This window comes from Mercurialis annua, linkage group LG8 (genome assembly GCF_937616625.2).
Source record: "Mercurialis annua linkage group LG8, ddMerAnnu1.2, whole genome shotgun sequence".
Classification (NCBI taxonomy): Eukaryota; Viridiplantae; Streptophyta; class Magnoliopsida; order Malpighiales; family Euphorbiaceae; genus Mercurialis; species Mercurialis annua.
Genome location: NC_065577.1, coordinates 27,687,482 through 27,759,570, shown reverse-complemented (window position 1 = coordinate 27,759,570; position 72,089 = coordinate 27,687,482). Strand labels below are relative to the sequence as shown.

Genomic DNA, 72,089 nt, shown 5'->3' with positions numbered 1-72,089 from the left:
TATCAAAGACCCACCGCACCAATTCCTTTTCCGTCCCTAGACGTAGAAGGAACCGTCACAGCGGCAACAGCCGGATACATTCCACCATATGTACCACCAGGAGCCCAGCTACCACCGCTCTACCATGAGGCGGTGATGAAGAGCTTTAACGACTTCCAAGATAGACTGATTGGGATCGCGAAGGAGAAGACTGTAGAGGCAGATAAAACACCAGCTCAGAGAAGGCAACAGTCTGAACCAATCCCAAGAGGGCGAGACAAAGACGCGCGGAAAGATAAAGAAACGGCTCCCCGACGTGTTCTCACTGCACCACTCCCAGGAGACGCAGGAAAGGAAAAAGGAGAGGACGCCGCACAGCAAGGCGAAAAAGCAAGGGATGAAGAAGTCGCGAAGAAGCAGAGAGAATACGTAGACCTGGAGAAGGAAGAAGGAGGAAGTAGACGGAAGGAGGAGACGATTTTTCACCACTGAAAAGGGAAGTATTAGATGTGAAATTCTCTTCTCGTTTCAAACTACCAACGTTTGAGCCCTTTGATGGGACCGGAGACCCGAAAAGCCATATCTCAAAATTCAAAACGATAATGATGCTTCAAGATGTTTCAGATCCGATGCTGTGCAGAGTATTCCCAGCCACCCTCAAGGGATCAGCGCAGAAATGGTACCTCGGACTGAAGTCCAACACCATCGGAACGTTTGCAGAACTGGCAACAGCATTCAAAGGGCGTTTCCGCACAAACATCCCGCTGCAGAAGAACTCAAGTGATTTACGGAAGTGCCGACAGGGTGAAGGCGAGACGTTGAAGAACTTCGTGGAGAGATTCAATAAAGAAGCAGTCCAGATAGAGCACCTAAACCATGATACAGCCATAGAGGCTATGAAGATGGGAACAAGGTTCGAACGACTGAGAGATAAGATCTTAATGAAAAAGCCTTCCACTTTCCAAGAATTGATGGCAATAGCACACAAGTACGTAGAACTGGATGAAGCAAGAAGAACGCTAACTGATAACTTGTGATCTCGAATTGTATTTAGCTCCGATGGACACTTCAAGGCCGTACCTACAAGGTACAAAACAACCGTGAGAAGGGTGCCAGAAGGGGATTCCGGCAAACCACTCCGACGGTCTAGTTAGTAACTGTTTTAGTGAGAGAAAGAATAAGAAGTGAAAGGTGGTTAAGAGTTTAGAGAGAGAAAAAGAAATTAACCTTTTTACCTATTTTCCTTTTGCCTTTTATACTAATGTCTTTGTTCCTCTTTGTCTGCGCCGACAGGTCTGACTTCATTCTCTTTGTCTGTGCAGCTGTTTTGTCTGGAATGTCAGAGTACGTTCTGACAGATTTGTCCCGTGTGTTCGGAGTGGTTGTGCTCGGTGACTACCGGGATATGCTCATTTTTAGGTTGTCGCTCTGATCGGTTTGTGATGTTGGTTTGTTCCGGTTTATCCTTATTAGTTGTGTTTGGTGTACTTCGGTCAGTCCGAGATGTGTTGTGAGTCGCCCCTGGTGTGCTCTGTTTGTTATGTTTGACCTATCTCGGTGGGTCCGAGATGTGCTGTGGATTGGCCTTTGCTGTTCTCGGTCCGTTTATCTGTTTATCACAAGTCCCCCACTGGCGTGTTGGATATTTATGTCCAAGGAATTTATGTCCGAGTGTGTTTTGCTTTTATTGCGTGTATTTATTGCCGGCGCTTTTGTTACACGTGTCGTCTTTTTGCTGTTTGTGTCACAGATGTTGTCCCCCACTAGCACATTTATTGATGTGTCCTTTGGTTTTGGTGCGTTTTTTGAGGTGACTCTTCAGTTGCCCTTGTTCGGTTTCTATAAAAACCTTTCTTTGTTTATTTGCTTATTTTCTTTCCTCTTGTTTTTCTTTTGCTCTCTCCTTTGTCTCACCTGTTCTTTTGCTTTTCTTGCTGTTCTTATTGTTCTTCCTTTTCTTCAAGATATAATCGTAAGTTTTCCCATTTTTGTTCCTTTTGATCTGTTTTTAATTTGTGTCTTTGTTTGTCCTTGTTTTTGCTTATTTGTTTGTTGATCTTGTATACTTAGGGTTTATTTCTTTTGATTAGTTGTTTTTCTTTTTGGCCTTTAGTGAATAAATGTCAGGCGAAGAAGATTCTCAGAACCAGTCCGAGCGAGACCTAGATATGAATATTGATGAGGACCTTAGTAGTAGTGATAGTGATCCTGTCGAAGATACCGAAGATGGTATTGTTGGTGAGAATAGGTTAGATGATTTGGTATGCTCGGAAGCGACTTCTTATGCTCGGCCTAGGCGTGTTAGACCTAGGAAGTCCAAAACTGCAGCTGTTAGGAGGGTGATGATGGAGACTACATTTGCCGAGCTTACCCAACACTATTTGGACTATTTAGGATCGAAACTTAGGATTCCGGACGGTTACACTTTAGAGTTGTCTCCCCCGGGTATAACCATAAATGCCCCTGCCGACCCGGGGTATGTAATTGTTTGTGTGGAGCATCTTCACTCCGGTGTTAGGATTCCATTTCAGACCGACTTAGTTGATCTGCTTCGGTGGTATCAGATGCCTTTGAGTCAATTTCATCCGAACGGTATTAGGCATTTCTTTACCGTTCGGGCTCTTTGTTTAAAAAATAAGATACCTTTCTCGGTAAAATTTTTTGCTAGTATGTATGGTCTAGTTTTTAATGGCGAGTATGACTTCGCTTATTTTAAAATTCTTAAGTCAGAGCCTAGGCGAATAGTTGAGAATGTTACCACGTCCCTTAAACGTTTTAGGGTGGACTGGTTTAGACTTAGGCATCCCTCGGCTTTTACCGAACTGCCTCGTTGCTGGTCATGTGTATCTCCGGAGCATACTTTCATTAGGAGGGATAAGATCCGAGAAACAGCACATGCTCGTCTTCAGGTTTTATTGGGGCAGATCGGCCCTGTGAATACCGAGGAGCTCATTCCTCGGTTGAGGATTGTAAAGTTTAACCCTAATCGCCAAGGTTGTTCTCGGTTTTTATTTTTGTATTTTTTGTTTGTCTGCTGTATTTGCTTTGGCATAAGTGTGTCGTTATATTATTCATCGGTGGTTTTAATTTATTTTGTTATTTGCTTTTGTAGCGATGGATATGGCTGCTTTTACTGCTGGGAGGCGAGCTAGACCGACTAAGGGACAGACGTCCCGAGCTGTGGATGCTTCTCAGCCGAAGATGGCTGATGTTCTTAAAGCTGGCGGTCCCGGTATAAATTTGGAGGCGGTGCCTCCTCTTACTGAGAAGAAACGGAAAAGGGGAAAAACTGTTGGCAAGAGGCCTTCTGATCAGGGTGTTGACCCTTTATCTGCCGAGATTGACGCTTTTCAGGATGCGTCGGGTGACGAGAGGCCGAATGAGCCTGTTGTGTTAGCTTTAAATGCTGGTATGGCGGCTGCTGGACCGGGGGTTGAGTCCGTGTCTGTCCCGGTTTTTAATGATGATTTACCGCTGACAGATAAAGGTCTGTCTCGGAAGGGTAAGGGTAAGGCTGTGGATGCCGTTGAAGTCCCTGCCGAGAATATAGCTGATCCGGCTTTGACTTCTTCTGTCATTGCTCGGTATTTGAAGAGGAAGACGTCGGCGGATACCGTTGAGAATTATCCTACCGCTCTTTCCTTGGCCCGTCTCTGTTCTCTTCCGAAGGATGTGGATGGTATGAAGATTGTTCATCCTCGGGACTTCATTGATGGGGGGTTGTTCGTTGGCCTTTCAGGTAGAAATTTTTGATTTTATATATATTTTTATGTGGTTTGTGCTGATCATGATTTTTATTTTTGACAGTTAATCAACCACCTGCTCGGTGCCCGTTCGGTTCAGGATGACTTAGTTAATCAGGCGTCCGCTGATCGGGAGAAAGCTGAGTCTGCTGCTGCTGCCTTGGAGTCTGAGCAGATTGCTCGAGCCAATGTTCAGTCTGTGCTTGATAATCATATCAACGAGTATAATGCGCAGATTGCCGATCTGAAGAAGGAAGTGGCTAGTTTGACCGAGGCTCGAGTTGATCTAAAACGGAAACATGAGTTGGAGCTTATCAAGCAAAGAGAGCAGCATGATACGGTTTTGGCTGAGCAGAAGCGGTTATCTTCGGAGGAGCTTGAGAAGGCTATGAAGGCTGTTCGAACCGAAGTTACTGCTGAGTTCGGTCAATTGACTGACCTTCTGGAGGATGACCTGAAAGAGAGAGTGGGGCCTCTGTTGCTTCCTGATGCTGATCTGGAATGTCTTTATCTGGACGTAGCTGCTATGTATGAGGTGTTCATGCGTAAGAAGGCCGAAGTGTCTGATGCGGCTACTGAAATGATAGCCGAGCTGAGCAAGGAGTTTGATCGGATAGATCAAGAGAACGCCCAAGTTGCTAGTGATCAGAGGACTGGTCAGACAACTGTTGCTCCTTCGGTGCTCGGCCAGCTTGATGTGAGTCATTATGAAGAAGCCGGACTGAGCGAGGGTGGTGGTTCCATGTCTGGAAATGGTGTGCAGTTGCCCGATGATATTTCTCGGGCTGTAATAGATTAGTCCTTGTAATAAATCAATTTTTTGTTCGGATTGTTCCTAGTGATCTATATATAAATTTTTCCTTTTTGTTTCATCTTTGTGCTCGGTTTTTTGCTTGGGTATATGTTTTTTCTATGTTTCTATGTTGTTTTAACTTATGAGTTTGTTCGGAGAAAGCGATTGCTATTAATCTTTTAAAGCTATTGCTTTGTTCGGATAAAGCGATTGCCTTGAGTCTTTTAAAGCTATTGCTTTGTTCGGATAAAGCGATTGCTTTAAGTCTTTTAAAGCTATTGCTTTGTTCGGATAAAGCGATTGCTTTAAGTCTTTTAAAGCTATTGCTTTGTTCGGATAAAGCGATTACTTTAAGTCTTTTAAAGCTATTGCTTTGTTCGGATAAAGCGATTGCCTTGAGTCTTTTAAAGCTATTGCTTTGTTCGGATAAAGCGATTGCCTTGAGTCTTTTAAAGCTATTGCTTTGTTCGGATAAAGCGATTGCTTTAAGTCTTTTAAAGCTATTGCTTTGTTCGGATAAAGCGATTGCCTTGAGTCTTTTAAAGCTATTGCTTTGTTCGGATAAAGCGATTGCCTTAAGTCTTTTAAAGCTATTGCTTTGTTCGGATAAAGTGATTGCCTTGAGTCTTTTAAAGCTATTGCTTTGTAGTTTGTGCGGCTTTTCGCCGTTGTTCTTCGTCTAAATTTATATAGTTCCAGGCTCGGTCCATCAGCTGGGAGTAAGTTTGTACTGGGTTTGTTATCAGGTTATCCCGGAAGGCCATCATTGTTGTGTTGTCTTTCATTGCATCTATCACAGTATCATCATTCAAATTTCCCACTTCGACCGCTTCTGCGTTGAATCGGCCGATATAACTCTGCAGACTTTCTCCTGGTTTTTGGTAGCAAAGTTTTAAGTCACTGGACTTTTTCTTTCGTTGTATGCTCGGTGCGAAATGTGTTCGGAAAGCTCTTGCCAGCTCGTCGAAGCTTCGGATAGAGCCTTCTTTTAGGCTTTGATACCAGATGGCAGCTGGTCCTTTTAGGGTAGTCGGGAAGAGTTTGCAGACGGCCGCTTCGGACAAACATTGTACCATCATGACCCCTTGTAAACAACTCAAGTGCGTGATCGGGTCCCCTGTTCCATTGTAATCGTCTAACTGCGGTGTTTTGTAGTTTAAAGGGAAGGGTTCTTCTCGTATTTCTGCCGACATTGGGTTTCCGATGTTCAGGAAACTTGTGTTTCTCGGCTCTTTCCTTCTACATTTTTCCATCTCGGTTCTGACTCTTTCGGTGATTTCTTGCTCCAAGTTCTTTTTCTTTGGTGAATTAGCGCCCGAGCTGTGTACGCTCTCTTCGATCTCAACCCGTTTTGGTGTCTTTTTATGTCCCTCTGGAGTTTTATGTCCGGTCTGTGCTGGCTCTGGGTTTTGTTCTCGTGGATTTTTCTCGCGGTTTGCTTCCTCAGGTGTTTTTTGGCCTTGGTAGAATTCCTGTGGGTAAGGTGGTGCGGTCGGTATGTATGGTGGAGTGGTAGTGTTATCCTGGGTTGCAGTTGGGGCTGTTGGCCGAGTATGGACCTGTTGTACCTGTTGAAGGAAAGCTAGCTGCCGAGTATGAAACTCGATGTATTCTTGGATTTGTGCTGGCGTAGGATTTTGGACTTCTGCGGTGGTTTGTCTAGGTGCGGGGGTGGTGTTTGGGGTGAATGCGAGGTTGATGGGGGTTACACCCGGTCTTAAAAAAGTTTGAGTGGTTTGGTGCATAGGGGTGGAGTATGATGTTGGGGGAATGTTACCCGACGATGGCATTCCCCACGGGTAATGAGTGGTAACCCCTGACATAGGGCTCGGGTGAATGCCTGCCATCGATGTAGTGACCGGGCAAAACGAGCTTTCGCCGGTAGCTCTTCTTGGTGGAGCGTTGAGCCCCTCTCCCGTTCTACTGCTTTGCGTATTATTGTCTCCGATTGCGGGATCATCTCCTTCTACTCTGCTCATCCTATTAGTTTCCAGAAGGATAGAAAGGGGGAAGCTTTCTTATTTTCTTTCCCACAGACGGCGCCAAATGATAACTTGTGATCTCGAATTGTATTTAGCTTCGATAGACACTTCAAGGCCGTACCTACAAGGTACAAAACAACCGTGAGAAGGGTGCCGGAAGGGGATTCCGGCAAACCACTCCGACGGTCTAGTTAGTAACTGTTTTAGTGAGAGAAAGAATAAGAAGTGAAAGGTGGTTAAGAGTTTAGAGAGAGAAAAAGAAATTAACCTTTTTACCTATTTTCCTTTTGCCTTTTATACTAATGTCTTTGTTCCTCTTTGTCTGGGCCGACAGGTCTGACTTCATTCTCTTTGTCTGTGCAGCTGTTTTGTCTGGAATGTCAGAGTACGTTCTGACAGATTTGTCCCGTGTGTTCGGAGTGGTTGTGCTCGGTGACTACCGGGATATGCTCATTTTTAGGTTGTCGCTCTGATCGGTTTGTGATGTTGGTTTGTTCCGGTTTATCCTTATTAGTTGTGTTTGGTGTACTTCGGTCAGTCCGAGATGTGTTGTGTGTCGCCCCTGGTGTGCTCTGTTTGTTATGTTTGACCTATCTCGGTGGGTCCGAGATGTGCTCCTTTGCTGTTCTCGGTCCGTTTATCTGTTTATCACTGACAAAACAATACGAGGAAGACAAACCAGAGAGATACCGCAGTAGAGGAGGAGATGACAGAACACAGAGATTTGGAAGAGGAAATAAGCCATTTGACTTCACACCTTTGAACAGAGCACTAGTGGAAATATTCAGCTGGATGAAGAACAATAGGGTCATGTACAATGCACCCAGAAAGCTACACCCAGACAAAGAGAGAGACAAGAGCAAGTATTGCAGATTCCATGAAGGATATGGCCATGACACAGATAGATGCTGGGAATTGAAACGGGAGATAGAACAGCTGATCCAGTCAGGAGTATAGAAGAAGTTCGTACGCACAGAAGGAAGTGCAGAAAAAAGAAAACCCGAACATGTGGAAAAAGAAGAGGCAAATAAAAGATTCAAAGAACCCATGGGCGTGATCAACATGATAGAAGGGGGGGAACCCTATTCAAAGGCACAGAAGAAGAAGATACGTAAGGGCGTGTACTCGATAAGTACTAGAGCGTCCGCAGAGGAGCTACCACTAGTCACCTTTGGACCAGAAGATGGGAGGCATGTGCAGGAACCGCACAACGACGCGCTAGTAATCAAAGCATTGATTAACAATTTTAGAGTAATGAGGATCCTGGTGGACGAAGGAAGCGCAGTTAACCTCCTTACCTTGCAAGTCTTTAGGGGGATAAGGGGATCGGTAACGGATCTCAGACAGGTTTCCGTGCCGTTGGTTGGCTTAGGAGGAAAGCCTATCAGACCAGAAGGAATGGTAGAGCTGGAGATAATTCTGGGAGAAGCAGAAGAAGGGCCACTGAAGACCATGACAACAGTTTTCAATGTAGTGGATATCCCTTTGGCATACAACGCCATTTTGGGAAGGCCTTTCCTGTACCAGTGTGGCGCGGTGACCAGCATCAGATGGCTGACACTTAAAATTCCGGACGAAGAAGGGATAGTAACCGTAAAAGGGAGCCAGTTAGCCGCACGAGAATGCAACTTGATCACTGAAGAAAAAGGCGAAAGTCTGAACATTGAGGCATTCCCTGAAGATCCAGAAGAAGAAGAAGGAGATAGGAATGCCCCAGTGGGCAACATGATGGAATTCCAGATCACCCAGAAAAAGGCAGTGATGACCGGGACAGAAATACCAGAGGCTGTGGCTGTAGAGATCAAAAGTGTATTGCAGAAGAATGGAGACACCTTTGCCGCAGATGCCTCAGAAGTGGTGGGAATAGACCCAGCGATAGCATCCCATAAATTGACTGTTTATAAAAACGCCAAACCAGTAGTACAGAAGAAGAGGCGGTTCGCAGAAGACCGTAGGAAGGTCATAGAGGAAGAGGTCAGGAAGTTGGAGGCAGCCAAGTTCATAAGGGAGGTAATGTACCCGGAATGGGTTGCTAACGTCGTCTTGGTGAAAAAAGCAAATGGAGGATATCGCATGTGCGTAGATTTCACGGATTTAAACAAAGCGTGCCCAAAGGACAGCTATCCGCTGCCGAATATCGATCAGCTGGTAGATTCAACAGCCTGCTACCAGCTGTATAGTCTCGCAGATGCCAAACAGGGTTATCATCAGATACCAATGAACGAAACAGATTAGGTGAAGATAGCTTTCACTACCGACTTGGGAACGTATTGTTACAACGTCATGCCATTTGGGCTGAAAAACGCTGGAGCAACGTACCAACGACTAGTGAACTTCATGTTTAAGGATCAACTGGGAAGGAACATAGAGGTCTATGTGGACGACTTGATCATAAAAAGCAGTACACCTGAAGAGCACGCCAAGGACTTGGAAGAAACTTTTGCGGTACTGAACAAATTTAACATGAAGCTGAATCCAGAGAAGTGCGCGTTTGGCATAAAAGCCAGGAAGTTCCTGGGGTACTTAGTGAGTCAGAGAGGCATAGAGGCGAACCCAGAAAAGATTCAAGCCATCCTAGACATGGTAGCACCGCGAAGCATCAGAGAAGTCCAGAAGCTAAACGGAAGGGTGACAGCGTTGGGGCGATTTGTTTCTTCGTCTGCGAAGAGATGTCTCCCCTTTTTCAAGCAACTGCGCAACATGAAACAGTTCGAATGGAATGAGGAATGTCAGAAAGCTTTCGAAGAATTGAAAGTCTTTTTGACCAGCCCACCGTTACTCAGTCGGCCAAAGGCAGGAGAAATTCTGTACTTGTACCTATCAGCAGGTAAAGAAACGATCGCGTCGGTACTAGTAAGAGAGGAAGAAAAAGAGCAGCTGCCCATTTACTACTCCAGCAGAACGTTGAAAGGCGCAGAGTTAAATTACCCGACAATTGACAAGTTGGCATTAATGGTGGTAGTAGCAGCGAAGAAGTTAAGGCCATATTTTCAAGGGCATACGGTCATCATACGCACTAACCAACCTCTGAGGAAGGCATTGCAGAGGCCGGAAACTTCGGGAAGGATGGTTAGCTGGTCCGTCCAGTTGGGGGAACATGATATATGATATGAGCCGAGGAAAACATTGAAGGCGCAAGCACTCGCAGACTTTGTAGTAGAGATGACGGAGAAACCAGACAATGAAGAACCCAGAGAAGCAGTTACTTGGAATCTCTACGTAGATGGAGCATCCAATGACCTCGGAGCGGGAGCAGGTGTTGTCTTGGAAGGACCAATGGGAATAACAATCGAGTATGCAGTGCACTTGACATTTAAAGCAACCAATAACATGGCAGGTATGATATCAATCCATCATTTAAATATACATACCATTTATCGCAATAAACTAATAGTACTGCAGAATACGAAGCTCTCATAACAGGACTGTCAATTGCGAAAGCAATGAAAACCGAAGTCCTACGAGTCCATAGCGATTCCCAGTTAGTCACAGGACAAATAGGAGGACAGTTCCAAGCAAAAGAGGCAAAGATGGCGAAATATATGGAGAAAGCAAAAGAACTCTTGAATGACATAGAGAGATTCGGAGGAGAATGGGAGATCTGCCCCATACCCAGAGAAGAGAACGCAGCCGCAGATGCAATCGCCAAAGCAGCAGCCGCAAAGAACCAGCGTTTCATGGAGATGAAAATGACAGAGGAGCGTTCGACTCCTTCCGTAGATACAGAGGAGGAAGTGCTACCTATAGAAGACGAACCACCCCGACAGCAGTAGCACAAAAGTCGGTTAAACAGCCAAAAATATAGGCATTCACATCCTTTCTATTCTCTTTTTGCTCAGACAGCAACCTATCGCGAACCCGTTGCACCTCCAAAAGAGAAGCGTCACGATCAGCAACTTTTCGCTCCAAGATCTTGCCTTTGTCAACAGCCGCTTGAAGAGAGTTTCTCAGCTTCTGCGTCTCCGCCTGCGTAGACTTTTGCAGAGATGCAAGCTCTTGTTCATACTTTTCCACCAAGTGATCCTTCTGCTGACGCAGAAGGGAGACACCTTGAACCACCTAAATAAATAATAGATAAGTCACGATAACAGAACAAGCAAAGTAAGAAGAAGAATAGGAAATTAACAAAATAAATACTTACATGAAGCAAGGAAGCATCAAACTTATCAAAAATGTCATCAACGGGTACCTGCCTCCACGCATCCATATCTCCATTCAACTGAAGAAACTGGGAATACAGACCAGACACATCCGCGTCATGAATGGACGCAGAACCAAGGTGCTCTTCAATCCAGGCGCGAGGATCAGGACACAAATCCAGGTCAAGCTTCCGGCATTTTGCAGACGCCTGTTTCAACCGAGTAGAGGGCTCAGGCACCTTTCTAGAGGAAGAATCCCCTTTCTTCATAGGAGGTTTGTTCAGCGCAGACTGCGACGCAGGCATTGTTTGAGAGCCCCCAGACGCAGTGGGTGTAGAAGAAGCAAGAGCAGACGCAGAAGGTGTTACACCAGGCAACTCCTCCACAACAATCTTGATGTCATCTAGATAGTTCATTTCTGGAGACACAGCAAGAGCAGATCAATACATATAACAAAAATTACAAAAAATGAGAGATTAGCATACCCTTTTCAGAAGAACTTAGATCCATAAGTGACGCAGATTCAGTAGGTTCGTGAGAAAGAGATTGGCTACCCGCACTAGGATCTGGGGATCCACCAGAATCATCCACAAGGGGAGCGTACTCAGGAAATAAGCGGGCCAAGTAATTGTTAACAAGGTCAGGAGCATTGAAACATTTGATGCGCGCAGCACCAATGAGCTGTTCCAGAAGAAGCAGATCCTTCTTCGGAGGTTTAGTAACAATAATTTTTAAAGGTTTGTCCAACCAAACAAGGGGAAAGGAAGCAAATGCATTTTCATGACCAACACAGAAAAACAAGTTTTGCCAACCCTTATTGAGTTTAGGAAGACCAGCAAGCAGACGCTTGCCACGAACAAAAGGAAGGTAAAGGTAAAACTCGTTGGCTCGCCGGGAAACATTGAACACTTCGGCCACTAAACCTAAGGTGGGAATAAGACCTTTATGATGAACCAGTTCAGCAAACGCACACAACAACCGGATAGCATTTGGATGAATTTGTCCTAGAGGTATTTTGTGGGTAAGAACGAAATCATGAAGGAAAGGAGTGAGAGGAAAGCGAAGACCACCTCGAAACTGTTCTTTATAAACGACAATACGATGGGCATCAGGGCGATAGTTAGCACTAAAGGATGGATCACAGGAATGCAGAGTGTAATCAAAGGGAGTGTCGTATGTCTCGCGTATACCAGAAAGCATACCGTCATCAATCTTAGAGGTAAACTCAACTAAATCCCTACGGTAATCTACAGTGGTCCCAGAAGAAGGAGTGGCAACACTAGAACAGTGCGAGTCATGATGCGAGGAAAATAAAAATAGAAAGGAGAAAGAAAATACCTGGTAAAAATAGAGGGGACGGTCGCCAAGAAAGAAAGAAGAAAATAGAAATTTGCAAGAAAGAAGGGAGAAAACAGAAACTTGAATGAAAGAAGTAATGGGAGAAAGAAGAAAGAGAAGCGGTTATAAGGAAAGGTAAGAAAGAACACGTGGAGAAGGGAGAGAGCATAAGAAACGGAAAGGACGGGTATTATTTGATTTTGATTTTCAAATTTTTGAAATTTCAAATAGTGGGCCACGCGGCATGAAAATAGGATAACTACTTCATAACTAAGGTTACCCTGCATTTAAGTTGTCCGGGTAATATTTCAAACAACCATAAATGATTGCGCTACGGAATAGAGAGGGGAGGGGCTAATGATGGATACGCAGTTGACCCCAGTACATATAGTCAAGCAAGCACAGTAGACAGCAGATACCGAGCAGTTGTCATTAGTCGGTAGACGCAGATCCTAACTGATCTGATCTTTGGAATCCGGGAAGATTGGGATTGACCCAATCCCTATTTTCCAGCATGAGTCCGAATTAAACACAATCACAAGAAGATGACCTTGAGTCGACTACTGAGAGAAGAGTCTATATAAATAGACCGAAGACCAAAGGTAAAACCCTAATTCATTCTCTTTAAACTACGTCATTTATCTTTGAACCTTACAAGGTATCTGACTTAGGCATCGGAGTGTGGTCGGACACAAACGTCCGACTCATTCTAACCTGTGTTCGTGATCTCAGGTTGATAAGAGAAGACCCTATCATTCGCAGAACCATCAGTATCCATTTCTGTAGCACGGATAATTAGGAGGGGTTTTCGCTCGGAAATATCAAAGTCAATATAATTGACTGCTTTGAAGGTATGGACCTATCCCATTCGCAAAACTGGTGCCCCTTAACTCGGCCACGATATATGTCTAGCAACGGAGAAAATATTCGGCAGCCTTCCGGCGTCGTTCTCCTTCAGTGCGATATTTAGTATATGTGGTGTAACGCTAATTATATATTCCGCGAGGAATAAGCGTTACAGAACATATACTATACATCCACCCGGAGAACAAACGCTGGAAACAACCGAATATTTTTCTACCGCTACTAGACATATATAATTTCGTGACCGAGCTACGGGAGGACCAGTTTTGCGAACTGTACAAACTGTACAATCCCGTGTCGTTCAATCGCTTGAACACACGGGACGGGAAATCTACGGCTAGGTTTACGATTTTATTCGGTGGGAATAAAATCGAGGTCATTTTAAACAGTTTATAAATTAACTAATAATAAATGAAAATAAAAAAAAATAACGGTACTTACTTGTTGTAGAGCAGAACCGCAACAGATACAAAGGAACAATAAGGAATCTCGGGCCGCTGCAACAAACTAACGTATATCACACTTATCCGCTGCAACAAACTAACAGATATATAATTAATAAGTATCTTTAATTTCTAGAAAAAATTGGGCAGCACTTCCCCTAAAAAATGAGCATCACCCATTTTTCAGGGAAGTCCTGCAAGCAAATTACAATTCACAAACCAAAATACAATCTACTTATAACGAACTTAATTAACTAATTAACTAATTAAATGAATTAACAAAATAAAAAGTTAACCTAAACTAAGCAAATTATCATAATTAAACAATTAATTAATCTAAAGTAATAATTTAACCTAATTCAACAATTAATTAACCTAAGAAAATAAAAAAGCAAATTAAATAATTTAAAAACTAATTAACCTAAAATAAAAAATAACATAATTAACTAATTAAATGAATTAACAAAATAAAAAGTTAACCTAAACTAAGCAAATTATCCTAACTAAACAATTATTAATATGTAATTTTACTAATTAAAAAATAATATATCCAATTAAAATTATTGAACCTAATTCAAATATATTTTTTAAAAACAGAAAATTAAACCTAGCTAATTCAATAACCTAATCCTATTTTAATTTAGTTAACATTTTAATTAGAATATTATTTATATTCATTATTAAAAGTTAATAAAAATTAACAAAAAATAATTAAAATAACTAACCTATTGTGACTGGCCGGTGGCAGGCAACGGCAGGCGGCGGCAGGCGGCGGCAGGCGGCGGCAAGCGGTGGCAAGCGACGGCAGGTGGTGGCAGCGGCTGTTGAGCAGAGGAGAAGATGAAAAACGCCACAAAAAGGGAGGAACCGCCGGTGAGGAAGATGGGGATGCCGGAAAATGAGAGGATTCGCCGAAAATGGAGGAAAATGAGAGGATTCGCCGGAAATGAGATGAAAAACGGAGGCCAGAAATGAGTTCGTTTTTCTTTCTTTCAAACTGCTGATGAGAGCAGAAGAAGAAACCTGTTCGTTTCATTTAGGTTAATAATTAGCGACGGATTGTAACTATCCATCGCTAAGTATTAACCTAAATGATACGCAGCGTTCTGGTAATAAATTAGCGACGGATAGTTACAATCCGTCGCTAATTTCTTTGCCAGAACGCTGCATTTTGACCACTGCAAAGGTTAGCGACGGAATTGACTCTCCGTCGCTAAAATTGGCAGGGAAAAATAGGTGCCAGGGCTTCCCGCCAAGATCCCGCCAATTTGGTGACGGACTAGCGACGGATAATCCGTCGCTACGCACTATCAGCGACGGATGGTATATCTGTCGCTAAGTCCGTCGCTAAAAGAGTCATATAGCGACGGAAATACCTTCCGTCGCTAATGTCCGTTGCGAATTGCCTGTTTTTTAGTAGTGCCTAATGTTTACCTCAAGATCCGAATTTACCCTTAGATTAAACACTGATTTAAATTGTTTTTTAATAAAAATTGAAGAATTTTTTTTAAAATTTTTACACTCCGTAACTACGGGAAATTCACCGGATCAAAAATTGAGGGACTTTTTTGAAATTTTTACATATTATACTACATATTATAGCGCATACACATATACTAAACTAGCTCGTATAATTGTTTTAAATTAATTAATCCTTTATTTAGTAAATAAGTAAATTGTGTCATTAATATATTTCCATACCTAACTAGGTTTAACTTTTATTATTATATAAAAAAAATTCACGACTGATATTTAATATTATGTTGAAATAGACTCAATTATTTTTATTAATTGAATGAAGTTAAATTTAATTTTTTTTTTATTTTTTATGATAGTTTTTGAATGAAAATTATAATTTTTTTTATCCCTCCAAGAAAAAATCCTAGCTTCGTCCCTGTATATAGTTAGTATCTTGATGTGCACCATATATTGGGCAGCATGTGTGCCTAATAAATTTTGAGACCACATAAAAATCTATGACACACGAGAATGTCTCCCGTGTTGCGCGCGTCTGACACACAGTTTGAAGCACGCTCAGTTAATAGAAAGTGGAGACCAAGAAAAGAGAATCTTAACTGGTTACACGAGTTGGTCTATATGAATCACCTTTTGTGTAATCCTAAAAGTTACTTCTTCTTTTCACAATTTTATTACTATGAGTGGAGCGGAGTTTGGGACCGCTCTTTTAGGCTATTGGCTGACTTCAGATCTAATTAGATTTTAAAAAATAGTTGTCACACCCAAAATATTGAGCCGAGACCGGCGCTAGGGAACGGGAGTGGTAGCTCCGGAACCCGTAGCAAGCCTAAAACCACTATAAATTTTTCGCAGATATAATACAATATATACACAAACGGAAGCTAATATATATATATATATATACACAAATATTTACACTAGTTATTATGATATCCACGTGGGCTCTAGGTACTATACCTCGTACAAACTGGCCTCACGGGTTTATATACATACTAGTGTATTAAAACATATCACCGGCATCTGGTGCCATGAACAAAACATCTCGTACTTAGCTTACAAAACATATACACAAAGACAACAAGTAAAACATATAACCCAAAATGTACTGCTGTCCAAACTACGACTATGTCGACACAAGACCACTACTGCAGCACTACGAAAGTCGAGAACTATACATGACAGGCTGACTTCCAAATCCCCAAAAGTTGGCTTCTAGCTAAGTCCAAACACTAAGCACCTGAAAGACATCAAAAGTGAGGGGTCAATATTTGGAAAAATATTGAGTGTGCTTGCATTTTACTAACGGTATTATTATAACAAAACATAACATCGCATTTCAAATAAACATTAATATAAAAATACATATAAACAAGTATTTGATCCGCTCGAGACTAAAATCCCAAAACATGACACGGCTTACAAATACTCAGATCAGAATTAATCCAAAAGGTCCGACCCGGGAGTGTTCACACTCAACCACGTCAGCCGTGACCAATCTCTTAATCCCAAAGTGTGGGTCCAACCCACTAGATACGGGGCTCAGGTTACTTTAATCGAGTTCTCGCTTGTATCGCATTCATATATCCAACTTCGAAATTCATATTCATAATCATATATATATATATATATATATATATATATATATATATATATATATATATATATATATATATATATATATATATATATATATATATATCAAATCTTTACTCATATTCAAACACTCTAGACTGACTCGATTACTGGTGATCACACAGCCTATTGACACCCAATATGTAGCTAGTTTCTTCGGATCTCATACTAGTCTCTCGTATATAAACTTGATAGAAACAAATAATATTTCAACAAATCATATATAATACGATGCGTATAATTAATATGTGTAAATTATAATATCAAATAACTTTATTAAATAATACTCGAAAGTAAAGTGCAACTCACAGTGACCGCTATCCAATCAACAATATACTCGATATGCTGGTGTAGACACCTATTTTTCGGACAGGTAAAAAGTGATAAGGAACTGAAGCGTCCAATGATGATTTCCAGAGAAATCTGTCCGGGTGACGAGCTTTTGATTTTCTTGCTGGAATCTAAGCAGGCGTAATCTATGCACAATTGTAAACTTGGAGGATTAAAACGTAATTAGGCGTGAATAGCCCATAAAAATCCAAAGAGATTGTAATCTAAGTCTAGAAATTGGACTAATTGCCATATCTTAGAAGTTTATGGGCCAATTTGCAAGTTTGACAGACTGGAATTGACCCTAACCAAACCCATAGGACCCTAGTAACCTTTTTTTATATTTTTAGGCACCAAAATAGACTTTTAGAACCTTTTTACTTAGCCACCAAGTGTAAATACGAATTAAATATGTAAAATCCTAATTAAATAATTAAAACCTAATCCTAAATGCATATAGACTTATCACTTAACTCTTCTTCCACCCTTAACCAAACTCTAGCTAGGACGAACCCATAAATGCACATAAGCTAACCCTAAACCTAATTAAACACTATAAATACAGCCTTAAGCAAGCCTTGCAAAAGGTGGCACACAAACCCTAAAAATAAACAGTAGAGTTCGGCCGCCACCACACACACACACTAAAGTCTAGTCCTGAAAACACTAAGAACGCTTTGATTCTCCAAGAACGCAGCGCAAGCACCAGATTCGAAGCCGGATTCCACATCCACTTTGTTGGCAAACGAGCCAAGGACTCAGAACTGTACTTCTGAGGACCCTCAATACCGTTCTTTTGATTTTTCCATAAATATTGCATATATGATTGCCATAATTGTTGTAGTTATATTTAGGTTGCATGTTTAGATTATTTGCTTATTTGTCATTAAAATAGCTTTAATTAACTAATTCGATGCTTTCAACAATTGCCATAAAATTCGATGATAGACATGTTAAATTGCTGTAATTAATCATGTTTAAGCTCAAATACATAAATCCAGTTAATTTAGAGCTCTTAGAATGCATGTTTTTAGGAGATCTTAGCTAGTTTTGTCATGAAAACTTTACAAAACGAGTTGCTGCCAAGAAAAATAATTTTTCATAGATGAGCTTTAAACACTCCAATTATGTGTTTTTTGGATTCCTTGTTCGATTTTATGCTGTTTTGACTACTTTTTCATGAAAAAAAGAGCTAAAACGAGTGAGAACGAAGCAAAACAAAACAACCCCTGAAACTGCCGACGAACCGTCGCCCGCCGCCACTTAAGCCGACGGCGCCGACGGGATAAAGTGGCTGCGCCGCCATAATAAACTGCCGGCGCCGCCAGGTTAAACTGGCGCCGTGCTCATAGTTCTTCAGCTCCCCAGATTTGCTCACAGATCCTTCCAAACGCGATCCGAACTTTAAAACGTGTTTTCGGGCTCATCCGGACTCCAAATCAGGCCTAGTTTGAACCCAGACGTAGATAATTTAGTGCAGATTCATATTATGTATTGTAACGGGCCAGACCCGATGTAAAATGGACTCATAAGTCCAAATATGTAACATAGTGTATAAACCGGCCCACGAACTCGAGGCCCAACAAACTAGCAACTTCCAGAGCCGATTCCGGGCTAACCCGAACTTAGAATCGACTCCGGATCAAACCAGTAGAGCCGGATCAACGAGACGCACAACTCCCGCTATCTGACCAGAATGATGGTCAAAACCCGCACTAGTCCCAGGCACTCAAAGTCAACGAGGTTTAAAAGTATCGCTAACCTTGTATGTATATCCAACTGCCCTTGAGCATGCTAGCATGTTTACTGCTTTCCAAAAGCATCCAAATCCAATAATGAACTGGTTAAAAGACACTCAAAATTGGCCATTAATGCAAATCCACCCCATCACTTAGACATTGTAGGACTAATACAAAAAAGTGGTAACGGTTGTATAGGCTTTTCAAGACTCACCTAATAAAATCAATCAATCACATTTATACATCCAGTTTTAGGCTTTGTGCATGTAATCAATCCAGACCAGGCAGACTTATGATTATTTGCTAGAAACCTTTAAGGTTAGATGTATGTTTAGGAGTACCTGCTACTTGCCTCAAATGCCAGTCCAGATCGAGTCATATGCGCGTCAAACGTGTTTACTACTTTCATCACTGTTTATTTACAACTTTCATATCCTGCGAACTGCATATATTGTTGAGATGAGATATAAAACGAATATGTCCAAAAAATAAAGCCGGTAACTGATAAGCCAAGCACGTGAGACTCGAGGAGGTCCACAAACCCTTGTCTTTGGTCCGATGCACGATAGTCTACCCAAGGCGAGTAAGGCTATCCAGTCGGTTAAAAGGCATTTCCTAGTTGAACTAGGTGGCGACTCCATTTTTCAAACCAATTCCAGATCGAGAAGTCAGCCATAAGCCTTGGGCGAGCGGCCCCCGAACCCCGCTCCGGTCACAGTGGGGATTAAAATCAACTGCTTTTAAAACATAGACATAAAAATGTTTTCAGAATTGTTTTCAAAAACGGTTGCCATGGACCTAAACCGCACGATTTGCGCCTTATCTATCACCGGCTTTATTTTCCAGACATATTCGCACCTGTTGCATTGCATTTGAAACTTCTCTTCTCATCTCTCTAGGAGTCCCTATCCAGCCCCGATACTCATAGCCGCTCTCACGCTCTGGCTTTGCACTCCACTGCCCAAAACGTCTTATGCAGAGTAGTATCACTCACAGCCCAGTACCTTGGTCGTTTGTACTCATGATTGAGGAGACCTGTCAAAGGTATATTTGTCTGTGGGAGCCTTAAACCTGTTACTACCAAAACCCAATAACTCAGCCCACATGCATTCTAGCTTAGATACTACCCTCTAGGATCAACCTAATATAATGATTGTACTTGAGGCATGACTGTCAATGTAATGATTCTAAATCCCATGTTTCAAAAACTACTATTCAATCTCAGTCTTAGGTCCGGCCTAACAAATTTTCCAGTTTCAAAACCAGATTTTCAAAACTTCCAGTTAGGACAGACCTAAAAGAAACGAATTCATTAAGTGATATACCTTCGGTTAATCAAACCTCCAATAACCAGTCTAGTGAAAACTCCTTTCGCTAGATACAGCCGCAAGGCTAAATCAAATTTCAGATTTCAAAACGGACTTCCACGTCCACCCTTCATGTTTTCAAACTCCATCCATAAACGGATTTAAAATCATTACATCGACAAATGCTGTCTATCTGCTTTAGAAATGCTAGAAGAGAGCATTTTGCAGGAACGTCGACTCTTGCATTGCGATGCGAGGGTCCAGACCAAAATACCTAGGAATAAACCTCGCCCGGAACACGTGTGTGGGAGAAATAAGGTTGAAAGGAACGATGTGTCTCTGTGATATCAAACTTTTCTATGTGCCAAACTTGCTGTGTGCCATGTGTTCAAAACTAACCCTGCATTTCATGCATCTCATGCATCTAGAATATAAAATGTCATATACTAACCCCTTGTGGACGCAGCCATATAGGAAATATATCTCTGACTCCTACTCACTGACATCTCCAAAATGACGCACTACGATATCAAGAACCAGGCCGCCGCGCAAGCCGAGACAAGACAATCTGCTCCAGAGTTTGAGCCGATCACAGAGGAAAGGAATCAGAATGTCATCCCTCTGAGCGCTCGATTGGGTACCCAGACAGCATCCGTGATACCAAGCATCAGTCAAGTGCTAGCTGAAGCCAGGACATGGTAGCAACCAGAATATGAGTTTGCACTTCAAATGGGGCGAGAGATGAGGAATCAACCCTGCATTTCAAAATTACTTGAGAAGAGGGCTAAAAGGAAAAAGTGTCAAGAAGAGTCTGTAGGATCAAGTGGAGGGGCAGATGAAAGAGATCAATCATTCCCCAAGACCCACAAGAAAGATTCCAAAGAGGAGGAGTACGTACCCTCTTTCAAATTGAGAAAACCACCCGCCTCTGTTTTCAGAAGACTGATAGAATCACTGCCATCAGAAGAGTTTTGCAAAGAGACTGGATACTCAATAGAGCAGTATAGAGGCTTGGAGCATTATGCACGGGCCACCGAAGGGAATGCCGTCAAACGAGAGGAGTTAGAGAGTCTAAGAGCTAACATGGTTGCTGAATTGAGGACCGAGATGGAAGTCTTCAAGCGTGAGATAAGAAATGAAGTCGCAGCCATGTTCGAAAATGTGAACAAACAACTTGTTGTGTCAAGAATGCCCATGGAAGAATGGTACAACGCCCAAAAGAGGATAAAAAAGGGCTAAACACGCAAGGGGCTCTTAACAGGAGGTTCTCCAAGTTTGAGGAACCCCTATCTGTCATATTCAAAGAATTGAGAGCTCTCAACCTGATAGAGCCAATAACAACAAGGACGGTACCTGATCCAAGTAGGCCAAGCTATATCGCCGATGCATACTGCCAGCTGCACCAAATTAGAGGACATCATACAGATCATTGCATCACTCTCCAGTATAAGATTCAAGACCTGATTGACAGTGGGATCATCTCAGAGCATTGAAGAGACAAGAAGCAATGGCACCGCCCGTGCTTGGGCCATTCTTGGAGATCTGTTCTCCTCGACTATCTTTACCGTTTTCAGGTTTTATTTCAATTTTCCATTACTTGAACAATTATGAACAATCTGCTTTATTCATTTTTCATTAAAAATCCAGAGTCAATGATGAATTATATTTTGCTCATTTATGTGATGTCTTGCCTGATGAACATGTTATTTTCAATAGCCATATATGCGTCCATTGATGAGACTGAGCTATGTGGTTAGCTCATTCAATAACCGGTATAAAGAAGTGTATAACTTCTAGAGATAATTCTGTCGCAAGAGACTTTACTCCTGAATCATGAGAAAAACCGGATAGCTGTCTTAAAAGGATAACGGCTTGCGGGGTAGTACCCATTAGAGAACTCTCACAGGTCTCTTGGCATAAAATGATTTGGTCACAAACCGGAAGACTTACGCGACTCAAAGACGTCCAGCAGTAGAGGCACACGTTAGAACGGACGTCTAGCCCGGATAGGAATCACCACCAACAACGAAGTCCACCACCAAGCAGCAGCCCACCTATCTACGAGAGCGGGACGATATAAAGAGTGGAAGAAGGAGTGCACTACAAGACCTCCTCTGTACGCCTGAGAGCCGCATAAGACGCTCATAAAAAATAATCAAATCTAGAAAATCTGCAAGAACTAATTGACGACAGGAGTACGGCCCCTTGAAATAGAAAGTATCACAATTGTACCGGTTGTTCAATGAGTTAGCAATATAGATCTCTTATCAAGCATGCATGCCATGATTATTGACCAGCGCATGTACTTAGAAAGGACAGACAAACGACCGTAAATTGTAAAGCACAATCTTTGAGACAATGGAAAATAATGATAATAATCAGATACACTTCCCAGTAGCGCCATGTAATCGTTGAAATGCTCAAATATTTTCGAAACGGAAACCAAACAAATCTTACAGGGCTAAGCCTCATATTCAAAAAAGATGAATAGAGTATCCGTTCTCTTTGCTGGAACATCCAATCTCCCATTAAAAAAAACGAAATGCTCCAATGAGGGGACAAATCAGAGTCCGGAATGGAAGGTTAACAAAAAGCATAACCAATCTTCGCAAAATGCAAAGCTCAGAGATTTACAGTGCAGAATCTGGGGGCATCAAGACCACCATGGGATCTCACGAGACGACGAGCTCCCAACAATCAAAACATGACAATATGGTTTCTAGTCATCCATAACAACTAAATTGAGCATCATAGAGTTCAAAAGTAGAAATGGCCTCAGCTCACCTCACGAACAACAGTCCCTCAAAAAAAATTATTATTTATGGAATTAATCAACAACATTACGAAAGCTCATGGGGGCGTATCCGTATTTGGCGGAGTAGGCGTATAGAAAACCTCCGCCAAGGAAAGAAGGGCATGAATAGGAATCGAGAGCATGGAACAGTAGAGCGGAATATCGGAAATTGTAAACCACTCGAACAATATCGTTTTCCAATATGTTTTTCCAGAAGCACTATTAATAGTTGAATGCGCATAAACTATCATGGAAATTACAGACTGATTTGTCCAAAGCCAGACTGCAGGGCCAGATTGAGCAAAGCGAGAGGAAGACTCTTCATTGAACCATCCAGTTCCCCACTAGAAAACTGAATGCTTTAATGAGGGGGCAATACTGAGTCTACAATAGATAAGCTCGGAAAATGAAAAATTGGGCCAATTTTTGCAAATTTGAACTCCCGTCAAGGCCTAGAATACCGAGTCCAAAATGGACAAGAACAGAAAATGAAAAATAGGGCCAGTTTTCGCAAATTTGGACACCCCGAAAAGGCTCATAAATCTCCATAATTATAGTGTATCAGAAACTTGATGGGAAACAAACTCCTTCATTAATAGACAACAAGGTGCAGAAGACTTCCTCATCAGGACAATCATAAGGCAGAAGATTTTCTTAGCCAGACAGCGGGGTGCAGAAGATTTCTTCAGCCAGACAACAGGGGGCGGAAGACTTCCTCATCCGGACAGCAGGGGGCATAAGAATTCCTTAGCCAAACAATCAAGGGGCCGAAGACTTCCTCAGCCAGACAGTATGAGCCGAAAACTTCCTCAGCTAGACAATAAGGGGCAGAAGATTTTCTCAGCCAGACAGCAGGGGGCGGAAGACTTCCTCAGCCGGACATCAGGGGGCAGAAGACTTTCTCATCAGGACAGTCATGAGACAGAAGACTTTCTCAGCCAGACAGCGGGGGGCATAAGATTTCTTCAGCCAGACAGTAGGGGGCGGAAGACTTCCTCAGCCGAACAGCAGGGGGCAGAAGACTTCCTTGGCCAGACAATAGGGGGCAGAAAACTTCCTCAGCTAGACAGTAGGGGGCAGACTCTCTTAGACAAATAACATCAGAGGGCGGAAGAACTCTTTTCTATCCGAATTTTGGAGAATTAAGGTCCCCACCACTCTACTAAAACTGCCGCCAAAATCCAAAGACGAAAATCTGGATAGTAAAGGGACTATCGGAATCCCCACAACTGGCTTTCAGCCTCTTACAGAATTAAGCACAAGCCTCAAACCTCCTACAAAATCAGCATAGGCCTAGAAACTCCAGAAGCAAGATACGCCTCGAAAACCACATGCAACATGCCTCTACTACCCGGAGAAGGAAATCCGGATGATAGCAAACGTCAGAGTCCTCTTAATAGGCCTATTGTAGAGTCAAAATAGCCATGCCATCGCTATCCTGAGATGAAATCCCAGATGACAGGGGGCATCAAATCCCTCACCCCAGATAGTAGGAGGATTAACCCCATTATTCCAAAAAGATCCTCAAGAAACACGAGTTGCAAGCCTTTACAACTTGGAATATGCGCCATGCCATTACTATCCTGAGTTGGAAATCCGGATAGCTAGGGGCATCGAAACCCTCGTCATAGGTGTCAGGCCTTCTACTCATCTAAAAGCATTATGCCTCTACCATCCTACAAAAAACATCCGGGTAGCACGGGGCATCAAAGACCTTGAGAAAGGCGTTGACCCTCCTACCACAGGAGAAATCAAGACAGGCTTCCAGCCCCCTTCCCCCATAAGCATGCAGAAAAGGCACCGGGCCTTCCTCCAAGAGATAAAACAGGTTGCCGACCTCCTACCTCCAAAAGTACCCGAGACAAGCGTTGGGCCTCTTCCCTAGAATCAAGACGAGAGTATCTAAACATAGGCGTGATGCCTCTACTATCCTGAGATAGAAATATGGATAATAGAGGGCATCAGACCCCTCTCTATGAAAGTTAACAAACCTCTACTACTACACAACAAGGGGCATCGGTCATGGGACTAAGGCCTCCTACGACTCAAGTACTTATAGGACTACGAGCTCCCAATTATAGCAACATCCCAGTACTACGGCTTTCCATTAGTTTAAAATCTCGGGACTCTGGATTCCCATTATTCAAGTACTCAGAGACTACGGCTTCCCACAAACCAAAGGATCATGGGACTACGACTTCCCACCAGCAAGACAGTAGGAAGGGCAAAAGATTTCCTCAATCAAACAGTATGGGACTACGGCTTCCCACCATCCAAACATCGTGGGACTACGGGTTCCCACTGTTCATATACTCAGGGACAACGGGCTCCCAATTTTGAAAACATCTTGGGACTAAGGCTTCTCACAATCGTCACGGGACTACCGGTTCCCAATTATGGAAACATCTCGGGATCAAGGCTTCTCACAATTCAATCATCGCGGGACTACGGGTTCCCAATTATGGCAACATCGCAGGACCGAGGCTTCCCACAATTTGGTCATCACGGGACTACGAGCTCCTAAACACAACAGAAGACGAAGAATCAGATCACTTTTTGGAACCAGAAATTTAAACAAGACATCCAGAACGCAAAGTGACGATGAAGTTCAGTAAGCAAAGTGTCCATGCGTAGGAAATGATGTACTGACATACAAGAAGGCATTACAAAGGATAAAATCCTACTTGTCAGAATCCCAGCCTACACCAGGGTCTCAAAATCTCCATCATCGCCACCGGAGAACTCATCGTCATCATCGTCGTCGCGCCCAGCCTGCACACCGTTAGAAGAAGAAGCAGGGTCTCTATGACTACCATGGGCTCCAAGTCCACAATCGCAGACGCAGAACTCACATCAACTACAACTAGGAAATCCAAGGGGAATATCAGCTCCACTTTCAGTAGGATCCAGCTCCGCCCGCTGAAACCTACGGCCCAGATCATCCATGTAGTACTGCAAAAAAAACCAGAGAGCAGTCAGAGAAACAAAATTGCATACATGCATACATATAGAATATACCATATTGCATTTTGGCATTTTTACCCTCATATGTGCATATACGGTACATAGCTGATCTCTCCAAGAACAACGGGTCACATCCTTCATCCCATTCTAGAACCAGGATAAGGCGCCAACCCTACTCCAACACCGGAACAAGTATAAAATACCTGCATTAAAAGCAGAAGACAGGGAGGCATCAGGTCTTCACCAGCCAAAAGACAGGGACATCGGGGCTCCAATAATCAGAAGACAGGGCACATCAGGTCTCCACCAACCAGAGAACCAGGGGGCATCAGGTCTCCACCAACCAGAGAACCAGGGGGCATCAGGTCTCCACCAACCAGAGAACCAGGGGGCATCAGGTCTCCACCAACCAGAGAACCAGGGACATCAGGTCTCCACCAACTAGAGAACCGGGGGCATTAGGTCTCCACCAGCTACAGAACCGAGGGCATCAGGTCTCCACCAGCCAGAAGTCAAGAAACAGAGGTTTCCCACCAGACAAAAACAGAAACAAAATAGCACTGTCAAGGTAGTAAAACATCCAGAATGTTAAACAAATACAAGAAGGGAGCACATCAGCACTGTACGGAATCTGAAGCCCTAGCACACACATTGGAGGCAACTTACCTAGAAGACAGGGTAACACCAGATCGTCCAAGTAGCTTTGTCGGAGAGTAAATACAAACTTAGCCACCGCATAACCTTTACAATCCGAATAAAGAACAGAGGGCACGACGTCCCTCATGCGCATCATAGACAATGGCGGTCCTACAAGAATAGTAGGAGAACTAGGCTGGATCCACCAACGAAAGACCCGCTGCAACCTATGGCCCAGATCATCCATGTAGTACTGCAAAAAAACCAGAGAGCAGTCAGAGAAACAAAATTGCATACATGCATACATATAGAATATACCATTTTGCATTTTGGCATTTTTACCCTCATCTGTGCAGATAGGGTACATAGTTGATCTCTCCAGGAACAACGGGTCACATCCTTCATCCCATTCTAGAACCAAGACAAGGCGCCAACCCTACTCCAACACCAGAACAAGTATAAAATACCAGCTTCAAAAGCAGAAGACAGGGAGGCATCAGGTCTCCACCATCCAAAAGACAGGGACATCGGGGCTTCAATAATCAGAAGACAGGGCGCATCAGGTCTCCACCAACCAGAGAACCAGGGGGCATCAGGTCTCCACCAACCAGAGAACCAGGGACATCAGGTCTCCACCAACCAGAGAACCGCGGGCATTAGGTCTCCACCAGCTACAGAACCGGGGGCATGAGGTCTCCACCAGCCAGAAGTCAAGAAACAAAGGTTTCCCACTAGACAGAAACAGAAACAAAAGAGCATTGTCAAGGTCGTAAAAAATCCAGAATGTTAAACGAATACAAGAAGGGAGCGCATCAGCACTGTACGGAATCTGAAGCCCTGGCACACACATTGGAGGCAACTTACCTAGAAGACAGGGTAACACCAGATCGTCCAAGTAGCTTTGCCGGAGAGTAAATACAAACTTAGCCACCGCATAACCTCTACAATCCGAATAAAGAACAGAGGGCACGACGTCCCTCATGCGCAGTATAGACAATGGCGGTCCTACAGGAATAATAGGAGAACTAGGCCGGATCCACCAACGAAAGACCCGCTGCAACCTATGGCCCAGATCATCCATGTAGTACTGCAAAAAAACCAGAGAGCAGTCAGAGAAACAAAATTGCATACATGCATACATATAGAATATACCATTTTGCATTTTGGCATTTTTACCCCCATCTGTGCAGATACGGTACATAGCTGATCTCTCCAGGAACAACAGGTCACATCCTTCATCCCATTCTAGAACCAAGACAAGGCGCCAACCCTACTCCAACACCAGAACAAGTATAAATTACCAGCTTCAAAAGCAGAAGACAGGGAGGCATCAGGTCTCCACCAGCCAAAAGACAGGGACATCGGGGCTCCTATAATCAGAAGACAGGGCGCATCAGGTCTCCACCAACCAGAGAACCAGGGGGCAGCAGGTCTCCACCAACCAGAGAACCAAGGACATCAGGTCTCCACCAACCAGAGAACCGGGGGCATTAGGTCTCCACCAGCTACAGAACCGGGGGCATGAGGTCTCCACCAGCCAGAAGTCAAGAAAGAGAGGTTTCCCACTAGACAGAAACAGAAACAAAAGAGCATTGTCAAGGTAGTAAAAAATCCAGAATGTTAAACGAATACAAGAAGGGAGCGCATCCGCACTGTACGGAATTTGAAGCCCTGGCACACACATTGGAGGCAACTTACCTAGAAGACAGGGTAACACCAGATCGTCCAAGTAGCTTTATCGGAGAGTAAATACAAACTTAGCCACCGCATAACCTCTACAATCCGAATAAAGAACAGAGGGCACGGCGTCCCTCCTGCGCAGTATAGACAATGGCGGTCCTACAGGAATAGTAGGAGAATTAGGCCGGATCCACCAATGAAAGACGCGCTCACCCATAAGCCAGAACCAATAATTAGGGCCATGCATCAGATATCGCATGTCATAGCGCCCTGTAGCTAGCGAGGTCAAATCTCCCTGGAGGGATGTTCCGCGACGAAGTGATCCGCAAATTACTCCAAGTAAGTATACAAGTCAAATACAGTTTAAATACTAACCAGTTTGTTGTATGTTGTGTACCCTAATACAGGCCAGCTCACTCAACTACTCTTTACAAGAAGCTCTCAGGCTCCGAGTCAGAATATAAAACATATCCCAATATCTCAACAGCTGAAAACCTATCTCAGATAAAAGGCCGAAATCCTGAAAGAGTGCAAGACCGAATCACCCAAATCCGAGAAAGGACGGATTAAAGTGAATAAGGATGTATCCACTTTCTCCTGAGGCATTTATAAGCGCAAGACTTCCATGGACAGGCTACTTAGGGCCATTTTTCTTCTAATAAACCCAGAACCAAAAGGCTCCACAGAAAATTCAAAACAAGCCTCAGAGCCTTCAAAATAAGCATCAGAGCTTTCAAACGAGTAATAGAGGATCAAATAAGTTCCATAGAACGGTAGTCGGAGACCAGAAGAATAGAAGCCCCCCGGAGGATGAACAGACTGAAGATAGAGGATGAATAGGCAAAATTCAGCAGTATAGAAACCCCAGACAGAGGACCGGAATTACCCCAGATAAAAGTAAAAAATACAGCCAACCTAGAGGATTCGTGCGTCGTTTGATCACATGAATGCGAGTTTCGTACATCGTTTGATCACGTAGCTATTCCAGCTTTTCGGCCTGGTAGCTCGTCGATACTTCAGTTACTTAGTCGAGTTACCTGTACGTTTAATCCATAAACGTAGGCTTAGAATTAAAACCCTAAGTTATAAACTTAGGTTAACAAGATCTTATTCTAAATACGTCTTTTAACTTTGATCGCGTTTTAGTACTTAGTCGAGATACTTATTATATCTCTTGTTAATCGATTTCTAATCATAGGTTCCTTATACATCAAAATCCTAATCGAATACGTCATGTTCGATATCCAAATTTATCGTTTTCGGGGTCCGCGTTTCCTTTTCAATGTCCGACACTCTTAAAGTCGGAAAACGGGGTCATAGCGGGGTAAAAATACCTTATAGGTGCTTCAAATAAGCTATGCGCCCGCATAGTCTTGCTGTGCGCCCGCGCATTATAGTTGCGCGCCCGCGCAATATGATTGCGCGCCCGCGTAATGTACTTGCGCGCCCGCGTATTGGACTTGCGCGCCCGCGTAACGTACTTACGCGCCCGCGTAACGTACTTACGCGCCCGCGTAACGTACTTACGCGCCCGCATAACGTACTTACGTGCCCGCGTAACACTCGCCCTTGTCCATTCCGACGTGCTTTCTGCGTGAAAACGCTCCAAACGTGTTAATAACACTTAATCTAAGTTCAAAACACTATAATTCAATCTCAAAACCATTAAAACGATTAAATTGTTTCGTGGCCTAAAACTTTAACTCGATATATAATCCAATTCATCCATTAAAAAGGCAAAACGTCAAGATTACCGTGATTCGCCATTGAAATACGATCAATTCGAGCTATGGTATGTCGGAAACGGACGAGAAACGTCGAAGTGGCGACGAATCGAAACGATCGCTCCTTTCCTTTCTTTTCTCCTTCTGCAGATTTCTTTTCTTCTTTGATTCCTTATGATTAAGGAAATGTGTATATATACTTTGGCAAATTTGCCAATTCAATCCTTCATTTCTTTGACTTAAACCATTTCTCTTTTAAACTTTTATAATTAATCAAATGGTTAATTATTTTCTTTAACTCAATTACATACGTATTATTTATATTCAAATAAATAATACTAACACAAGATTATTACTTTTCGTCAATAATCTTCCAATTGCTATTCTCGAGGCTTAATTGGCTAATTTACAATTTGAACCTTAAACTTTATTTAGCCCACAACGCATCCGCGTCCAAATTTTAAAAGGTCTCGATTGACCTGAAACTTTTACCACATATACTTTAAAACATTTCGCGGACCTTGGCGAAATAATTTCCCTTTTTCGGGACTTAACTGATTAAATTACCACTTTAGTCCCTGAACTCTAGTTTGGGACTTTTCTTGACATTTTTCTTTTTAAATCAAATTCCAACTTTAAAATTGGAATATGATATTAAATTCCGCATAATTACTTTCCCAAGACCGACCTACTAAAGGCTTATTTACTTTAATTTCTTGGGAATTATTTCCGATATCGCCACCCTGGCGAATCAGAACTGGACACATGGTCCAATTAAGTACTTAAATATTTTGGGGTATTACACGCGACCGACGCTAGGGAATGGGAGTGGTAGCTCCAAGACCCGTAGGAAGCCTAAAGTTACAATAATTTTTCGCAAATAAAATATATTATTATAATATAAAACATTTTCAGAGAACTCTTTTAGATAATGCAATTATAGATAGTTAAATATTATATTAGAGTTTACATTCAAAATAAACTGTTTGAAATCAAATCACAAATCTTATGTTGACACCTACTGAGTACTGCTGCTCTAGGAACTCATACTCTGTGCAAGTTAATCGACTTCTGGCACAACGAAGATGGTTTGTCTGATCCGACTCTGTCTACCTGAAAAACATCAGAGTGAGGGGGTCAGTATTTTGGAAAATACTGAGGTATGCAAATTACTAATGGTATTATAAAAATATAACATCGCATACTCAAACATATATAACTCAATACATGATATAAGAAAACAGCACAACATTCTCAATTGATAGATCCAATCGAAACCTTAATCTTAAACTCCTAACTCGTCTTATTTGTATCACATCGTAATCATTTTGAATCATCTTAGTCTGAGTGGTCTAGTCCCGAGATAGTTCAACCGAGTTCAACCGCGACCACGTGGCATAGTCCCAGGATAGTTCAACCAAGTTCAACTCATGCCACTGCTTAATCCCAAGTTGTGGGTCCCGAGATAGTTCCACCGAGTTCAACCCACTAGATATGGGTCCCGAGATAGTTCCACCGAGTTAAACCTCGTATCTATCTTTCACATACTCAACTTTCATATTCATATCATATGTATTCGTAATTTCACAAACGATCTTGACAAGCTAGACTGACTCAAGTACTGGTGATCACACAGCTTATTGACACCCAATAGGTAGTTAGTTTCTTCATATCACATACTAGATTCATATATTCAAAGCAATGAATAAAACATCATTCATATAATCAAATCAATCAAACATAGCAGTATCTTATATGAGCAAGTCACATAAATGTGATGTATTTGATAATATAAGGAATTAGCTTTTATAATAATACGCAAAAGTAAATTGCAACTCACAAAAACCGCTATCCAAGACTGCATTATCGCAATTCCACGAACGTAAGTTCCATGCGTCGTTTGATTCATTAGCTACTCCAGCTCGTCGGTCTAGTAGCTCGTCGATACATCCATTTCCTATTCAAATCATATGTACGTTTAATTCATAAACGTAAACTTAGTACTAAAATCCTAAGTTATAAACTTAGGTTAACACAATCGTATTCCAAATACGACTCTTAACTTTGATAATCTCTTAATCACATTTCTTTTTTTAAACGTCCTAGTTTACATTTTGAAATTCAATCGAATAACGACAGATTACGCGATTTGAAATTGTCTGAAATCAAGTTTCCGTATCGAAGATTCCCTTCGGTGAAGGACTGCACGTTCGTGCAGTTGCTGTGATGCACGATCGCGCAGCACTTGCTGCATGTTCGTGCAGCCTGTTGGCTGCCGATGTGCAGCCTGTTGGTTGCCGATGTGCAGCCCCGGGGTTCACTCCCCAGGCCAATTCCGACGTGCTAAAACTTTCCAAATCGATCTGTTAATGCTTAATAACATCAAAGGTGCAAGATTTAAGCTTAAAACGTCGAATTCGAGTCCAAAATTGCTAAAACGATAAAACCGCTCAAAACCCTCAATCTTTAACTCAAATATTCCTTCCAATAGATTCAATTAAGCAGTAAAATGACGTTCTTACCGTGATTACCTGTCGAAAAACGATCAAATCGAGCTAAAGAACGTCGAAAACGAACTACAAACGGAGATCGAGCGAAGAAACGATGTTACAGATAATGAAAAGGAAGAAGAATGGGTTTGATGGTTCTGGATTCTTCATTTCATAATTTGATCTTATATATATAATGGCTAAAATTCACTTTGGTCCTTAAACTTTTCAAAAGTTGAAATTTAGTCCAAAAATTTATCCGCGTCCAAATTTTAAACAATCTCCAATTGACTCGAAATTTTTACCATTAATACTATAAAATATTTTGCGGATTTTGGCGAAATAATTATTATCTCGGGATTTATAATTTATTTTATATTAATTTCTTAAGTTATTTCCTTAAATCCCGCTAAATTGCTTAATATAAATTATTCTAAATTCCTGATTTTATTAAATTAAATCCATCTTAATTTAATTTGTCAGAACTTACGACACGTGGCACGATATTTTTTATTTTAAATATTTAGGGTATTACAGTCATGTCCTTACTTTACCCAGCCAACTTTGCAAAACAACCTCTTCTTTTTATGAGGAAGATTTACCACACTTCACTCTTCCCCGTCATTCGTTCATCTGGGTTAACACCACTTTTTTTAAAAAAACTGGCCGATTGAACACACTAGATTCCAAGACTGGGCAAATAGACTTCAACCTCACTTCAGCAAACTTTGGAATGACATCGGCATATACGAGTTGATCCATCTCTGCAAAGCTAGCAGACCTATCGCGAAGCACTACATTATGGGCACATCGATATACTGGTTAAGTATCATAAACTGCTTTAGCTTTAAGTTCGGCCCAATGACGATCACCCTACTTGACTTGGCTTTGCTACTCAATATACATATAAGCAGTGAGAGGATTACTCCTAACATTGATGCCGATATTCCTGAATTTTCCCTGACCAAGGCGCAACGGAGCTATGGTCCTTTCATCAAACTTTTTATGGGCGAAGACAATAGTATTCCGAGCTACCAAGAACATGTCCTCGCCTTCTTCATGGAGAATTATATCTTGTGCACTGCTTGTTTCGGGGTAACCCAAAATTGTTTCTTGTTCGCCTCAGTCTTTGCCGAAGGAAGATGCTGCAACTTGGGCAGATTCATGTTGGCTCACCTTTACCATGCATTGAATGAAATTTCCCCCTTCGGCCCTCAAAGGTCTTTCAAATGCCTAAGTGGTCCTCTCTAGATTGTTCAACTATGGCTAGCCTGTACTTCCTATAGCTATTTGAGGTTGGCCCTCCCACCAAGGCCGAATATTATGGGTTTTCTCTAATCTCGGCTGGAACTCCTCTTCCTCACATCCTAGACGTCGTGGAGGTGTTCAACAACAATTCTTACAGATTACCTGCGTTGTTCTACTCGGCTTTAAGATTGGGGTATCCAACCTCTTGGCTTTTGTTCTGATAGGAAGGCGAAGATACTGAAGAAACGAGGGCCGATAATAGACTTTAACTTGGGGGCCTTTACTGAGGTAGTGCTTTGAAATCCCACAACCTGGTCGTCGGGCTAGAGTATGACCGAAGTGGTATCGAGGCCTCTGCCCTAACTACATATCCCGGACTTTGTTAAGGTCTCCCTAGTCCTTTATTGACCCCATTCAATAATTGCAGGACTCATAAACCTTCTTTGAAAACTTTAGGAAACTTTAATACCTGACTCGCCTAAATAAATCTTACCCCCCAGTTTCTGACCTGTCTCGCTCTAGCCTTTCTCCTGGTTGTACCCTAGAATTCACGAGCTGGTGGACTTCAATAGTAAAATCCTTCTTCGACCTTTCTTCAAGAGAATTTCTCGCCCTTCATGATTTTTTTACCTCCTTTAAAGAGAAATCCTACTCATGCCAATTTGTTTCTTTTGCAAGCCCCAAAACGCTCCAAATTGAGAAAACGTGTAAAGTTGGTGAATTTCTATGACATTATCCCTTTAATTTATAATTAATTATTGCTTAAACATTATATTGAGTGTTTAACTTTTTTTTTTGTTTTCTGTAGACACTCTTTTTCTGGACAGGTAAAAGTGATAAGGGACTGAAGCGTCCAATGATGATTTCCAGAGAAACTCGTCCGGGTGACAAGCTTGCAATCTATATGTCTGAATTCAAGCGGGCTAGATCAGTGCAAAATTGAAAACATGGAGGATTAAAATATAATTACCCGTGAATAGCCTATAAAAATCCAAAGTGATTGCGATCTAAGTCTAAGAAATTAGACTAATTACAATATCTTAGAAGTTTATGGACCTATTTGCAAGTTTGGCGGACTAAATTGACCGTACCCAAACCGTTAGGGTCCTAAAAGCCTTTTTTGACACTTTTAGGCACCAAATAGGCTATTTAGCCATAATTATAACTCCGTTTAATGATTAATACGAATTTAAGTTGTAATTATCCTAATTAGACTTCTACATTCACACATTTACTCACGTGCACGCTTCCCATTCAACTCTAACACTCTCTTATAGACTCCTAATACAACTTAGACTTTATCTAGCCCTAGGTCTAACTTAACCTCTATAAATAGACACCTTAATTCACCTGGCCAGAGGCGGTACCAATACGTATAGAAAATCATACATACACCCTAAAATATATCAAGCTTGGGCCGAACCACACCTCCACATACACACACCAGTCAATCAAACAAGCTAAATACGCTTCAATGGTCAAGAACGCACTGTGGCGCAACGATCCTAAGCTGGATTCTATATTTGAATTGCTAGAAAACGAGCCAAGGACTCATAACGGTACTTTTGAGGACCCAATATCATCTCTTATTATCTCCTATCATCTTTTATTTCATATATGTCATGTTTGTTAAATTATATGAGCTAAGATGCATGTTTAGTCTATTTTAATGTTTTTTTGCCATAATTGATATGTCCTTGATCGTTTGTCATGACTACCATGAAATTGACTTAGAAACATGTTTATAGGTTGTTTACACCATTTTTAATCGTTGTATGTTAATTCTATTCAATTCTTATGCTTAGAACGCATGATTAGGACTCAAACTGTCATTGTTTGCCATAGTTGTGTTTTTGCCATGATTGACATGACTTTGAGTTTAGAAACATGTTTAGGATGTGTTTTTGCTGTTATTGGATGCATACTTTAAATATATTCATCTTCGGACGTTTCCCTACATGTTTTCTGCTCGTTTTTATGTTTTTTTTTTTGCATAAAATCGAACCAAACGATGAACTTCCGCGAGCCAGTCGTGATGGCGCCGCCGCCACTCATAGTGGCTCCATCACCACTCCCGCGAGCCAGTCGTTTCCAGTTGTATTTTTGTGTTTTTGGGCTTGTTTGACCTCGAACTTGGGCCCCGTTTGAGCTCGCAGTTTTATAATTAGTTGTAAGATCTTATTCTGTATTACAATACAAGACCTAATGTATTTCGGGCTTAAAAGCCATTTTTTGTAACCTGCCATGCCAACCGGGTCCAGACCAAGCCCGCCGAAGACCAGAAATTTCCATAAGCTATTTCGGGTTTGTTTGTACTTAGAATCGACCCTGGATTGAACTAGTGGATCGTATCGACGATATGAAGAACTTCCGTGTTTTGACTAAGTTCAAATTCCGATCACACAAACTGCAAGACGACAGACGAGTGCTAGACATTCCGTTTTTACAAGGTTAAAAAGTATTCCTAACCTTATATGTATATCAACTGCCCTTGTGTGTGCTTGCAATGTTTATGCGCTTTGCAATCATGTCCATATCCAATATTAACATGCTAATAAATTTAACCACGTCAATTTAGCATTAAATCCAGCAAGTCCAACAAATCACTTAAAAATCATAAGACTGTCATGAAAATGTAATGAAAAGGTTGTATGTGCATTTAAGATGACCAAAATAAAATCAATCTCACATAAACATTCGTTTTAGGCTTTGTGCATGCAAGATGACTTAATACCCACTGATCAGTTAATTCTGCAAGTGTATAAAATCAATTGTAGCAAGTAATACTCGAAGTGTTCCGAGGTCGAATCCACAAAGGACGAACTCTTTAAATTGTTATTTAATTTAACTTTTGTAAGTTAACCGTTCTGTTAATTTGATTTGATGTTGAAAACAAATAATTAAATAATGTAAAGTGAAAGAATATTAGTAATACCCCAAAAGATTTAATTATCTAGTTGGACCACGTGTCCAGTTTTGAGTTGTCAGAGTGGCAATATTGGAAGGATTTCCGAGAAATTAAAGTGAATACAAATCTAAGTAGGTCAGTTTCAAGAAGTTAACGATGAAATATTTAATATTGTATCCTAGCTGGAAAGTTGGAATTGGAATTAAAAGGAAAAATGTCAAAAAAAGTCACAAAATGATGTTCAGGGATTAAAGTGGTAATTTAGCCACTACGTCTCGAAGGAAAATATTAATATTTGGATTTATATTGTTTATCGGATATAAATAATACGTATAAGTTATGATTAAAGAGTTAATTGATTTAGTTATGGACTAAATTGAACGAAAGAAAAGTTTGAAGGATAAGTTGTAACAAAAGAATAGAACAAGGATCAAAGATGCCTTTAGCCATGATATATATATAAAGGATTCATTTAAAAGAGAGAAATAAGATCAGAGAAAGGAGAAGAAATCCAGAAGCTTTGCACTTTCATCGATCGATACTGTCGTTCGCTCGCCGTTTCTCCCTTTGACGTCCGTTTCAGACGATTTTTGCTTCGATCTCTTCGGAATTCAAGCCTCTACCTCCCCCAAACATCAAAACAAGGCGAGTTACACTTTTTTACCACGAATTCGACGTTTTGGAGCGTTTAGGGTTGATTTCGAAGTGAAAAAGTGTGTACAATATGTTTATTTGAATTGGGTATGAATTGGTATGAGTTTTGGGAGTTTTGGAGCTTCGGAAATGGTCCGGAAACCCCGGAAAACATCGCACCCGATTGGTGCACGACGTGCTGCACTTCAGCACGTCGTGTTGGTGCGCGACGTGCGCCACAGGGGTGCACGAAGTGCACCAGTGAAGGGCACGTCGTGTCCTTCATGAAAAATGAAGGGCACGATGTGCCAAGCTGGCACGACGTGCCCTACTTCGACGCCGATCTCCGGGGGACTTCCGTGAGCAAAAAATGGCATCCGATAGCTTGATTTGGGTATGAAACTCAGTCAAATGTTTTGAAATGGATATAAAACATATAGAAATGAATTTTAATATGATAAGTAAGAATTCAGTTAAGAAAGTTATATAATTCTCGAATACGAGGAATAGTCCTCGATAAGTCGTAAGTACGAGTAAGGATCATCGAGTTTACGAGGGAACTAAAAAAGGAATCCAATCAACTTAAACTTAGAACTTAAAAGTATTATACCTACAAACACATGATTCACGTCTAATTGTAAACGTTAATTATTATGTATCAGACGTGTCAATGAGCAGAGAGGTCAGTAGACGTGGGATGGCGAGAGCATATCATTACATCGACCACGTCATTGATTGGATAGCAGTCACAATGAGTTGCACCTTACTTTCGCGTATTATATATTAAAGCTATTTTATATTTACATGTATTGTTATATGCATCGCATTACATATGATTTGATTAAATGCTATATGTTTCTATCAAGTTTATATATGAAAAACTAGTATGCGATCCGAAGAAATTAGCTACCTATTGGGTGTCAATAGGCTGTATGATCACCAGCATCGAGTCAGTCTAGTGTGTTTGCATATGATACATGATTGATACATACATGCATGATATGATATGACATGATATGAATATGAATATGAATTTCGAAGTTGGACAATGAATTTGATACGAGTGAGCACTCGGCTACGGTGTAGCCTGGAGTCCCCGTATCTAGTGAGTTGGAGTCGCACTTTGGGATAAGAGATAGGTCGCGATCGACGAGGTAGAGTGTGAACACTCCCGGATCGGACCATTTGGATCAGTATGATTTGAATATTCGAAAGTTGTGTCGCATGTTAGGATATTAGTTGCGAACGGATCAAATACCTGTTTATATGTATTATTTTATACTATTGTTTTCTTGAAATGCGATGCTATGTTTTTATAATAATACCGTTAGTAAATTGCTAACTCACTCAGTATTTTCCCAAATACTGACCCCTCACTTTGATGCTTTCAGGTGCTTAGCGTCTGGGTCTAGTTAGAAGCCAGTTTTGAATCCGGAAGTCAGCTATGTATGTATAGTCCTCTGACTTCTGTGAGTGCTGCAGTAATGGTCCAGTGTTGACAGAGTTGTGGCCTAGACAGCAGTACATTTTGATTGTACATGTTACTTGTTGTCTTGTTTATATGTTTTTGTAGGCTATATGTATTATGTTTTATTCACGGCCCAGATGCCAGTGATATGTTGTGTTACACTAACTGATGTATATAGTACCGCGAGGCCAGTTCGTACAAGGTACGGTAACTAGAGCCCGCGAGGTTTCCGAACAGTTATTGTAAATTTTGGTATATATGTATATATATATATATATATATATATATATATATATATATATATATATATGTTTGTTAGCTTCCGTTTATGAATGTATTGTATTGTATTATATTTGCGAAAAATTGACAGTGGTTTTAGGCTTGTTACGGGTTCCGGAGCTACCACTCCCGTTCCCTAGCGCCGGTCTCGGCTCAATATTTTGGGCCGTGACAATATTTTGGATAAAATATTAAGATTTAAAACAACTAGAATTTCGGGTTTCACCATAGTCGAGGGGAAATTATATCATGTGCAATAATACATCTCAAAAGCTTTTTCATGACAATTATTTCTAAAATATGTTTATTCTCTCTCGAGATATAAATTCGTGCTTAATTAATTCTAGATATTTCTCAGTTACCATGTTAATTAATTAAACCCATTAAGCAAAACAATTAGCGCCATCACAATTCCTTAGACATATCTCTATTTTTAAATCTCTAGATCCAAATTCATGCTTCACCGATAGGTCCTTCATATGAATTCTAGGATAAAAATATTAAGGTGGCTAATCTTAATATTCATGATCATTATAAGACATTTAAAGAGAACTCTTATTTAACAACATTAATGAGATGCACTAATACATAATCAAGACTTCCCCTTCAACTAGGCTACATCCCTAATCCTAGTTTAAAGGTCTAGCAATCAATTTTCATATTGTAAATAACAATAAAATTGTTGTACCTTGAGAACATATGAGAAGAGAAGTGAAAAGAGAAATAATGATTGATAAAGATTATCTTAGAGTAAATGTTTACACAAATGTAAGTGTAAGTGAACGTGAGAGTTCATTTTTCTCTACACAAATGTGTCCTATTTATAGGCATAAGAGGAGTGGTAGTCAAGCCATATGAGATCTTCTTTCCATAGCTAATCTTGAGTGATGATCAAGTGTAGTATCTCTACTTTCCATAGAGAGTTTAAGTGGTGATCAAGTCTCTCTTTTCTTCCCATAGTGAGCTTGAAGTCAAGGAAAATCACATCTTGAGTGTGATCCAAAGGTGGATCAATATGGAAGATCCATGAGTTCTCACCAAGACTTCCAAAACCTTCCAAAACGGCTGAATTCTTTGTATTCCGTACCTACGCCGGCTTGGCACCGGTCGAGGATCGACCTAGCTTTATTTTTCGGAAAAGAGTGACATTTCCAGAGGTCTGAACCGGCCTTCGGCCGGCCTGAAGTCGTGGGTCGGTTCCGGGCCGGTTCAGGGGCTGTTTCACCCAAATCCATAAACTTTGGCCGATTCGATTCTTGGTTCATAAGTGTTCCGTCTTGGAGGCCAAGTTTGAGCCGGTTCAATCCCGAATTTGGACTTGGTTTCTTCATGAAAGTAGTAGACCCGTCTCTTATATTTCCATGAAGTATTTAATCACATGATTGGGATATTTGTAGCTACAGATATGATCAGAACACGGAACTATGTCCGAATTTTCAGCTTTTCGATATAAACATTCAGAGACTGATCTAGAGCTATATTGCTTGTACTTAGACTTTATTCTCCATTATTCTTTTTCTTGAACTTGATAGAATCAATCCGGCTTGGATTTCACTTCATTTAAACTCTGTTTATTCAATTATATTCCAAAAATGCTAAGTATTCACAGTTTATATTAAAAATTACAAAAGGGTAAAAATGATTATAAAACTCTCTATTTTACGCAATAAGACACTAAAATACATTATACAAATAACATGAAATTGACGTAAAATAGAGGCTTATCACCCACCTCTGCCTGCTACATGATAGAAACCACAAGGATTAGATGCTTGTTTAGGAGTACATGCTACATGCCTTACACGCCAGTCCCAAATCGAGTCATATATGCGCGTTTCACATACTTTATCGCTTTCAAACTTGTTTATATTTCCAGTACATTATTTTATGGACTGCATGTATGATTAAGATAAAATAACTGAATATGTCATGTAAATACGATATGGTCGATAAGCTATGTACAAGAGTTTTGATATTATCCATTGAACCCAGTCTTTTGGTATGATGTAATGGTCTCACCCATAATGGTCCCCCAACCCCGCTCCGCTCACATTATCCAAACAAAAGATTTGAAAGTTATGAATTTGAAATATAAAATTTGAAATGTAAAATTTAATATTCAAATACTAAATTCAAACCCATATATACAAACATTTGAATTTTATTTCCTATGAATTTTTGTGTTTATATTACAAAGTTTAAATATGGAATTCATTTTAAATGAAATAAAAATCAATTAAATATTGTATTTGGTGTAATTTCAAAGTTAATTCATTTTTTATATAATTAAAATTAATAAAAAAAAATTCATTTTAGTTATTCTTAAAATACTTTTTAATCTATAAAAATTTTATATAAATATTTTTAAAAAAACTATCACAATATATTTTTTATCTAAAATTTTCTTTAGAATTTTTCATCTCTAAAATTTCTAATTATTTTTTTTAAAAATTTAAAAATTTTCACTCTTCAAAATTATTTCTCTCTAAAATATTATAAATTTTCACTCTTTAAAATTTTTGTACTGTCTTTTTTATAAAATTTTATCTTTGTAAAATTTATAAATTTTCACTTTTAAAACGTGTCTCTAAAAATAAATAATTTTTCTCTCTTTAAATATTGGCCTAATGGTGAAAAAATCCAAACCTATACAATTTGTGGCAATTTAAATTAATTTTTTTAATTTTTATAATAATAGCGAAATTAAAATTTTTTTGTTGCAATGATAGTTAAATTGGTGGTTAAACTTACAACAAAACAATGCAAATTTTAAAATTAAAATTTAATGTGTTTTTCAAAAATTATATAAATATTATATATATGATAAAATTTGTTGCACCTTCTAGAATTTAGAGCAAATTAGTAACATGTCATAGTTAACACTTTCGTACTTCTTATTTGAAAATCAAACAATATAACTTTTCATTTGTGTTTCCGTTAACGAGAGTCCTTACATCCATTTTTAAAGTTAGTCAACCGAATAAAAAAATTAAATTTTAAAAAATATTATTTAAACAAGTAATATGGTCCCTTATTTTTTTCTCGGATTGGACTTCCCTTAAATTTAAATTTGAGTCATATTCACGATATACACCGTTCATTACAAAAGGAACGGTGTTGATTAAAAAAATATAATTATAATCAAATTAATCTACACAATATGATCCCTTAATCCCTTTTTCCTCCTCCATAACTTCACTCTTTAGATAGTAAGATTAAAAATGAGGGTTGGTTTTCAAAGAGGAAAAACTAAAATGTGTAAAATTTATTTGCAGATTCCATTAGGATATAAAAGTTGAGGCGGTGGGAGGGTTGGTAATGAAGTGAAAAGGAGAGTTGAAATAGTTTGGCATGTGAGTGGGTTATTAAGTTGATTTCTGGTCGAAACCCATCCCATGTGTACCCTAAACTAAACATAAGCAGTTGAGGAATAAGCCTAATGCTGCATTCTCCTACAAACTGGACTCTGTATTGATGGACATTAATGTAGTTAAGCAACCTGGAATATATTGTTCTGTACATTCCCATCCGCTTCTTAAGGCGTCTCGTGCTTTGGTTAAGCTCTATGCTATTGCTGGAATGTTTTTTCCGAGCCCCGGATATATTCTCCTGTAATTTTCTATTCAGACTCGATATGGCCATCGCCAGTTGGACTGGAGTCTAATGATTATACGTTTGCCATTGCAGTTAAGGCCTTGTGTAGAAAAGGTCATTGGAAGTAAGCCTAATGTTTTTGCATATACAACTTGCATCGAAGGATTGTGTTTGCGTGCATTTGGGTTTCCAAGTGCTTCGACGCGTTTGCTTATACAGTTGTGATTCGTGGCTTCTGTAACGAGATGAAACTGAAAGAGGCTGAGAGTGTCGTTCATCAAATGGAAAATCAAGGCTTTACTCCAGATGTGCATGTGTATTTTTGTTTGATATCTACATACTGCATGGCTCTGGCTCTTCATCATCCAATGGTGTCAAAACAAACTCTATTATTCTTCACGGCATGTCTCAGCTGGGCTAATCAATTTAAAGAATCCAAGCAGATCATGGGGGTTTTGTTTGATAAGGCCTGCTACAATGTCGCATTGTGCAAGTTGGGGAAAGTGGAAGAAGCTGCGGAATTGCTTGTTCAAATGAAGCACGAGCAGATGCTTCCAAATTTCATCAACTACACTGCTTTAATCAGTGGATACTTCCTTAAAGGTGCCTTGAATATATTCAAAGAAATGAATCTAGAAATGGAGGTCCTTCACATCTTAAATCACATGGAGAATCACAGCGTTAGACCTGACACTGTCACGCATAAAATGATTATTGAAGGCTTATGTGCAGGAGGCAAGGTAGAGGATGCAGAAGCCACAACATACAAGGAGAGAAGCTGTATATGGCCATGTTTGATGGTTATTTTCATTAGGCTGTCTTCTGAGCAGCAGCAGGGAAACATGGTGAAGGAATCTTCTTGCTCAAAATTACTTGGAAACCTGTGTTTGGAAGGTGAGATTGAGAAAGCTGTGTGGGTGCTTAAGACAATGTCGGCTCTGAAAATGAATCCTTCCATAATCATGTAAAGTAAAGCCATTGGTGCGTGTTTCCGGGCAGGAGAAGTGAAGAAAGTGGAGTATGTTTTCAGCCTTGTTGTAACTCCTGATCTCATAACATACACAACAATGACATATGGATTTTGCAGAATGAATCGCATGAGGGAAGCATATCGTGTTTTGGGTGAAATGAGGGATTAAACCTGATGCTGTAATTGACGCACACTGCAAAACAAATAACGACGTTCAGGATGCTTTACATGTTTTGAATGAAATGATCGGTACAGGACTGGATCCTGATATTGTCACATATACAGCTCTTTTATGTGGATACTCTGATGTGGGAGATGTACAAATGGCTCAAATCCTTAGTCATGAGATTATGTCATACTCGACCATTGTATTTTAAAGGCTAGCACTGGGAAGGTGCAATTTCTAAGGCAAGTCTTGTGGTGAAATATCAGCTGACTGAATGATTCAGTTTCAAAATGTCCCTATAGAACAGAGAAATGTGTTTATGCATAACCTCATATCTTTCTCTTTTGCCAAACTATTCTATCTGCTCTGGAATTGGTTGCTTGCTACATATTTTCACTACATTCGCCTGAAAAAGAAAATGGGTTACAAATGTTTCCTGCAGCTTTTAAAATCAGTGGTCAGATATAATGCTTCAATCGAGGTCATAGCCGCAATCGCTGCTGCAGCGGCACATTTTTTTTAAAGATCTAAATGAAATTTAATTGAACAAACATCTAACAAGGAAAAGTATGAGAAACGCTTAATTCATTATTTTATCGGATAATCAAATATGCGGTACCGTGTTCGTAATAAAAAATGCTTGATTCATTACATTGTCAGTTTTCAACATCATTCAAATTCCCTATTCTAGATACTCACCAAATTTCCACATTTAACAAGTGCTACCTGAGTTGGTGTTTTGAATCTTGAAATGCAAGAAGGTGATGCAGTTATTGTTGTAATTTCACCGGTTGCTAATATCAACTCTGTATATCCATGTCCATTACCTCAAGCTGTCTCTGTTTTATTTATGGCCTAATAATATTGTGCATTGTTTGTTCATATCAAAATAAATATTCAAGAATAAACATTCAAACAAATATTAAAATCACTCAAAATTCTCAAATTGAAATAAAAATTTAATTCACTCGCGCAACCGACCTCAACCTAGTTGAAATCCTGACAGGGTGTGATTTCACTCGAGCTTGCCTTGGACCTTAATTCATCAGTATTTATGTCATGATCGAACTGGTTTCGTAAGGCCCCGAGCCCATCGCCATATACGCTCGGTCCCATTACATATTCAGGAATAGGAGCTCCGCCTTCAAGCATTTTTACTACCTCCGACATTGTAGGCCTAAGCGAGGGCGAAGGATTCGTGCACAGCAAAGCTATTTTCATCATTCTAACCGCTCCTTTCTTGTTGAAGTTGGAACCCAGTGTTTGGTCAACTAGCTCCACTAGGTCTCCTCTCTGTTGCACAACCAAAGCCTGCATAGAAAATAACCAACAAATATGTAAAAAAATGTTCAACTCTTTTCACATTTCATGTTTGTTGCATTCGGAAATGTTACCCAATCTAGGAGACAAACAAAATCTTCGTCGGGTCGATACTTCATGTTGCTTTTCCCAACTACAATTTCTAATGCAACAACGCCAAAGCTGTAAACATCTGCCTTGTACGTTAAGTGACCCCACAATGCATATTCGGGTGCCATATATCCTCTGCACAACAAAAATATAACCGAGTTACATTTTGCTTTACCATGTTATGATTAGTCGAAGGAACTATAGATTTACAAAATATATGTGTTCGCCTGGAAATATTCCGGACTTGAATCTTTGAATTTATAATCGGGATCGGTTTGAGGTTTGATACTTTAACGAACCTATGCAGATATTCACAGGGCTTGTTTGGTTAAAGACACTTAACCACGTGATCTAAAGATAATAATCTGGGAGTCACGGACTCAGGCGAGATTAATACCGAAAACTACTCCTAAATTAAAACAATCCGGAGATTGCGGGATAAAAAGCACTGGGCTTGGTTTTTGATTGATTGATTTGTTGATACAAAAATAATGAAGCTCTGAGCTATTTATAGCTCCTTATAACTAAGACTCCTAATTCAACTAGGACTAAAATTCTAAAAGATAAAATACTCCTAATGAGTTACAAATTCCTATAAAACAGAAAAAGCAATAAGTAAAAGACTTTTCGTTGGGCCCGAATCCCTTGTAAGCCCACATGAAGCTCCTATCTAATAATTATTTGGGCCGGTGTAAACAATGCCCCCAACAAGCTTGAAACATTTATTTTTGGGCTTGTTCCTCACTTACTCCTTCCTTCGACACTTCCAGGCCCATCCCTGAGGCCCAATTCGTTCGAAAAAATTTAAAGGGGTGCGCATCTATAAACCTTTCGGTACCCCCTTTAAGCCACGTCATCTCCAGCTGTTCTCCACGATGCCACGTTTTGGTCCCACGACCCTTCGGCTTCCTCTGATTTGGCCTTTTAACAAAAATACCATTTCATTTCATCACTTACCTACTCTCTCTGCATTTATCAAGCTTTCTCTCTCCTCAGCAACCTCGAGTAATTCACCAAGTCTCTTCTGGTAAGTTTTCGTCCTAACCTTTCTTATCTTTGATTCGCCCCTTTTGATCATTCGCCTAACCGAGATATTCTATTCTGCAGTTATAATGGCTGCTCCTAATGACACTATCGCCGCTCAAGTGACCGATAAGATGAACGAAATCCAAGCCGCTGCTCCAAACACCGATCTTCAGGTAATAGTGAAAATTAACAACGACAAAGAATGTGTCGGACCAATACTCGTTTCGCCCAGTCATCTCTGCGAAATTGCTACCCCTTTTCACGAAGAAGTCCTACCACGATTCTCACTCGCCCACCAGTCTTCCATTTGGGTGAACACAATGTTCAGAAACTGGCCTACAGAGCACAAGGGTTATCAAGAATGGGTAAACCGATTAAAACCTCACTTCGGCCAATTGTGGAAAGATGTTGGAATATACGACATGATCGGCCTCTGTAAAGCGAGCAGACCAATAGCGAAGCATTATATCATGGGGGCTTCCCTCTTCTGGTCGTCCGCTGTCAACTGCTTCTGTTTCAAGTTTGGTATGATGACCATCACTCTCCTGGACCTGGATGCCATCTTGAACATCCCTGTGATCGGCGAACGGATCTCGCCCAACTTGGACGCCGAAATCCCCGCTTTCAAGCTATCAAAGGCCCAACGGAGTTATGGTTCCTTCGTCAAACTTTTCATGGGCGAAGAACACTACAAACCAGACGCCAAAGAGCACATCGCCTTCCTGGCCTTCTTTGTGGCGAAGTTCGTACTCTGCACTTCATCTTTCAGAGTTACAACTGACTGCTTCACACTCGCCGCAGCTCTGGCCGAAGGACGAAAATGTAATTTGGGCGAGTTCATGCTGGCTCACTTGTATAGGAGTCTAAATGAGATCGCCCCTCATGCCGAAACACGAACTTTTCAGTGTCCCAGTGGTCCGCTGTGGGTCCTGCAACTATGGCTCGCCCTTTACTTTCTAGAACTCTTCGAAATCGGCCCTCACATTAAAGCCGATTTGTGCGGCTACCAACTGATCGCTGCCGGCACCCGTCTCCCACACGTTTTGGACGTTTTAGAAGTGTTCACCAACTCCGTTCGTACCTCAGAGCTCTTTTGCCCCATCCTAACTCTGAAGTATCCTCCCTCTTGGTTGTACCTCGGCTGGGATAGTGACGACACTGAAGAAGCTATGGCCGATCCTAAACGGAGACTTGGAGGTCAATATTGGGGTAGCTCTTTAAAGAGCAGGAACTTGATCGCCGGTCTGGAATATAACCGCAGCAGTATAGAGGCATACTGCCCTAACTATGTGGCTCGGCAATTCGGATATAACCAAGGAATTCCCTGTCCTTTATTGATCTCCGTCAATAATCGCGGGACCTACAGGCCTTCTTTAGAAAATTATGCTGACTTACAATTCATAACTCGCCTTAATAGAGCATACCTTCCCCCTATATCTGAAATCTCTCGCCCTTCCACCTCACCCAAGTGTACCCCTGAATTTGATAGCTGGTGGGCTTCAGTTGTAGAATCGTGCTTCGACCTCTCTCCAAAAGAAATCCTATCTCTTCATGATTTTTCTTTACCTCCTTTATCAAGAAACCCAACTCATGCCGATCTGTTTCTTTTGCAGGCACCGAAACGTCCCAAATATGAAGGTAACCTATTCCATCTTTTTGAAATTTCTAGGTTCGAACGTTTTTACAAATTTAAATACAACCCTTTAGATCGGCCAGGTATGAACCTTAGGATGCAACGTCATAGACGAATAGCTAGGACTAAGTTCAACGAAAAGATGAAAAAAGTTTGGAAAGATAAGTATGAAAAAACATATTCTTACGAATTCTTCTTAGCCCATATTCGCCCAAAGTTCAAATATAAGAGTCCACCAGTTCCTAAATGTAACATGTCCACCCCTAATCCAATTAAACTGCCTAAAAAACGAGTAAAAAAGTCTAAACCGATCATAAATAACGAAGGGGTCACTTATACTGGCATCAGATGTCCCTCTGATGTCGAGGCGATAAGTGAACTGGTCAAACATGGCTACACTAGAATACCAGGTAACAAAGATATCATTTCGTCTTTGAAACTTTCCTTTATTTCATACTAACTTGCTGTTTTCCAGTTGGCGTGCCGAAATGGGCGAAAGGGGACGTTTACGACACAGATGGCGAAGACCCGCCAGAAGCAAAGAAATCTCGGCGCAAGCGTCCGGCAAGTAAAAAACCATCTAAGAAGGAGCCCAAAGAACCCAAGGCTAAGAAAATGAGGGCTGAACTCTCCGGATCTCGCCTTTTCGATCCCGCTCCTTCTGATCCTGAAATAAATCGCCCTTCCAGGAGCGCTCATTCCTCTTCAAGGGGTGATACCCAAACGGGGGACGATCGTACTGGCGACGAAGGCATTTCCTTAACGGGGAATCGCTCTTCCCAAAAAACATCGTCAGAAGTTGCCCCGACGGTGTCGCAGATGCTTAACTTTTCTCCACTTCCTACTCTGCATTCGCCACTTGGTTCGGACCTGGTGAACCTCCCGGCTCGCCTTGCTGCCAAGACTAAGGTATCTTATTTTTGTTTATTATTGCCTTAACGATGCCCCTATCAGCTAATTTTTTATTGCGGCCGAACATGGCAGATACCAGATGATGTCTCGGCGAAGCCTGATGATCTGGCAGCAAAAGCGGCGGCCTTCCTCAACTCTGACAGTGAGGAAGAAGAGATGCCCGTACCAGAGGTAGAGCAACAGGCCGAAGTGGCCAGCGGTCCTTCTGAGGTGTGGGGCGATCATCTAGACGTCGTCGGCTCTTTGAAGGCCCAAGGTGTGGCCATCTTCAAATCTGTTGAAGACTTTGGTCGTCTTAAGAGAGCGGCGACTGCCCTGGCCGATGCCCCTCCAGAGATTTTGGACGAGAAAGCTCGTAGTGCCATGGTCCGACTGTCTGCATCGCTACCCGCATTTCAAAAGATTTATGATGAGGCGACGCAGATCCAGACGGATCATGACCAACTGATCCTTCAGGAGGCCGAAGCAAAGGAGAAGCTGGAAACGCTCAAGGCTTCCGTGAAAGCATCTGTTTCGACCCTGGCTGCTCGCAGGGACCACGCCAAGGAGTTAAATGACAAAATCTCAGCCCTGAAACTCGAGCTGGAGGCTGAAGAGAAAGGCATCGGCGAACTTGAAACTGCCATGGATAAAAGCCTTCTTGAGGGGGTCGGCGTGAAGAAGAACCGGAATGAGCTGAAACACAGCCTTGTCAAGATGAAGCCAAAGGTGGATGAAGCCCGGAAGTCTTTTAACACTGTTCGTAGTGAACTTGGCGATATTTTTAGCCATTTTTAGTTCTGTAGTCATTTTTAAGTTCAAAACAATGTCCGTATTTGTCATCTTTTGTAATACTTTGAATCGCACTATGTTTTGATCGGCCTGGGGCCGTATCTTATTAGTGAGCATTACTTTTCGTTAATGTTTATTCGGCCAGAGAGCCGAAATTTTTCGTTATTTACACCTTGCATTGCTTTCAGGTCTGATTATTTTTATATCATCGGTCCGTAATTGATCCGATACGAAATAATGCTCATTTATAAAAAAGATAAAGTACAACATGTTGAGAAAAAACGGAGAACCCGTTGAAAAAAACTCAACGAATGTGAAACGCCGAAAACGTTTAAGGGCATTAACAAACGATCGGCGTTATCTCATAATCGCCGTGTATTCCGTAACATTTCAGGATACTCGGCGGGAAAGTACCAACAGCATTACTCTTCGTCGGCTCCGAATAACCGACGGTCTACGCCCTCCCAACAGCTTGGAACGTACTTTTTCAGGAACTGACCGTTGATCGCCCTATCGTGTTCTTCCCCATCAACATCTGCCAACAGATAAGCACCGCCTGTTAACTTGTTGACCACGATAAAGGGACCTTCCCAGTTCGGGCTCCATTTGCCAAGCCGAGTGTCTTTGTGGCCGATAGGCAAGATTGCTTTCCATACTATATCGCCTATGGTAAAAGCTTTCCGTTTTACCCGCTTGTTGTAAGCTCTCTCGACCCTTCTTTTCTGTGCTTCTAAGTGGTCTAACGCCGTTAAACGTTCTTCGTCCAGGTCTAGAGAATCTATTACCATCTTGTCGAAGTAATCTTCTTTGGACAATTCGCATTGGTATCTGCGGCGAGTAGACGTGACGGTTAGCTCCATTGGCAACATCGCATCGTAACCATAGACCAGTCTAAAAGGCGAGGTTCCAGTAGCCGACTTCTGACTGGTTCTATTCGCCCAAACAGCTTCTGATAGAAACACATGCCATTGCCTTGGGTTTTCTTCAATCATCTTTTGAACTATGAGCTTGATGGCTTTGTTCGTGGCTTCGGCCTGTCCGTTGGCCTGGGCGTAGTACGGTGTTGAGTGTAACATCTTTATCTTCATTTGGGAAGCCCACCAACTTATATCGCTTCCTGTGAACATCGTCCCTTGATCTGTGGTTATAGACTCGGGCAAGCCATGTCGGTGGACGATGTATTCTTTGAAGAACTTGATCACCGCTTCTTGTGTCGGCGACTTCAAAGGTTTAGCCTCGACCCACTTGGTGAAGTAACAAGTGGCGATAATCACAAAAGTATGACCGTCAGACGAGCCGGGGTATACTTTCCCTATCAGGTCGACCGCCCATCCTCTGAATGGCCAAGGCTTGATGATGGAGTGCAGATCTTCGGCCGGGACGTGTTGTATTGGGCCGAATTTCTGACAGGCTTCGCATCCTTTGGCATATCTTATGCAATCTTGTTCCATTTTCGGCCAATAAAAGCCGTATTTATGGATGAGCCACCTCATTCTGGGGCCCGCCTGGTGGGCGCCTGCTATACCTTCGTGTACTTCGGCCATGGCAAGCATCGCCTCTTTCGGACCGATGCATCTGAATAGTAGCCCTTCAAAGCCCTTCTTATATAACTCGCCGGCTAAGACCACGTAATTAAGGGCTAAAGTCCTCAACCTCCTATTTGTGGCGTCTGGTTTTTCGAACCACTTCAGGAGCTCGTCCCTCCAATCTTGGGTGACGTCCAGCTGGTAAACCGAGAACTGTCTTTCGTCGATCGTGATGGCCCCGGTGTGGAGGTTCGGTGTTTCCCTCTCTATGGCGTCGAATTCTCGGTTTACCTTGTAACCGCTACCGTGCTGAGCTAGGTCGTTTGCAACGCCGTTGTCGGCCCTCTCTGTGTATTCTATTCTCGTGTCTTGGAATCCTTCGATCAGGTGTTTCGCCTTGTTGCAATACCTCACCAATAGCTCGGACTCGCATTTAAATTCTCCTGTTACTTGTTTAATGACTAGTAAAGAATCTCCTTTTACACTGATCGCCCGTGCCCCTAGCTCGGCCAAAATCTCAAAACCGAATATGAGGGCCTCATATTCTGCTTGATTGTTGGTGCATTCGAACTGGAGTCTGAATGATAGCTGGTAGGATGCCCCCAAGGGTGTGACGATGTGTACTCCCGCGCCTGCCCCCTGGCTTGTCCTGGATCCGTCGAACCACATTTCCCACACGGCGATGTCGAAGGACGTGATGTCTACTTGACCAGGTGTCTCTTCCTTGAGGGTAATACCAGGGTGATCGGCCAAGAAGTCTGCCAATACTTGTCCTTTTACTGCTCTTTGAGGAACGTACACCAATGTGAATTCGGACATTGCAATCGCCCATTTTCCAATCCGATTTCTCAGGTATGGCTTTGATAAGATATACTTAATGATGTCGGTCTGGGATAATACATACACTACGACCGGCAACATATAGTATCGCAGCTTGCAGCATGTGAAGTACAAGCATAGACACATTTTCTCTATGTCGGTATAGCGAATCTCTGTGTCCGTCAATCCTCGGCTTAAGTAGTAGACTGCTCTCTCGACCCCATCGTCCTCTTGGGCGAGCATACATCCTAGGGATTCGTGTGCAGCCGATAGGTATAGCAACAACGGCTTATTCGGCTTTGGAGGGGTCATTACCGGAGGTTTCGCCAAGTATCCTTTCAAATCGTCAAACACCCTCTGTTGCTCGTCCGTCCATATCCATTCATCGGTCTCTCTTCCCCTCAGCAAAACACTCCAGCTGCGAAGTCGGCCTGCTGTGTTTGCTATGAATCTTCTTAAAAAATTGATTTGACCGATGAGCCTCTGGAGCTGCTTCTTGGTTTTGGGTGGTTCAGCATTGATAATCGCCTTGGCTTTGTTCTTATCTATTTCTACTCCCCGCTGGTGAACCAAGAAACCCAAGAAGTTTCCAGCCGACACGCCGAACGCGCATTTTAGAGGATTCATTTTTAACCCATTACGTCGTATACGCTCGAAACCTTTCCGGAGATCGGCCAAATGAACTTCGCCGGTGTTTGATTTGATTACGACGTCGTCGATGTAGACCTCAAGGCATTCAAGGCCTCTGAACATCTTGTTCATCGCCCTCTGATATGTTGCCCCTGCGTTTTTCAAGCCAAAGGGCATCACGACCCACTCGTACGCCCCGATCGGCCCGGGGCATCTAAAAGCCGTTTTGGAGATGTCCTCTTTGCTGATTGGAACTTGGTTGTACCCAGAGTGAGCGTCGAGGAAACTGAGTATTGTGTGTCCGGCTGCCCTGTCAATCAGCATATCGGCCACCGGCATCGGGTATTCGTCCTTGGGCGTGGCCAGGTTTAGGTTTCGAAAATCAACGCATACTCGTAGCTTCCCGTTTTTCTTCATTACTGGTACGATGTTAGAGAGCCATTCGGTGTATTGGGCTTCCCGAATAAACTTGGCATCTTCCAGCCGCTTAATCTCATCTTGTATGAGAGTATCCACTTCCCTGGACATTCGCCGGGGAGGTTGCCGAAATGGCCGAAATCCGCTCTTTAATGGAAGCTTATGTTCGGCAATGTCAGGATCAAGGCCCGGCATTTCTTCGTACGACCAGGCAAAACAATCGCGGAACTCAATGAGTAAGGCGATCAGTTGCTCTCTGAATCCTTCGTCCAGTCCTGCGTTGATGTATATGGGTTTGGGCGATTCATCTGTCCCCAGATTGATTTCGAGGAGATCGTCCTGTACTTGGGCGGGATCATCTTCTAACTTCCCGGTTGCCAATCGTATGTCCCCGATCCGCAGCGATCCTGTTGGGTCCTGCTCCTGGTCCTCATAGATGCATTCGGCCGAATCAATATCATACAGCGAGGTTAACTGTCTAATCTTCTCCCTTAATTCTTTATGTCGTGCTATCATTTTGAATCTTTGAGGATGGTGGATCGGCCTTTGCCCCCGAGGGTCACTGATACCGGCCGATCCGAGTTAACAAGCAAGCGAGGAACGCTCGTTTCTCCTTTCGAACTAAGGGATTGTATGTTGCGCACCTCTTCATCGTACAAACGTGCTTCGAGTACGTTATGGTCCTCGCCGAAGGGGTTGGGGTCACCCTGTACAACTTCGGCTTCGCCGTCATCTCGCCATATGAAGAGCATCTGATGCATAGTTGAGGGTATACACATGTTGGAGTGTATCCAATCGCGGCCGAGCAAAATGTTGTAATTGCTCCGGGCGTTGACCACGAAAAACCCTTCTTCGGTTTCTACTCGCCCTACCTTAATTCTGAGGGTAATGTACCCCTCAGCCGGCGTCTCGCCCCCCGCGAAGTCAGTCATGTAAACGTCGGTCGGGTCAAGCTGATCCCGCGTTATGCCCAATTTTTTGAGCATTTTCGCCGGTAGTATGTTGACGCCAGCCCCGTTATCGATGAGGACTCTGTTAATCGACACCCCGTTTAGATCGGCCTTGATGTATAGCGGCCGAATATGTCTGGTCATCCTTGTTGGAGGTTTACTGAGGGATACTACCGCGGTATTATCGGCGCTATCTCCTTCTGGTACGATTACATCGCCTTCCAACGTTGCCTTCTGTCCTGGTTTACTTTTGTATGAGTTGGGAAGCGTAACCACTTTCACTCCGTATTCGTCCCTTACCACCGGGACCCAGGCTTTCAACATGCCTTTCTTGTGCGAAACGACGACCTCGCGGTCTCTGGGCAATCTTGCTTTAAGCTGGCCATCGTGGTGCGATACCAGTACGTCCTTGTAGGACGATCGGCCGTTGGAATTTTCATCATCCTTGTGAACTACTGCCGCAGCAGATACATCGGCCGCTTGTTTTTCGATCTTCGGTATCCATACCTTCCTTACCTTGGCATTTCGCCTATCAGGCGATTTGGTGTCCGCGTCGGCCTGGTTCCTTGCCCCCAGTCTCTCGGTTATTGGCCTACTCCCGTGCTGCTCCCTGGGAGCCGAATCTGCCCCGTGATTCGCCCGTGACTCCTGTCGCAGTCTTTGCATTCGCCTCTTCTGGGTTTTCGTCATACGAGGGGTCTCCTCCGTTGGCCGAAATATCCTCTTGAATACATTAGTGGCAGGCCTCCTTTGTGGCTCATGCCTCTGCCACTGTTCTGTGGGCGATTTTGGTTTAAAGGTTTTGGGATGCTTCCTCGTGTTATCGCTTCCCTTGACTTTAAAACACGTACTGCATGATGGGCACGTCATATCTGCAGTAGGCGAGTTATACCGCTTCCTCTTCTGTTGTTGAGGTTGCCTTTTTTCTCCTCGCCACTTAGAACCATCGGTCTCTACTCTCGGCTTGGGTCTTCTTGGATTCCACTTGCTCCGTATCTGCCCTTGCTCCAGGTAGCTATCAAAGTGAGGCCGAACTGTGTTAATAGACACGTATTTGGCATCGGCCTCTTTCTTTGTTGGGAACAAAAGTTTCCCTTCGTTAATCGCCTTCTGAACCACATTTCTGAAGTTTACGCAGTTGTTCGTACTGTGCCTCCAGGAATTATGGTACTTGCAGTAATCCTTTCCGACTAGCTCTTCCGACGGTGGAATCGTATGACCTTCGCTTAGGGCAATCTGCCCATCCTTCAACAGGGCATCGAATATGTCGTCGGCCTTAGTCAAGTCGAATGAATACTCTTTTTGTACCACCGCGGTCTTATTCCTTTTAACAAAGCCAGGCTTTCGCAAGGCCGAACATTCCAGGGGTTTCGTTCCTAAAAATTCGGTCATGTTGACTTCATCCTCGGAACCACTATCCTCGTTATCGGACACCAAGGCCACGTCAAGCTGGTCTTTGTAATAGGTCCCTTTAGATGCGCCTCTCCTCTGTTCTTTTTCCTGGAGGAGTCTTTCGTAGCTCGTCACCCTGTTCGTTAGCTCGAACAAGTCACGAAACCTGTGGCCCTCAAAGTGTTCCCTCATGGCGAAACTCATCCCTCTTACCACCATAGGTACGCAATCGGCCTCTGACATTTTAGTGGAGCACCTAGTCCTGAGATTTCTAAATCGGCCAATATACTTCTCTGCCGACTCACTCGGTAGCTGTGAGATTCGGGCGAGGTCAGCTAGGGTGACATCAGGTGGTGCTCTGTAAAACTCTTCATGGAAGAGGATTTCGAGATCCTTCCATGTGTCCACCGAATTGGGCGACAATCTAGAGTACCACGTGAACGCCATTTTCGTCAAAGAGCTGGCGAAAAGCCGGAGCTTCCAGAAATCGTGAGCGGCTGCTTCGCCGCATTGGGCTGAAAACCGGGCGACATGTTCAACCGTCGATTGGCCCTTCTCCTCGCCCGAAAACAAGCTGAACTCTGGCACTTTATACCCCCTTGGGAAAGGATATAACTTGTCGATCCAGTCTGGATACGGTTTCATGTACGATGGTCGAGGCATAGGTCGAAGGTCCACCCCGAGCCTTTCTAGCATGTCCACGAGTTGCCCTTGATTGTATATACTTGGATCGCCTCTCTCGGAGTACAATCGTTCGCCCGTGTTGGGCTCCTGGGTGTTGGCTCCAGTAGCTTCCCCTTGTGGTCTAGCCTCGCCTTGTGGGTTGGACGAGCTTGCTCCCGGATGATCGGCCCTTCCTGAGAACTCGGCCTCGTTCCTTGTTAAGAGCTTAACGGAACCATATGTATACCCCATCTTGTTGGGTTGTTGTTCGGCCGAACCACCTGGTTGACCAAAACGGCTCGGTGTCTGGTTCTGTTCGGCCCTTCTGTACCCTTGATCGGCCGCGGATTGCCCAGAGAATAATCGCCCTAGGTTCTCCATTGCCTTGTTGAGGCCATCTAAGTTCCCTTGGATCTGCCTCTGGACCGACGTTTGGTCGGCCATGATGTTCCTCATCACTTCGGACATCTGATGCATAGCACCGTCGAACATTTGCTTGTTCTCTTGCGCTATTTCGCCCCTCATGGCCGAGAAGTCGGCCTGTGATAAAGAAGGGCGAGAGGGAGGAAGCTGGCGTGAGTAGTCTATCATGTCATCGGTCGCGTCGTCGACCTTGTCCTTAGGTAGGTTCCCCTCGGCGTCCGTTGTATTCGGCGCCTTGCTTGATTGGTTCACCTGTTTGTCCTTGGCCATGGCTTCTGCTCTATCCGAATCTGATTCGTCTACTATGTCACCTTCCTTCCGTTGTTGTCGGCGTATAGACCGAGCGTGCCTGGAATCGTCTTTAAAGTCCGTTTTTGTGCTAACCATAAACTGTGTCCCCAGTGGAGTCGCCAAAAGATGTTCGCCTGGAAATATTCCGGACTCGAATCTTTGAATTTATAATCGGGATCGGTTTGAGGTTTGATACTTTAACGAACCTATGCAGATATTCACAGGGCTTGTTTGGTTAAAGACACTTAACCACGTGATCTAAAGATAATAATCTGGGAGTCACGGACTCAGGCGAGATTAATACCGAAAACTACTCCTAAATTAAAACAATCCGGAGATTGCGGGATAAAAAGCACTGGGCTTGGTTTTTGATTGATTGATTTGTTGATACAAAAATAATGAAGCTCTGAGCTATTTATAGCTCCTTATAACTAAGACTCCTAATTCAACTAGGACTAAAATTCTAAAAGATAAAATACTCCTAATGAGTTACAAATTCCTATAAAACAGAAAAAGCAATAAGTAAAAGACTTTTCGTTGGGCCCGAATCCCTTGTAAGCCCACATGAAGCTCCTATCCAATAATTATTTGGGCCGGTGTAAACAATATGAAAATGGAAAAGTTTGAAAAGAAACGATCACTCACATGGTTCCGGCAACTCTGGTGCTTATGTGAGTGTTGTCCTCTTCATCAAGCTTGGCCAAACCGAAATCGGAGATCTTAGGATTCAAATCCTTATCAAGCAGAATATTTGCAGCTTTAATGTCTCTATGAACAATTTTTATTGCAGATTCCTCATGGAGGAAAGCAAGACCTTTTGCTATGCCAATACAAATCCTTTCCCTCATTGGCCAGTCCAATTTCAACTTGTTTTCCTCCTCTGAAACCAACATTTACAAGTAACCGATTTAGTTTCTCGATCAAGTTGTATAGGTACGAAATTAGAGAAGTGAGCAGTATAAGCTTACCAAACAAATTAACTTCTAGGCTATTGTTTTCCATGTACTCGTAAACCAACAACAATTGATTCTTTTCAACACAACATCCATACAATCTAACAACATTTGGGTGCTGCAAAGCAGAAATCATGCCTACTTCATTCAAAAATTCTCGATTTCCCTGCTTTGACCTCGAAGAGAGTTGCTTTACGGCAACAATAGTGCCATCTGATAGAGTTCCCTGCAGCAAGAACAAAATGTAAACAGTGTAGTTCCAACTGACCCTTTACTTGCATAGAAAATAACAAAAAGAGAATAAAAATGGTACTCTCAGTTCTTTAGAAAAAATAAAATGGAACTATACCTTGTACACTGCTCCAAAACCACCTTGTCCAATCTTGTTTGCTGGATCAAAGTTGTTTGTGGCAGTTTGAATTTGTTTGAAGGTGAAAACACCAATTTGCGAGTCTAAACCCAGTAGTTCTGTTGAAGTAACAATGATAAGGATTCAATAGAAAAAACTTTAGGAAGTTGAGAAAGTCAATTTGCATTGAAATATCTAAACTTTGCATAGTAAAACACTAAACTTGCTCACTACTCAATTATTTTCCTGGCAATATAATCAAAAGAAACAGTAAACAAAATGGAGATGATGAATATACTTTACGTTGCTACTAATGCTTCTCGACGTGTTTTTTGAAGTTACCTGAAGGCGAAAATGAAATGGCAAAAAACTTACAGTTTTAACAGGTTATAGTGGTTTTTATTCATGCATTTTGTTTTGCCATAAAAAAAAAGAGGATTTGGAAGACTATTCAATTCTTGCTTTTAAAATAAGCAGATAATCAAGAAATATCATCTATTTTCAAGATAAATATATAAGGCAATTAAATGTCCTGAATTAATCTCTTCTCATGATATCTGATCGCAAATGAAGTTTCGCATTCATTCATTTAGATTACATTAGGTGGTACCTTGATCTTTTACATCCCTTTTGTGAGCTTTCCACCAAATAATGCACACGGTAATAAGAATGAGAAACACTGGCAAAACTACAGCTCCAGCCACAATCAATTTCTTCCAGATGCCTCTACCAGATTCAGGAGGTTTGAAGTCTACGGAAAATTAGAAAAAGACAAACGTCAGGTTGCATTGCAAGTAAGTCTACGTTAAACTTGTCATTCTACAATAACATTAATGCTCAAATAGAAGAGATTCTAACAACTTGCCAGATTCCACATCAATCGCAGATATGATAGGACCGTAGGTTCCTCTGCTAGGAACAGCGGTTGTTCCTTTCCCGGTCCATTGAAAACGAATCTCTATAGTTCCATCCTTCACCGATGCTTTAAAATCCTTGATGACCACCTTATCTACCCCTCGTGCTTCATTCACTATATTGAAATCTTTCAACACACGTTTCTCCTACAGCACGCAAATTCAATCAAACCGTCTTCTTTAAAAGATATAAACCACATAAAACAAAACTAGTTACCTGGATATAGACGTCAAAAATCCGTCTTCCAAGACTGTAGAATGAGCTATTATCCCTGATTATTATCTCTGCGAAATGAAGCTTCACAGTGTAATTCCCATTTCCTAAACAACGCACATAGTACGTAAGGGATAGAGGAGATGCACGTGCACTTGTGTACAACTGAGAATTGCTCATCCTAAGGGTGGATAAAGTTTTTGCTATATAGTCTTTATCGGATCTTTTTTTTCCCCAGAAATGTCCTGTGGTACTAATTTCCCAAGTCTCCTTGTTGTGAATATATTTTGCTGGACCTCCTGATTCTTCATCTGCATCATAGCTGATGCTTCCAATGACTGTTCCTCCTCCACCGCAATTTATATGCACCGAATACCTGTCTATAAATAGATTGCAACATTAATACTAGCATACATTATAAAACATAACATAAGCAGCTACATGAACAAAATTATGAAAAAAGCATGATTGTTTTCCTCAACAGGTCCGTTTGTCCTCACAGTTAATCAAAGCATGTATCATGTATTCTTATGCAAAGTATAACTACCTTTTGAACAAGCCAAGTTGTTTAGACACCCGATAGGTTTTCTGAAAAGAAGTGGTAGAAGAAAATTTTATCAGCTGATGTTATTGAAGATGAGAAGAAGCAAAGGAAACTAACTTTTAACATAACAGCTCAGTGAAGCGGCGACTTACGATTCATTCACTCCGGAAGTGCTTTTGAACAAATTTCTGACGGATCAAGCAAAAGGTAAGGTTCAAATGCAGAAACTAAAAATAAGATCTTCAAACTTAAGTGAAGGTAATTAAATGAGATTTTTTTGTTCTTACAGCGTATCTCGGCATGTAGGTGGCAATGAGCTTTCAGTAAAATCATTGTAGGAAAGGTCTATTTCACTGCACAAAAACATCAAACACCTTTCAACATGATGTAGTCCAAATGTTACTAGTTTTATTAATGCAAAATAGATAATAATTATGCGAACAAAGGATCACTTTACCCCCCGAACTTGGCACAAAGTATCAAAAACGTCCAAATTAGCAAAACAGGATCACTTTTACCCTGAACTTGTCAAATTTGGTACAAAAACACCCCTCCCCACTCTCACCTAAGAGAGTGAGAATCACTCTCTGGTTTTTGATAGTGGTTTTATTTTTCTAGATGGTTTTTAATGGCAAAAGGTTTCAAAAGATCCTAATTTTTATTAATTCATTTTAAATTAATACCTAAATATTAAAAAAAAACAAATGAATCTTTTTTATTTTAAAACTTTACAAATCGAATTGATATTAGTTAAAAATAAAGAGGACCATTTTATATATTTTACAAAAATAATTAAATTTTTTTAAATATATATTTTATTATTTTTAATAAAAAAATTAATTTTTTTTTTTAAGGAGCTGCTGCTCCGGTGAGGAGCAGCAGCTCCTCCTCGATGGGTTTGCCTCAGGCAAACCCATCATCCGTCATCTGGGTTCGTCGGAACCCAGATGAAAACTCATCTGGGTTCGCCTGAGGCGAACCCAGATGCGTTTTGCATCTGGGTTCGGCGAACCCAGATGCGTTTTGCATCTGGGTTCGCCGATCTGGCGAACCCAGATGAAAACTCATCTGGGTTCGCCGGCGAACCCAGATGAAAACTCATCTGGGTTCGCCGGCGAACCCAGATGAAAACTCATCTGGGTTCGCCGGCGAACCCAGATGCAAAACGCATCTGGGTTCGCCGGCGAACCCAGATGGCTAATGAAACAGACCCGCCGGTGGGTCTGTTCCACCGGCGGGTCTGTTTTTCTTCAACAGGTTGGCCGGAAATTTTTCCGGCCAACCTGTTAAAGAAAAGAAAAGAAAAATTCAAACTTTTTTGAAAAAGTTCAAAAAGATCCCTGAAAATTTAAATAGAATTAATTAGTTTTTAATTGTGATTAATTAGAGTTAATTATGATTTTATAAATCTCACTCTCCAATTAAGTGCCACGTCAGCATAAAGGGGGTTTTTGAACCGGTTTTGCCAAGTTCAGGGTAAAAGTGATCCGGTTTTCTCAATTTGGACGTTTTTGATACTTTGTGCCAAGTTCGGGGGGTAAAGTGATCCTTTGTTCATAATTATGCAACTGGCAACTACTTCATCATGTTCAGATAAAGCTGCAGTGCACAAGATCTTTAACCTCCTTTTGGTAAGAAGAAGAGGTAAAAAAAGAACTTGTTAGAGTTACATATTTCATCCGACAGTTATTTATCGGACTTTATCCCAAACCTAGCCATAACTTTCTGGAGCGGTTAAGTATTTTTACTTTTCACTTTTTACTCTTACTACAACAACATAAACGGAAACAATTTATCAGCCATTAGACATTCGATAGCTTGGGGGGATCTGATTCCAGAGAATGACTTGTACTTGAGTACTATTATGAGCATAGTTATCAAAAGCGCGCCTCAGGCGTGCCTAGGCGCTAGAAAAGCGCTAGGCGAGGGTGGTGCGCCTGGGTGCGCTTCGGGTGCGCTTAAGGCATGAAGTGCGCTTTTTCCAGGCAAGAGACATTGTTGGAAACCCTATTTTTTTGTATTTGTTAAAGTTTTGGGCTTTGGACTTTGAGCTTTTAAAAAATCAAATATAAATAAAACAATTAATGAAAACAGAAGCCTTACAAATATGAAAATATTGCACTTAAAAACTATTATGCTCAAGACTCCTCTATCTTGATCGATGATCTTGTTTTTTATCACATTAAAATAAGAATCAAGGTCATGGACAAAGAATCATGTCATCTGAGCAAGCTTTTATATATCTATAATAGGTATTTAACTTTTTTACGTATATGCGCCTAGATTCACTCGGGCGTGCGCTTTTTTTGCGCCTAGCGCCTCGGGCTATTTGAGGCCCTTTGCGCTTTAGGTGCGCCTAGCGCTTTAACAACTATGATTATGAGTTACTGGAACCACCAAGCCAATTGCTTGTCGGTTTACTGATTAAAAGAGCTAAGAAATGACAACAATGTAGGAACATCTCCATATTTTTTTAGCAGTTTAAGGTAAGAAGCATGGTGTAAGCGTTAGTAAAATGAGATGATTTAAAGAGGCGAGCCTTCCTGCAAAACAGAAATTCACTCACGGATAGGTTTGCAAGCTTAGATTTCTCGATGATGCATGATGCATAACAAAAGAACAAATGTATTGAAGAATCATAATAGTAGAATTTTTCCTAGGTTGAAACAGACAAAATGCAAGAACATACACACGAGTATCAGCATCCTTGAGCCAGTCCGGAATGGGTCCAAAGAGTAAGTTGCTTGTCAGGTACCTATTCACGAGGCAAATGAGTAAACAAGGAAAAGAAGAAAATCATAGTAGAAAAAAATTATGCTCTGCTTGTCTTTGAGATGCTAGAATACTTACAAATAGTCCAATCTTGCATGAGCAAGAACTTCAAGATCTGTTGAATTAATTTCCAACCTGTTGAAACTGAGATCTCTGCATGGCAAAAACACTTTTTAATCATGCTAGCTGAAAGCTTGAATTAAAATCTGTCCACGTGAAAATAATTAGTAAACTGGAATCGAAAGGGTGCAGAGCTCCATCTATCTCAAGACTCCAACTACCATGTCACGTGTGGAAGTAATGGAACTAATGAATTGTAAAGTAAGGATGCATTGGATTACAAAATTTTCAGATCCTGGATTGCATCTAGAGGTCCGATAAATCCAGATATATTACAGTTCCTCAACATCCTGCAACATAAATTTTGGTAGAAACTAAGTTACTTGTGTTGAGAAAATTCTGAAGTTGAAGCACCCACAAATGTTAATAATGACTTACAGCCTTTGAAGTTTTGTCAAGTTGTCTAATTTTGGAAATGTTGAACCTTCCCCATACAAGTCACTAATCCTTCTGCATGATTTAGACACTGACATTATTAACAGAATTGCAATTCTTTTCAAATTTTCAATAACATAAGTCTTCAAGAGTAGAGTAGTTAACTCACACTTCAGTTAAGTTGTTTAAAGCAAAGATTGTAGAAGGAATAGGCCCTTCAAAGCCACTAGCTTGAATCTCTCTGCTCCATGCCATTCAAAAATGATTCATCATTCATTATGCCCCTCCATGATAGGAACTAAATAGTAATTTATATTAGAAGATGGAGTATACAGTATCTGAAGATTCTTCCAGCTTTGAAAAAAACTGGGAATTTTTCCATTGAAGTTGTTGCTGCTAATCTTACTGCAAATGACCATCACAAAAATAAAATAAAACTTATGTAGCAGTAAAAGATATCTGTACACAGAAACTAAAAAATGTTATAAGGGCTTACAACTCTTTTAATTTGGTCAGTTTCGAGAGAGTAAGAGGCAAGTGTCCGGTAAGATTGTTGTTGGCGCTAAGAGTCCTTAAAAAAAACACAAGATCAATGTTAAATAAACATTTTTCAGGAGGTAATCAAATCCAGTTTACAAGCAGGGAAAGAGAAACTAACAAATTCTCCAAATTAACCAAGTGTCCAAGCTCATGGGGAACAAATCCATAAAAGAAATTGTTTTCAAGGCTCCTGAACAAATAATCAATTTCCATAAGATGGTCACATTGAAGACATTTTAAGATTGAAATTAAAGATAGGAAAGGAGAGAGCATGCAATACAAGTAAGTAAGAGAAGTCATTTCTCCCAAGTAACGTGGGATATTTCCGGTTAAGCGGTTCGCCAAAAGAGACCTGCAGTTGAGTGGATTAGATATCAGTGAGTGGTAAAAGTGAGTATTTGTATCTGGTTGAAAACTAAATACACATATTGTAGCTTGGAAGAAGCCCATTCAGCAGGCTGAGGAAGTTGCGAGTCAGATCGCTGCAAAGATGGAAAGATATTTCAATTGAAGTGGAGATATATGGTACAATTGTTGTTGTAATGGATGAAGCACTTACAGTTTTTGAAGATAAGGTAGCTTCACAATTGCTGGTGGAAGCACGCCAGCAAGATCTTGCCCTTTGAGAGATCTTGCAAGAAGGAAAAAACAACTAATATATCATTATTCAATCGCAAACTGAAGATATATTACCAAAGAGTTAAGCAAGTGTACATTTCCTGAACATGGCATATCAAAGTGTTATTGTACAATGACGTATCTGCAGGCTTCCAGCTTGAGCGATTGCTGCAGGGGTCAACACTGTCATTTTTTCTCAGCTGTCCAGCTATTTCACGGACTGCATAACAAAACTCATTTCACTCTCATATAAATTTGTTAAACTAGTCTCATAGAATGTTACCTTCATCCGCAGCAAGTGTAGCCTGTGGAACTGATATCCTGCAAATGAGCAGCACAAGCATAATAAGCATGCAAAAGTTGGTGCAAAATCCTCCCATCTTCTTCAATTAATCAGTATATACTCCTACAACTGTCACTTATATATAATGCATGGATGCATAATTAACAAAACCTCTGCTGCATTTTTATCAAAAACAAAACAAAAATGTACCTCTGCTGATTGAATGAAGAAGAAGAAGGCTGCATAGCCATTAAAGGAAACATTACCTCTCACGATGGTAGATTTTGGAGCAGGTACAAGATGAATGAATTACAAGGAGCAGGTACTCGAACAAGAAAGTTTAAGTTCCCTAGGCATGCCCACTGTACCTTGAAGATGGACATGAAGAGTTTAGTCATTTAAATTCAACACTCCCCATGCCCTATTCTATCATCTATTTTCATTCAAATCTCTCATTCATTTTAGATTACATATTTTTATAATTAATGTTTATTTTTTATATTTTGTTTTTGAATAAATTATTCTTGTAAAATTTATTTATTCATATTAGAAAATTTAGTTAAAAATTACAAAAATTAAAACAATATTTTAATCGTAATCTTCAACTACTTGCCTTCCCACAAACAATATATATAAATTACTATTTATTTTATATCTTTTTGCAATTTAATCACGAATTTTGTATATTTTTATCATTTATTTATGCCATATCATTTTATGATAATTACAAAACTAAATTTTTAAATTTATATTTTAAATATATAGAATTTATAAATATTAATCATTTTAATTTTTATTGGAATTGAATCAGTATTAATTTCACTTTTGAATTTTTATATAAATTTAGTCTAATTTATATTTAATTTTAAATGAATCAAATTACACAATTAAAAACAAATTAAATTAAAATTATGAAATGATATATATTCCATTTCTAATTATTTTATTTCAAAGTTTAAATTAGACATTTTATATGTTTGTTAAATTTGATTATAAATGGCATATATATGCTTATCTAATTACTAGTGTCGCTTTACGTGTTTCACACGTGGCTCGTAGTGTGACTCGTCAAATTATCAAATAAGATTTAAAATAATAGTTAATTTGAAATAGTTTATTTTATTAAAAACTTTAGATTGACTATTTTAATTGTTTAACTAATTTGCAAGAATGTAGAATCATTAAAAATATCTTGGAGATCTACGGCAAAGCCTCAGGGCAGGTAATCAATTATGATAAATCTGCTATCAGCTTTGGGGGAGGAACAGGGGTAGATGTTCAGAATTCTATTCAACAACTCATGCAGATGCCCTTCGTCAGTTGTCATGAAAAATATCTTGGTCTTCCCTCTGCAGTGGGGAGAAGGAAAGGGGAGAGCTTTAGTTCCATTAAAGCTAGGATCTGGAATAAACTTAGAGGGTGGAAGGAGAGTCTGTTCTCAGCAGGGGGTAAGGAAGTCATGCTTAAAGCAGTTATTCAGTCTATTCCAACATACTACATGAGCAACTTCAGATTTCCTAAAGCCCCGATCAAAAAAATAGAGAACCTGTGTAACAAATTTTGGTGGGGAAGCAAGGAGAATGTGAGGAAGATTCATTGGGCTAAGTGGAGTGTGTTAACTAAGCCTAAGTGTGATGGTGGGATGGGTTTCAAAGATTTTGAGTGTTTTAACAGAAGCCTCCTTGCTAAACAAGATTGGAGGATTATGTCTAAACCGGATAGCTTGGTAGCCAAAATGTACAAATGGAGGTATTATAAACATGGCTCATTTCTGGAGTCTGGCTGCCCTAGATCAGCATCTTACACCTAGAAGAGCATTTGCTGGGGTAAAGCTATTCTAAATGCTGACACAAGATGGAGAGGGTGGGTGATGGTGAAAGTATTAATATAGTTGCTGACAAATGGATCCCTAAGGAGAAGTCTTTCAAAGTTTTCCATAGTTCAGATGTTAATTCTGAAGCCAAAGTTAGGGATTTATTTAGTCAGAATGGGATGTGGAACACAGACTTGATCACTAATTTGTTTAATGAGGAAGATGCGAAGTTCATTTTGCAAATTCCTTTGGCCAATTTCAATGTGCCTGACAAGTTGAGATGGCATTATGATAAAGGAGGGGCTTACACGGTAAGAAATGGTTATAGGGTGGCTAGAGATATGGGTACTATAGCGTCTGGGTCTGATTGCACAGGGACAATGAAGTGGTGGAAGTTTATGTGGAAGCATCCTTTGCCTGCAAAGATCAAAATCTTTATATGGAAATGTTACAACAATTGGCTTCCTGTTGCAGTAAATTTGAAGAGTAGGGGCATGGAAGTGGAGGAGATTTGCTTTGTTTGCAACAAAGAGAGTGAATCCTTGGTTCATGCGCTGTGGTTTTGCAAAAGAGCAAAAAGGGTTTGGCAGGGATGGGAGGATTCGTACTGCATTAATCCTGAGAAAAATTGGAAACTCTAAGACTTACTGTTTAAAGCTTATAATTTATTAGATAAGCAAAATTTATGATTTTCTGTGTGTTGTTGTGGCTTATCTGGCATAATAGGAATTGTATTCTGTTCAAACAGGACTCTAAACCTGAGGATCAATTGCTGGACTAGGCTGTTAGTTATGTTGAGGACTTCCATTCAGCAGTTGTTAAAGATAACAGGAGAGGGCAAGTTAAGAGGGTGAATGAGGAGGATAACAGGTGGGTACCTCCAAGAACAGGCTTGTATAAGGTAAATGTTAATGCTGGATTTCATACACAGAATCAATGTTATAGTACAACAGTTGTTATCAGAGACCAGGATGGAGTAGTGCAAGCATCTGGTTTCAAAAGGTACGCAGGGGTTGTTGATGTGAGCTTGGGAGAGGCTTACGCAATACGTAATGGTATTAGCTTGGCAAATGAAGCAAATCTAACTCCCTTTATAGTTTTCTCAAACTCAAAGGTTGTAGCGGATATCTTTAACTCAGAAACTTTGCCTTGCAACGATATTGGTTTGATTGGAGAGGACTGTCATAGAATGATCAATGAGCATATTTGTGAGGGTTTTTTCTTTGCTAATAAACAATGTAATAAGGTAGCACATGCTCTAGCTCATATGGCCTTTAGAGAATCAGATCAGTTTGTTGTTTAGATGGGGAATGTCCCATCGAATGTTTATCATCTTGTAATGGCTGACATTTCAGCTTTGGATTAATGCAATTATTTTCCCTTAAAAAAAACATAATCATACAATATAATTAGGGGTCAGCATAAATCGGCTAACAGATCCATAAAAATAATTTATAATTGGTCAATAATAATATAATTTTTAAAATTGAAAACCTAAATTTAAAATTTCAAACGATTAACCATTAAATTAGTTAACCATGTAAACCAGTTTGATTATCTTTAAAAAAAAAAGATACTGAAAAAGATTAATTTTATAATCATAATAAAATAATTGAATAAAAATGTGATTGAAATTTTACAAAATTTTGAGTTTAATTTTTCTAAATGGGTATGGACTTTCTAGTGCCATTATTGCAATTCTTATAGCCATTGAAGCTTCACCCAGCGAAAAGCTAAAAGACACATTGTTCTTCTCATATAAGTTTTTTTTTGTAAAGCAGATTGATAATTTAATTAATTTAAAATAGAATACCTATTGCTTTTTTTTTGTCTGGATTTGTCTTTCTTTTCGATTGAAGAAGTGGATTTAAATTAGAAAGTTTAACTTCTCAAAGTAATAATTAAATTTTCCTAAATTGAAATTGACGACTAACTAAACTTTCGTAAAGGGATAAACTAAAGTGAAGATCATGATAAAAACTCATAATAGAACTAAAAAAAATTAATAATATTTTTAAAAGTTTAATTAAATGAGAATACTCATTTGATTCTCTTAAGGGATTATTTTCCAAATACCTGTTTTTGGCAAAGTAGTTACGCCATTTTTGCCCATCTTTTCCTCTTATTCAAGGTACCTAATTCGCTAACTTATTTATCAAAATACCCAGTATATAAAGAAGTCTTATCTCATTAGGTTAAACTTTTACATAGCCACCTTTTTTTCTCTTTTCTCTCTCAAAATTCTCTCTTCTTTTTTTCTTCTTTTCTTCTTCTTTTTTATTTGATTTTCAGTTTATCATCTCCGATTATTTTTCCGTTCGTCTTTTCCGTTCGTCTTTCCGGTCGCGCTTCCGTTCGTTTACTTCCGATGGATTTCTCGTCGTTTCCGGTCATTTTTCCGTTCGTCTTTTCCGTTCGCGCTATTCCGTTCGTCTCTTCCGTTCGCGCTATGGATTTCTCGACTCGTTTTTAGATTTGTGTAATTTTTTAGGTTTTTTTTGTAATGATTTAAATATTTTATAAATAATTATTGTAGATCTATAATATTTTGTTTATAAAATTGTTCTATTATTCATATAATTATTTATTTTTTCTTCTCTTATTCATAAATTTATTTATTGCTACTGATTTTGTAAAGAAAAAATTGTTTTATGGTGTATTTGTAGTAATTTTATAATATCTTTACGTTTTAGTGTATTTTTGGTGTATTTATAGTGTATTTCTGCCGTTTTTAGTGTATTTATGGTGCATTTACAGTGTTTATGGTGTATTTGAAGTGTTTATGGTGTATTTGCAGTGTTTCATGGTATAAACCACAAAAACACTATAAAATACCATAAATACACTACTTATACACTGCTTATACACTTTTTATACACTATCTTACACTATATAAACACCATAAAAATACTATATATACACTACTAATGCATTATAAAAAATAAAATAAAAAATTCCAGGAAAACAATTTATAAAAAATAAAAATTAACACTATATATACACTAATCTTACACTATATAAAAAAACTGCCAGTCGGTTCGGTCGGTTCGGTCAACCGAACCGAAAAACCGAAAACCGAAATTGAAAACTGAAAAAGGTATCTTTGAAATTAAAAAAAAAGGTATTTTCTGTGAATGAAAAAAGTCAGAAAAGAAAAGTCAAAACTTGCAATGTAAAATTGTAAATAAAATGTCGAAACATGTATTTTGGGAAATTACCACTTCTCTTAATTATATAGCTATATAGATTTTTTATGAATAATATTAGCTCAACACATAATTAACAATTCGCAATCGGTATTGAAAAAAATCAATTTGCGCACCTATGAATATTTTGTTTTTATCAAATATAGAATTTATATTGAAACATCAAATTATACCGTAAATCAACTATTGGAAAAAATTAAAAATTAAATCAAAACTGTTACTGAGCAATTGATTTATTAAAAGCGGAACAATATAATAGAAATTTAAGAAAAACATTAACATTGCCAATATATATATATATATATATATCGGTGAATTCAAATAATTAAAATTTTCGAGTACCATTTGCCTATGAAATTTAGCTTATAAATATAGATACATAATTACAAGAAAAACCTAAAGTATGAAATTAAGAATTAGTATGAAACCTTTTTAATGCCAGGACCAAAACGAATAAAAAATGCTCTAATAGTGCATGATAAAACAAACAGGACTATAAGAAACAAACATGCTTATATTAAAAAGATATATAACGAGTCGTAGTATATACAACAATGCATGACAAATCATACATAGTTTAAGATGGGTATTATGAATATAGAATTATTATAGTTAAAAAAAAGTAGTACTTACGAGAGTCATTGTCATTAGGGAGATTATAATTAGGTTTCTATAAACTTAATTACAGCAGTATTAGTAGTTTATATAATGATTAGCACGTGAAAATAAGTAGTTTATTTAGATTAGGAAGTTTATGTTAGGCAAAATAATACGCAAACAAAAATAATAATAATTTATTAATAATATAAACAATAAATAAAAATAGTGAATTCAATCAAAAATAGAAAATATAATTAAAACGAATCGAGTCACGTGTATCACACGCTTTCCTTAAAACAGATTTGCTCTCACCGTATGTGAATTGCAACTGTTTCCCAGGATAAAACGAAACACAACAACACCGAAGCGTTGTTCTCAACGAACCAGAATTATCGTCCGAACTCTATCACAAATGATGAAAATTTTGAAAAGGAAAATTAAAACTTTTTGAATATATTTTTACATTGGAATTGTTGGCTTTATATAGCCATCAAAATTTCATAACATGCATCTCCTTTATTGTATAATAAAGGAGACATGTTACAAAACTTAAATTATAGTAAGTTACAAACTTAAATAGATAAGTTAAAAAAAATAAGCCGGGTGTTAAGAAATTAAAAAAGAAAATAAAAAATGCAAAATAAAACTTGCACGAGACTAGTTTTATTGTTGCATTCGTGTGCACAGATCGAGCGCACACCCATTGTCCCTTGAAGTTGGTTGATTGAATTGTGAGCCTTTAGGCTCACTAGCTTGTAACTAAGCTAATGAAGAATTCAATATAAACCACATCAAGTGAAGTTTCCCAACCAATGTGGGAATGGATAATTTCATTTTCAAATTCATTTTTCAAGGTGTGACTTTTGAGCATCAATTCTCATTCACCTTTTGAACTATTTTGAGCATATAATATACGGTTTTGATCTACTTATGGTAGAAAATACAAAACCACCAAGATCCGACACTTTCGGATAGTGGGTTCATCTCAAAATTAAACATCAAAATGACAAATAATTATGTCATTTTAACACTCATGTTTAATATTTTTCGACAATCCTCCCACATGAATAGAAAACTGACACATAAATGATAGAGTTCAACGGTCAGATATAGCATAGGATAGGTAGGTGTTATCCTTTGAACCTTCCCTCGAGAGAATATACTTAGCTTACTGGCGGAATAGTAGATTTGATTATCCTTGAACTATTTTAATCGTTTGTGTAAACGACAATATATCTCACACAATATCCTTCCTAACATAATGTGGTTCTCATGGGTATGTTCATTTTGGCCACGAATCATCTGCCTGGTTCTGTAAGAGTTTCTGAATAATTGAGCCTTTAGCAATTCTTCTCTAAAGAGGCCCCACTTCTTTCTCACATAGGTGATTTCTTATTTGAGTATTTATATGAGTAACCCGCATTACTCTACTCATTCTATAATACCCCAAAATATTTAAGTATTTAATTGGACCATGTGTTCAGTTATGATTCGCCAGGGTAGCGATATCGGAAATAATTTCCAAGAAATTAAAGGAATTTAATATCATATTCCAATTCTAAAGTTGGAATTTAAATTAAAAGGAAAAATGTCAAGAAAAGTCCCGAACTAGAGTTCAGGGACTAAAGTGGTAATTTAACCATATAAATCTCGAAATGAAAATTATTTTGCCAAGGTCCGTAAAATGTTTTACAGTATCTATGGTAAAAGTTTCGGGTCAATCGGAGACCTTTTAAAATTTGGACGCGGATGCGTTTTGGGCTAAATTGCAATTTTTGAAAAGTTTAAGGACTAAAGTGCAAATTAGCCAATTAAATCTCGAGATTAGTAATTAAAAGATATTGATGGAAAATAAAAATTTTGGGCTACGTATTATTTAATTGGATATAAATAATACGTATAAAAGGATAATTTGACCGTTTGGTTAAATTAGAAAGTTTAAAAGAGAAATGGTTTAAGTTAAAGAAATGAAGGACCAAAGTGGCTAGTTGGCCAAGATATATAAGTATCTTTCCTTATGAATAAGGAAAAGGAAAAGATGATCAGAGAAGTAAGAAACCTACAGAAGGTTTCGACGATCAAATACAATCTGTCGAGGTTTCGCTGTTTTTCGTCCAAATCGAGCGTTCTTTATATCGATTTTTTCAGAATTCGATTCTCTGTCATCTTTAAGCTTCAAATCGAGGTTAGCTTGATGTTTTTGCTGCGAGAATTAGTAATTAAGGGTTATTTCGTTTTAACGAATTAAACAAATTATAATCGCGTTTCTATCATCGTTTTTGATGAATTTGGAATTGAATTCGTATTAAAAATGAGATAGGGGCATGTCGGAATCAAGATTAGGCACGTCGAGATCGGCCGGAGACGGATTCTGGACCGTGCGAAAGCACGGTGTGCGAGCGCACACCAAGGTGTGCGGGCGCACACCTATGTGTGCGAGCGCACACCTATGTGTGCGCTCGCACACCTATGTGTGCGAACGCACACGAGGTTGTGCGAATGCACACAATCTCTCGTGCGCTCGCAGAACCCTCGAGCCTATCTAATTGGACGTTTTCGCCCCATTAAGACCTAGATTTCCGACTCCAAGTATGTCTGACATTA

At 40.4% G+C, this 72,089-nt stretch overlaps 3 protein-coding genes and 1 pseudogene across 3 annotated transcripts; 2 read left to right on the top strand and 2 right to left on the bottom strand.

Moving 5' to 3' along the window:
• Positions 1-581: 581 nt before the first annotated feature.
• LOC126661813 (uncharacterized) lies at positions 582-1,016 on the top strand. The gene has a single exon (XM_056104143.1). It carries the CDS (start codon positions 582-584, stop codon positions 1,014-1,016), a length of 435 nt encoding a protein of 144 aa, XP_055960118.1.
• Positions 1,017-5,150: 4,134 nt separating this feature from the next.
• LOC130014964 (uncharacterized) lies at positions 5,151-6,494 on the bottom strand. The gene has a single exon (XM_056104142.1). The coding sequence runs from the start codon at positions 6,492-6,494 to the stop codon at positions 5,151-5,153; it is 1,344 nt and encodes a 447-aa protein (XP_055960117.1).
• Positions 6,495-35,338: 28,844 nt separating this feature from the next.
• LOC126661812 (pentatricopeptide repeat-containing protein At2g26790, mitochondrial-like) lies at positions 35,339-43,664 on the top strand. Its single transcript, XM_056104141.1, is given in 5 exon segments — positions 35,339-35,422; positions 35,624-35,753; positions 42,082-42,202; positions 42,349-43,317; positions 43,319-43,664. Coding segments are annotated over 5 exon segments (1,518 nt in total). The 3' UTR covers positions 43,533-43,664.
• Positions 43,665-44,144: 480 nt separating this feature from the next.
• LOC126661256 (probable leucine-rich repeat receptor-like serine/threonine-protein kinase At3g14840) lies at positions 44,145-64,300 on the bottom strand (annotated as a pseudogene).
• Between the last annotated feature and the right edge of the window lie 7,789 nt (positions 64,301-72,089).

Coding starts and splice junctions, on each gene's coding strand:
- LOC126661813 (XM_056104143.1), top strand. CDS start 582: ATGATGCTTCAAGATGTTTCAGATCCGATGCTGTGCAGAGTATTCCCA.
- LOC130014964 (XM_056104142.1), bottom strand. CDS start 6,494: ATGAGCAGAGTAGAAGGAGATGATCCCGCAATCGGAGACAATAATACG.